This window comes from Nycticebus coucang, chromosome 8 (assembly GCF_027406575.1).
Source record: "Nycticebus coucang isolate mNycCou1 chromosome 8, mNycCou1.pri, whole genome shotgun sequence".
In the NCBI taxonomy this organism is placed as follows: Eukaryota; Metazoa; Chordata; class Mammalia; order Primates; family Lorisidae; genus Nycticebus; species Nycticebus coucang.
This window is the reverse complement of record NC_069787.1, coordinates 125,093,727-125,154,674: the sequence shown is the minus strand read 5'-3', so window position 1 is coordinate 125,154,674 and position 60,948 is coordinate 125,093,727. Positions and strand designations below refer to the sequence as shown.

Genomic DNA, 60,948 nt, shown 5'->3' with positions numbered 1-60,948 from the left:
TAAAAGCATTTGTAGAATAGACAATTTGGGTGTTTAATATTCTCTTGTTTGTGCTTAAATCCAGTTATTTAGAAGACATGATTTTGAAGTTTCAAGGAATAATAAAAATTAATACATTTTATATCTATCACTGCAGGAAAAAGAAAGTGTCTTTTCATTTCATTACAACAGAGGAGTCAAATAGGTGAAGAGTAATTACTTCTTTGCTCTGAAAGTATTTCCATCTATGCAATTTTTTTTTTTTTTTGAGATAGAGTCTTATTTTGACCCTCTTGGTAGAGTGATACGGTGTCATAGCTCACAACAACCTCAAATTCTCAGGCTCAAGTGATTCTCTTATCTCAGCCTCCTGAGTAGCTGGGACTATGGGTGCTTGTCACAATGCATTTTTAGAGACAGGGTCTTGCTCTTGCACTTGCTCAGGCTGGTCTTGAACTCCTGAACTCAAGCAATCCACCCACCTGGGCCTCCCAGAGTGCTAGGATTACAGGCGTGAGCCACTGTGCAGGGACCCATTTATGCAATTTAAAGGAAAGTCATCATATGCCACAAATCAAGAAACGACAGCTTTAATTAACATCTACTTCTGGGAACTGAGGCAAAAGCACTATCTTTAAAGCAAATTTCCACCTCAGTTATTTTCAGAAATTTAAGCTGGTATTCAATGCGTATAATTTAAGCAAATTTTTAACAAATGTTAATTTGAATACAATTTTACTAATTTTTATAGGTTTTATGAAACATTTTACATTTAGTATATGATTTACACTAGACAAAAATGAGTGAATGCTAAAAAGGAAATGAGTTAGAAAGATCAGTTTATATTAGTTTCAAATGTCAAAGGCCAAAAGTGATTTCTGTACAAAACCAGATAATTAGGTTCCTGTAGCATAATAATCAATCTTATTATTAGCAAGCCTTAAGTCTTATTTGTGTGCATGTGTTGGAATTCCAGATTTTGTTGTCCTTATTTCTAAAAGCAACTTCCCTTAGGCATGGCTTTTTTAAAAGGGCCCAAGCAGGACCATGAAAAACTCATACATACAGAGCTGAGGTCACATGCAGGTTTACCATGACACTTCATGTCTCTGTGTTACATTCTCTATAAGTGTCCCATAAGGAAGCACTGTATTCTAAGAAGAAATACATATTTTAATTTTTATTTGATTTCCCTGGTAAACAAATAATGAAGAAAAAGGTATCTGTGAATTCTCTAACTGGTCCATATATATATGATGTATAGAAGTTATGCTATTAAGCACAATAATATATTAAAGTATGTTTTCAGATTTAAATTTAATGACTCAAGTTAGCATCAGTACAATGATTTAAGCAAAAGTAGAATAATTATGAAGTGTCAACTTTATTGAGACTTTGCTCTATCGAGTTAATTTACGCAAAAGTGTCATTTAAAATTCATGACAATTTTCTAATGTGGTATGTTCATAGTATACGGAAGTACGCACAAGAAATTTTTAATACATGCTTCACTAATATCAGTAATAAAAATAAATGAACAAATTTGCATTTTTAGTGACTCATTAATGATTAACACAAAATAGCAAAATGTAGAAAATCAGAGAATAGTCATGTAATTTTACTTCTAAACTTAAAAAGGAAAATATTTAGGATTACAGACCGATAGTAGATTTTCTGTTTTTTTCCTTGATAGAAATATTGTCTTCAACAATAGCTATAAGTGTTAAGATTTTATATTATTATAAAATTCAAACCTAATTTTTAGAAAAACAGATTAATCCTTGAATTCTAGAATTAAAAAGGTAAAGCTGAATTTTTTGATGACATAATTAAAACAGAAACAAGTGAATAAGCACCTTGCTCAAAAACACACATCAGCTGTCAAACAAATTTTGAGACAATCAATCTTTCTGGTTTGCAGAATACTAAATGTATTTTTCTAAATGTCGCAAAAAAGCTAAGTAGAGTTTCTCCAAGGACTCTCCAACTTTAGAATGTTATCTTAACCTTGGAGATAGATTAAGCTCTTTGGGGGATGAGTAAAGTGAAAATATACCCTCTTACGAAGTTATAGAAAGGTCTATTTAAAGTCTGATGAATGTTAACAATGTGATACAGAACAAAAAAGAACATACTGTATAAAGAAACTAGATCAAGAAAACTCATATATTAGCAATTTAAAACATTTTCTTTGAACTACTTGATTATTCTTGCCCTTTATCAAAATAATAACTAATTTCTCATAAAATGGTACTGATACCATTTTCTTTATTAAAGAAAAAGCTTTATTTAAAGCTTTAAGCTAGTTGGCTATATAACACATTATAAAATTTGAAATAAATTAACCATTAACCATTTGACCATTAACATTACTCTAATGTTAGTAAAAGTTCAGACTTTTTTTTAACATTCACTTCTTTATAAATAATCTTAAGTATAAAAGAACATATAGCCAATACAAAAATAATTGAGAAAGTAAAATAAGCATGTGAGCTTTAAAAATTAGTATGTTTTAAAGTAAAGAATTTTATAGAATGGTTAATTAACCATTTACTCACATAGTTGAAAATCGAAATTTTATTCCTAAAGTAGGGATAATATAAAGTTAGTGCTTCCATGAACATTCAGATATCAGAAGAAAGTTGCAAAGTACGGTATTAATTTAGCAACAAGACATTGGTCTTAATGTGTATCACCGAGCACCATTGCTTTCTCTGTTAAAACAACCAAAACTAAACAAATGAAATGCATGGCTATTTATTTGTTGTTGTTTTTCACAGGCGAGCCTTTGATGTTAAGCTTGTCCACAAAAACGTTTGATCTTCTTCCGCTTTCAATGGCTGGACTTTGATGAAGTTTCTCCCTGAGAAATATACACATAACATTAATACCATTTTTAAATGGTCAGTGGTTTGTAAAACATAAATAAACATGTTAAAAACCACTATAATGTAAAGAGAATTTTATCTTAAATGTTACTTAAGAGTTTTGAAAAGGAAAGCAGACTCCTGTGGTGAACGTGTACAATAGCAACAGTGGTTTATTTGAAATAGATTTAACTATTTAGAGTTTAAGCCATGCTGTCCAATATGGCAGCCACTAGCCATGTTTATATTTAAAATTAAATAAAACAAAATAATTCAGTCCTCAGTTGTACCAGGCACATATCAAATGTGACTCACTAGTCACATGGGACTAGTCATTACCATATTGGACAGTGTAGATACATAACATTTTCATCACTGCATAAAATTACTTCAGAAAAAGCTATTGGGCAGTCCTAGTTAAGAGAAAATGCCACTGTTAGGGCCATAGATTTCTGGGTCATCCATAAAAAGCATGTGCTTTCTTTACCTGGGATCTGGATTTCATATTCAAACTTAGCACGGTTAGGCTTTTAATCAATAAATTTTCCAAAGAGAGACAAATATCTGAAATTAACATAAGAGCAAGTTTCTAAGCCATTCAACAGAAAATATTAGGGCTCTAGATTCCTAAATAAGTATTTTAAAGGAGAAGATGCTAGCACATGAAATTCTGCAAAAGGCTTCTGATTTACTTGATACCCACTTGTCCACGGCTGGTTCTTTGAAGCCTTCCACCTTCTGCAGCAATCCTCCACTCTCTTATAGCCTAGAACAGATTTCTGTTTTAAGGCCTGGAGGGGCCTCTCTCACTTGACGTAATTTCAATAGGAATTAGGTATTGTTTTCAATTTTTCCCCAGGGAACCAAATTAAATAGTAACGAAAAAAATTGTATTAAATGCATAAAAATGTCTGTAATTTTTAATGTGTGATTTCAGCACATTTATTTTTTATAGCTATTCCAAAAATAAATCCCATGGGAAGCTAAAGCTTTTGCAAAATTTTTACAAAATATCTAATACACGTGAAATACGGTATTTCACACACTGTTACATATTATACAAATGTCTAAAATTTCATTTATGTCAAATGCTGAATTTGACTTAAGAAAGTTATTAAGTCTTCTATACAGTTCGTTTCCCCTTATCATCTCTCTAGACATAACTATATTTACCTGGTGTGAAATATATGACTCTATATCCAAATTAGAATCTGTTTTATAAGATTTATCACTTTTCCTTAAGAGGTTTTTGGCTTTTACCTTCTGAAGCATAGTTTGCTAGTGAATTACTAACCATACAATCCTAAAATATTATTGGTTTTAGATACAAATTTAAATTTGTGGAATATCTGTATTAAATATAAAATTATCACATCTTTCATAAAAGATATTGAGGATGCAACTTGGATGTTCATCAAAACTTCCCGGTAACAAAAGTAAAATTACAAAAATTTCCTTCTAATTTTTCTTAAAATATATAATTTATTTTAGAATTAAGTTTTACCTTCTTTTAAGTTCTCGAGATCTTAAATTGTCATGACTGACACCCCGCATTCTAGGGTTTTCTAGATGGCGGTACTGTCCTCCTGGTTTGTACTTCAAAATCTCACTTTGCCACTCATCATCAAAAGCATGAGCATCATCTGTATTACATAATGAAATAATGGAGAAAGTATTAAGGTACAAATGGTCAGTAACTGCCTCGATCCCCCCACACTTCATTCTAGCCTCGTGTTTTCATCTGTCTAAGCCCAAGACAAAGGCAGGAAGTGCTTCAAATATAAAGGTTTTTAACCAGGGTAATACAGTAGAACATCCACTATTGACCACCTCCCTACAGTGACCCCCGTTTTAGGTTGACCAAATTTTCACAGACTGGACATGCACCCCATGTATCAGTATGGTAGGCCTAGCTCCTTATGTGGACCACCTCCATATGTTGATGAGTTTGTTAAAGTCCCATGGGTGGTCAACTTACAGAGGTTCTACTATAATTTTTTTCCTCTTTATTCCTCTCCTATTGCTATTGAGGATCTGATTCTTGATGATCTGGTTTTTCACCTGCCTGGACATCATATCAGTCTACCAAATGGACCCATTGACCCAATTACCCTGACCGTCTTCCTGGGTCATCTCATAGTGAGTATGCTACTCCTGTACATGTGAGCACCGCTGTGCTGGCACTTCTAGTCACCTCACCAATATCTTTTTTTTTTTTTTTTTTGTAGAGACAGAGTCTCACTTTATGGCCCTCAGTAGAGTGCCATGGCATCACACAGCTCACAGCAACCTCCAACTCCTGGACTTAAGCAATTCTCTTGTCTCAGCCTCCCAAGTAGCTGGGACTACAGGTGCCCGCCACAACGCCCAGCTATTTTTTGGTTGCAGTTCAGCCGGGGCCGGGTTTGAACCCGCCACCCTCGGTATATGGGGCCGGCGCCCTACCAACTGAGCCACAGGCGCTGCCCCACCTCACCAACATCTTATCTAACTTAACCTCACAAGTTTCTGTCATTAATTTCTTCAGACCACATGCTAAATATTGTGAAGTACTCAGTATATATTTAAATATGATAAAATTATAAAGGTTACAATTAGAGAAAAGTCAAGATATTAAGGCTTCCATCTCATTGTAACATAAATGATTATATCAAACTCCAATCTTAATATAATTTTTTCCAAAATCATACAATAATGTAAATCCCTTACTATGACAAAAAATTATTCAAAAATCCTTTCTGAAAATAGGAGATGAATAATTAAGTTCTAATATAATTACATTATTATTAACAAATAAAATTTAAGTAATAAAATATGAAAGCTTAATCATCAATATTTATTAAAATTAGTCAACAAATTTATTAAATTTGTTAATACATTTTAATATAATTAAAAACTATAATGAGCTGGCCAGGTATGGTGGCTTACTCCTGTAATTCTAGCACTTTTGGATGCTGAGGTTGGAGGATTACTTGAGACTAAGAGTTTGAGAAGAATTATGACACTGGAAGGGCTTAAATACATTGAGGAATGAATATAAAATCTAGAAAATGGAAATGTTTACTTGATATGATATATTATCTATCATATGCCAGAAATTAAAATCTTATATATACATAGTATAAAAGTTCAAATGTCCCAACAATACAGAATGGTTTAAATAAATTATGGCCTATTTACAACAAAAATTTTAGGTAATCACTCTTTTTGAAAAAATACATATTAGGTGACAGTTTACAATTATAAGGATGAGCACACTATAAACTACATAGATTGCAAAATACTAATATAAAAAAAGTATGTATGCTAATAAATACATAAAACTATTAGAAAGATAATTACTAAAATATTAATAGTAGTTATTTTGGGATGGGATTATAGATGATTTTTGTCTTTATACTTTTCAAATATACTTCGTTCACAATCAGAAAAAATATTTTAAAATTAATTTTTCCCATTGATAATATTAAATAACAATTCAATTTTATTTTCCAAGTATAAAAGACTAAAAATAAATATTATACAATTCTAAAATAAGGATAAAAAAGATCTACTAATGAAATGTGAGACAATAATTTTATTACTTTGATATAAATGTTATCACAATTATTCAGAAACTACATATTATGACAAGTTCTACAAAAAAAATCAAGTTCTGTAAGTACAGCTTTATTTTAACTATATAAGAAAGAACACTATTTTTGTGATAACTCACTTTCATTCATGTTGATGAATTCTTGATTGACCTCTTCATCTCCAGTCCTGTTGTTCTTTGACTTTTTAATGACATGAGCTCGGTCGTGGATATGATGACCAACAGCCATTTTTTCTAGTCCGCTGTCAGAATCTCTCATTGCTCTCCTGGTTTCCTTTATCTATAAAAATAAAGAAAATTAAAAATTTTTACTAGTTATTTAAATATATATAATGGCTATAATGCTAAATTCCTCAGGGCCTATTTACCTATGGAGGTAAAGCTCTAGATCTACTGCTCTAAAAATAGTGAGTCCTCAGTTCTACTATCAACTTGTAGTAAAATATGGTAGTAAGTCTTTAATATTTCCTGAGGTGCTTAAAATGAAAATATCTAGGACATATAGAACCAATACAATCTAACCATCTTCCAAATTGTTCTCAAATATTAAATCAAACAATAAAAATTATGGAAAATGTAGTGCCTTTAATCCTGTCTTCAACAATGCAAGACCATAGAAGTTCACACTGGCATTCCTGCAAGTAAGGGCAGCTAATTATTCACCTGTCACGCTGATGAGCTGGAATCTCATGGTTGGTTCCCACCTATTAACACTATGGAAATTTTATTAGTATATTTATGATAAGTAGAGATTATAAAGATGATTAAATCTTTAAATATAAGACTTGGTCATTTTTAGTAAGTTAAAATTAAAATGCGTGAGATGACATTAACGGAATTATGGCAAAAGCATCATTGAAAGGTCTATCTTTATATTAGAGAACTAAAAAAGTAACTACTTCACACTCACTAGACTAGTAAACCTGAAATTTTACTAACAAGGAAGTGAAGAGATGGAAACACTGCTACTACAGTTGGTGAAAGCCAACAGTTTCACTCACTGTGGGATAGTAACTTGCTAGTTTCTATGTACAGATGAAGGGACACATCAATCCAGCAATACCATTCCTAGATCCTTTCCATAAGTAGACAAGTATGAGGATGACTTAAGTGAAAAAATTAGACACACCTACATATCTAGCAACAGAAAATGAATAAAATATCCTAGTACAGGAGACAAATATAAGGATGAGTTAGTAAAAAAAATGAAACACACCTACATATCTATCAATAGAAAATGAATAAAAAGCGATACTACATAAAAGTTAAATAAACCAGAGGCTGCACAAATCAACTTTAATAAATCTTAAAAAGCATAGTATACTGAGTAAAGGCAAACTGTAGGGGATATGGGCAATATGATACCATTTATACAAAGTTTAGAACCCTGCAAAGTCATCCATTGTATTTTTATGATGCATATATTAGTAATAAAAAGTATAAACATATGCATTACAATGATAAACTCTAGATACAGGGAAACAGTTAGGTCTAGGGAGGGAGTAAAGGAAAAGGCCCCCCTCAGAGGAGTGCACCAGAACCTTTAGCTGGCTGCGTCCACAGAGTTTATGTTTAAAAAGAAAACGAAACGAGACAACCTGAAACCTATAGAAAAAGAATGTCATGATATGACTAAATTGGGTGGCAGCAATATGGGTATTCATTATATTATTCTTTCTATACATCCTTTTTTACATTGAAACATTTCATGAGTTAAAAAATTAATTTACTTCAAACACAAAAGCTGACAAAAGCTTCTGTAAGTGTTTATTTGACTTGTCAACATGTAAAGGTAATAAACATAGATCATACATGAAAAAAGGTATCCTTGTGGGAGGGCAAAACAGTGGTCATAAACTAAGTACACAGAGTCGAGCTTTAATGTTTTCACGGTGGCAACTGCCTTCCCCTCTACTGCCAATCTGGGAAAGATCAAAGTTTAATTGAAATGTTTAAAATACAGTCTATCTTCCCACAACTATAAAGCTCTAAGAAGGCTTAGAAAATACTTACTCCTCCTGGAGCCCTACGTGTTTGAGTTGAGGCCTGGAAAACCTTTGGTGGTTCATCTCCCACTTTGGAATAAGTCATCACAGAGGAAGAACAAAATGAATGTCCATGTGGTTCCATTGAAAGGTGATCCTAGAGAGAAGTTGTAAATTCAGGGTCTAGTCAAACACAAAGAGTGCTAGAGAGTTCAAATAAGTAACAACACTAGCTCTAAGTTCCACTAAGGCTACCATACTAACAACACAGTTCCTCCAAATGTCAGCTTCAGCAAGGTCCTAACCTCCTGCTATGGTAGGTACCAATTCCCACTCTCCTTGTAAAGACTAATAAGTGATTCATCAGAGATCCTTGAGTCTTTGGATCCTTGTAGTTCAACAAAGGTGCTATACCATGAAACCTGTGATACTTCTCTAGTTAGTGGTAGACCCTGTGTACAACCTTGCCAATGTCAAGCCAATTAAACATACACCAAGCAGTTTCAAACCTCCTGTGGCTACCAGATTCCTACATTACTAAAATCAATAATGCCTTAGATAGAGTTGGGCATTCTGCAGTGATCTATAGAATCCAAAATTGGATAACAAGAATGGTATAGGTCTTCTTCAGATAGAATCAAGTGATTTATTTTTGATGTTAATATTACGAGTAGAAAAATAAGAATGCTACTCTAGTATTAGTTTGTGAGTATTTGGAATATACAGATCTAATTCAGTACTAAACATCATTTCTGAAATTTCTGAACTAAAACTTAATTTCTTAGATACCACAAATCCTTTTAAGCATATAGGTTATACATAACAAAAATATTCAAATTCATATAAAATGTTCATTTACAATAGTGACTTTCAGTAAAACAAATGTTTTTGAGGTTGAAGTTTTTGTAATTTTGAAAGTTAATCAATGTTATTTTTCAAGCTTGTAGGTTGTAAAATCAATTTAGTGGGTTGTAACCAGGATTTTTAAAACAAAATAAAACAGAAAATATCAGCACACACTGTAACAAAACTTTTGTTTCAAGTATATTTATAAAGTACACAGGCTGGGCACGGTGGCTCACACCATAATCCCAGCACTCTGGGAGGCTGAGGCTGGTGGATTGCCTGAGCTCACCAGTTTGAGACCAGTCTGAGCTAGAGCGAGACCCCGTCTTTAAAAATAGCCAGGTGTTGTGGCAGGTGTCTATGGTCCCAGCTATTCAGGAGGCTGAGGCAAGAGAATAGCTTGCCCAAGAGTTTGAGGTTGCTGTGAGCTATGACGCCACAGCACTTTACCAAGGGTTACAAGGTGAGACTCAGTCTGGAAAAAAAAAAAGTAATAAAGTACACAATTTTTGCTTATTGTGTTGTGTAAGATGTATTTTTTAAACACTGTAAACTGTGGTTAAAAAATGTTTGAAAGCCACTATAATATAGGGTGTACCAATAACTGAAAACAACGTTCTCATCACTTTATTTTACTACTTACAAAGTTTCTTTGTAAATCCTGTATACTGTTTCGCATATTTAACATCATTCGGTCCATTGCCTGAAAAGGGTTGACATCTGTACGCTATAGGATATTAGGAAGTATGTTATTAACTACAACACAAAAGAAGTAAATCAATCTTCCCCAAACAGGTGAAAATTATTTTTTTCCAATTCATTTAGTAAGATCTCATGTGGTAATCAACCCAGCAAAGATAATTCAAGGACCATACAATGAAAGTGATTTGTTAAAGAGAAAATTGAAGCATATGCAAATGATGTGGTGAGGGAACTATAACACCACAAAGACACACATACACAGGTGTGTGTACATATACACACACATACACATGCATGTACATTCCTCATAGAAACACATGCACATACACCATTAATTACCTTTCTCACAACATAATTTGGTTGATATTAAATAGAAATGTCTTCTGGGTTGGAACAGCTCTAGCATAGGAGAGTCTTCACATTTTTCCTTCTTACCTCTCAATACCCCATTATACAAATAAATACAACTTAAGAACAAATTAGCAATGTCATGTCCACCAGTACCACATGTTTGATAAAAGCTGCCCCTCCAGTAACCAGCCTTCCTCTTATCATAGCAGGGTCCAGGTGCCAGAGGTCAATGCACTTGGCTAACAGGCCTTCCACTTACTGCCTGTGGAAGGATCAGGAGGCCACACCTTTGAAGCATGAGGTACGCTTCTTCAGAATAACAGTTACAAATTCCTCTATAACAATGATTTCTCAACCAAGATCAACTCTGACCCTCAAGGGACATTTGGCAAAAATGTCATGTCTAATTGTCACAAATGAAGACAGTGTATGACTAGCAGGTTACCACCAAATGTCCTGTAGTCCATAGTACAGCCCCCTGAAAAAGAATTATCCTGCCCAAAATGTTAGTAGTGCTGAGGCTGAGAAAACTTGAACTAGAAAAATCTGCTATTGATTTTAGGTTTTTATATCAGTGGAACATTCACCAGAAAATAAAAATAGAGCACAAATTCTAGTATGTCACCTAGTGAGTTGTCTGCTATTACAAAACAGAGGGTGTTGCTCGGTAAGGAACCCCTCTGCTCAGGAGTTCTGAATCCGAAGGTACTGTGGGGTTCAGTGCTGGCATTTCAGTCCTCCTGGAGATTGGTTTGCTAATGCGGCAAGCTGGGCCTACATAAGGAATTTTCAAAGGCTTGCTTGCGTCTCTGCCTTCTAGTGAGTTCTGACAGCTCAAAATAATGGGAAACAGATGGGAAAACCAAATTCCTCTTTAGAAACTGCACTTAATATTGCAGGAAACAACAGAGGCACAGTTAGGACATATTAATATATCTTTAGGTACACAAAGGACTGAATTTAGTCTGCATTTCAGAGATTCAAACACAATTCAGGGAATATTCTGAATACAGCATACAGAGGTGGTCAACCTAAGGAAGTAGGCCTGTACTGATACGTACTTGTGGTATGTATCTGAGCTATGAAAATCAGGTCAATTGAAGGAGGTGGTCAGTGTAGGGAAGTGGTCAGCTATGGAGGATCTACTATATTTTGTTTCAAGACTAGGTTGAGAATGAGGGCCTGTATCGGACATAATTCATGACAGACGGAAAGCTTAGCCCAAAGAAGGAGGAAAGGAGAGGAGGGGAAAGATTGGACCTTTAGGTATATTCTGCCTTTTTCTCAATTCACTGTCAAATCAAACAACAAAAGATTTATCTGTCCACCCCACTTCTAGAGGTCTGGGTTAAGTGTTTTAAAATGTGTCCTCCCACAGCATACTGACCTTCCTGATCATTTCACTGATAACTCTGGGTTATAATTGCTTTTTTATTCTTTTTTTGGTCATTTGTCCCACTAAAAACTCTAGACAGTAGGGACTAATATTATACCTGTATGACAAACTTCAGGGCAATGAATAATTCAATTGTAGCACAAAATAAATTTTTATAAAAAAAAAAATTTTCATGAAAATGTAAATACTAATGTTGTAAGTTCGTGCTGTTCTCTGCTACTTCTCAGAAACGAGCATCACAGAACAGCACCAAAGCCCAAAGGAACAGGGGTGGGAGAGCTGCTGTGACTCTGCAGGAAAGGCAGCCCAGACAGGTGGCCGATGAAGAGGAAGCAGCCACGCTGGGCTTTTCCAAAAGTCACGCTTATCTACTTTCAGTTCTGTACCGTTTTACCTTTGAGAAAGTCATCATAAGCATGTGGAAGTCCCCAACTTTCAAACATAACTATGGGGACCCCGTGTGTAAATCAAGCACATATTCTATTAAAATCTACTTATTTTTCTTTTTTTTTTTTTTTAGAGACAGAGTCTCACTTTATGGCCCTCTGTAGAGTGCCGTGGCCTCACACAGCTCGCAGCAACCTCCAGCTCCTGGGTTTTAAGTGATTCTCTTGCCTCAGCCTCCCGAGTAGCTGGGACTACAGGCGCCTGCCACAAGGCCCGGCTATTTTTTGGTTGCAGTTTGGCCAGGGCCGGGTTTGAACCCGCCACCCTCGGCATATGGGGCCGGCGCCCTACCGACTGAGCCACAGGCACCGCCCAAAATCTACTTATTTTTCAAGAATAATTTTATACATGTTGACATGACTTACTTCAGAAAACACATGCCAAAACATTCCGAGATAATACAAGTTTTCAGTACAAATGCTACTATAAACAGCCATTATGAAAATTAGTGAGACTGCATGCCAACTCAGTCTGCTTGAGTTAATAAAAAATAAATGTTAGAAAATATTGCTAAAATGGTTTGTTGTTTCATGATACCAACCATATTACCCAAATCGCCAAAAGGCATGAGAGAATAACTTGGTGCCTAGAAAAATAATATCCAATTATTTTTGGTTACAATATTCATTATATACTAATCCCTGAACAAGAAAGAAATCCATTGCATAACCGCATAGCTTAGAGCTTCCAAAATCACAAAAGCCTCTAAACAAAAATAATTCAACATTTATTTTTTAAATTGTCTGCTTATTTATTGTAGAGCCTGAGAGGAGTCTGGCAGCAAGTAGGGCCATGTGTCACTTGAAAATATGACTACTCTGATAGTTACTGAAGGCAGTTAGAAGAAAAAGTACTTGCTATGGAGTAAGATAAACATTTTCAAAGGAATTGCAAATCCATGTCAAAAGTAATAAAACATACGTGACAATTATTAAATCATCTTTCCTTTGCTCAATTATTCCTTTTTTTGTTTGTTTGTTTGTTTTTTGAGACAGAGTCTCACTTTATCGCCCTCAGTAGAGTGCCATGGCATCACACAGCTCACAGCAACCTCCAGCTTCTGGGCTTAGGTGATTCTCTTGCCTCAGCCTCCCAAGTAGCTGGGACTACAGGTGCCCGCCACAACGCCCCGCTATTTTATGTTGCAGACGCCCGGCTATTTTATGTTGCAGTTTGGCCGGGGCTGGGTTTGAACCCGCCACCCTTGGTATATGGAGCCGGCGCCCTACTCACTGAGCCACAGGCGCCGCCCTCAATTATTCCTTTTTAAAAAAACTATTTTAGAGACAAGGTCTTGCTTTGTCCTCCAGGCTAGAGTGCAGTGGTGCAATGACATTTCACTAACTACAACTTGAAGTCCTGGACTCAAGTGATCCTCTTGCTTTAGTCTCCTGAGTAGCTAGAACTACAGGTATACCATGCCCAGTTATTTTATTTTTTTTATTTTTTGTAGAGATAGGATCTTGCTATGTTGCCTGGGGGGGGTCTCCAGCTCCTGGCTTCGGGTGATTCTCCTGCCTTGGCCTCCCAAAGTGCTGGGATTACCAGTACGAGCCACTGTGCCTGGTCAATTTGGTGTTATTTAAAGATCAGTTAACTTTGCCTATAACTAATTAAAAATAAAATTTTTTATTTACATTAATAAAATTCTAAAAGAACAGTAGAGAAATTTGGTAAAAATTTAACACTTCCCAAGGACTAGTTTATGGAATAAGAAATTAGCATAGACTTCAGAAAGGATCACATAAATAGATTTAAAATTTTTTAGTGTCTTTGATAGACAAAACCATGTTAAGTATAATAGGTAAAATAACCAAAATTAATAGTTCACAAATTGTATTCCTCAATAGGTACAGATGAATAAAAACAAATGTTTAGATGTATACAAATTAGAAGCTTTCATTACTGGAAGTTTTAAATGTTGAAAGCAATTTTAAATTTCTCAATAGAGATATAAAGTTTTACCACTGAGTGATAAAGTGGTTTACCATTATAGATGATAGTATATTATCTACATCATATACAATAATTTATTATTGTAAAGTTTGGTGATAGATGATTTCCTTCACATTTATGCTGAAAAATAAAACCATGGTTCTATTAAGTTTTATAATTAATGATATCAGATGATACATACTTATAATGTATTTCTAGAACAGTAGTCTCCAAAGTGTTTTAGATGTATAATAGAATTCTTATTTCTTTTAATCTGAATAGAGTATAAATTTTAGATTGACTCTGGCACCATCACTCAGTCTAAATGTCATAGCTGGAGTTAAAAGGTGCCTCATTAAATAGATTTATAGATTAAATAATGTACTTTTAAACAACAAGATGGCATAGTTGATGTTTCTATTTCTAATGTGAGTTTCTGTTTTCCTTCATAATATGGCTGATAAAGATGACGTCTATCCAGAAATTGAGCAAAACTTCGAAAAAACATATCGCGCTATCTCTATGAAATAGAAATTTTCATCTATTATGCTTAAAAGCATAAGTATAGGTGCTCACTGCTTAATCAAAACATTCATTTTAAAACATTACTTTATGAAAAGAAAAATGTTTCATATTTATTTTGATTAAGGGTTCCAATAAACTCAGAGTTATCGTGCTCAAAAGCCTATTATCTTCTTGGTTCTGCTCTTTTCAAACTTCTTAACAGCAAAAACTCTTCTCCATTTTCTGTAATCAATTTCAAATTTTTGTTCCCACATTAACTTCTAGTTACAAAATTTTGTTAGAAAAGACAAGTTGGGATACAGGTTTTTCTTGCTGTTGCTTTTTTCTTTTCTTTTAATTAAATTTATTTTTGCTATTATATAAGTCCTTCATATTTAGAAATAAACATGTCAAATATACACGTCAAGAAAATGTATACACATTTTAAGAAAGGAAAAAATTAAAATTTTAATATTCAATATATATATCAATAACGAAAGATCAATACAAGTCATGTTGAGCACTTCTTGTAACTGCAGAAGTTAAATATGACTCAACTAATACAAATTTAATACAGTCTTTTCCTTTCTTAAAATGTGTACACATCTTTTTGGCACCCTCTGTACACGATATCTAGGGAAAAGGTGTGCGCAAAGTTACAAATATACAGGGGGAAAATGAGTTTGAGGCTGAAAGCTTAATGCTCCTTTGAAAACCCAGTGTAATAGGATGAAATACCTGTATTTAAAATATTACTGCTGCCCTCCATCTGCCCTAGAACAATGTTCAGTGCTCTTGGTTAGCAAAATATTTTCATACTTTGAACAAAAAAATGTATTGGTGTTATTTATCTAAGAGAGTTGATATAATGTAAGAAAGAAAAATCAAGAGGCAAGTAAATAATACTGAACAATATTATTATTTAAAAAGCCACGAGACTGGCTTGGCGCCCATAGCTAGGTGGTTAGGGCATCGGCCACATACACTGGGGCTGGAGGGTTCAAACCCAGCCTGGGCCTGCAAACAACAACGACAACAACAATAACAAAAAATAGCCAGGCATTGTGTCCCAGCTATTTGGGAGGCTGAGGCAAGAGAATAGCTTAAGCCCAAGAATTTGAGGTTGCTGTGAGCTGTGACTCAAAAGAAAAAAAAAAAAAAGCCATGAGACTTATGTTTTATGAAATTAATTGGTTTAAATTTATCATTTACTTCTTTTTTTTTTTTTTTTTTGAGACAGAGTCCCACTATGTCACCCTCAGTAGAGTGCCATAGCGTCACAGCTCACAGCAACCTCCAACTCCTGGGCCTAAGCGATTCTCTTGCCTCAGCTGCCCAAGTAGCTGGGACTACAGGTGCCTGCCACAACATCCAGCTATTTTTTGTTGCAGTTGTCATTGTTGTTTTAGCTGGCCAGGGCTGGGCTTGAACCTACCACTCTTGGCGTATGTGGCTGGCGCTGTAACCATTGTGCTATAGGTGCCGAGCCTAAATTATCATTTACTTTTAACAGATGGAAGAATACTGCAGTTTTTCCTGGAAAAAAATGTTTAAAGATGATTATGAAATGAGAAATAAGATGAGGTTCACATACAGATGATTAGTACGCTTTACTTACCATTGTTTAAAAAAGAGCTAGCTGCTTTGGAGTCTATCTGAATGTCTATCATCATACTATCCATCATTAAGGCAGTCATCAGTCACATGTGGCAATTAAAATTAAATTTAAAATAATCGAAATTAAATAAAATTTAAAATTTAGCTTCTCAGTAGCAGTAGGCACCTTTCAGGTGCTCAGCAGACATGTAGGGAGTGTCTAATACACTAGACAGTGTGTATTAAGAACAGTTCCAGTTTCTAGAAAGTTCTACTGGATGCTGGCCTATAGACTTTACACTACACTAATAAATGATTAATAATCATAAATAAAAGCTAATTTCTGCCACTATAAACTGGACAAGTGCTATGGTCTAAATGTTAGTATCACTATCCCACATTCATATGTTGAAACCTAACATCCAATACAATATAGACAGTCCCCAACTTCCAGGGGTTTGACTTATGACGTTTTTTTTTTTTTCTGAGACACAGTCTCACTCTGTTCCCCAGACTAGAGCACCGTGGCATCAGAGCTTACAGCAACCTTAAACTCTTGGATTTAAGCAGTCCTCTTGCCTCAGCCTCCTGAGTAGTTGGGACTACAGGTGCCCACCACCATGCCCATCTAATTTTTCTATTTGTAGTAGAGACAGGGTCTTGCTCTTGCTCAGGATGGTTTTGAACTCTTGAGCTTAAGCAATCTACCCACCTTGGCCTCCCAGAGTGCTAGTATTACAGGCCTGAACCACTGCATCCAGCTAGACCCAAATTCTTTAAAAAGACATCTGTTAAATACAATCATTTAACTAAATGATTTTTAGTTAAACACCATATTTGTGTGTGTGTGTGTGTGTGTATGAAAAACAATGGTTTAAGTTTATCTTGTAATATGGTTCTGAAAGTTTTGGCTGCACAGTGGAATTCTATACAGCTAACAATTTATGGTTCAAGAATTCAGCTTTCCACTAGATACCCCCTTTTATATAATAGTAATTTCTATAATATAGTATAATCATGAACGAGTACTTCCGTAATCCTTTTCTTCAAACTCCTACGTGACTTTCTCAATAACTGTCTTTTTAAACATGAACTTACAGTCAAGGAATCCTCGTCATCGTAATGTCTGGTATGCTTATGAGCTCTCCCTCTACCATCAGAGATACTGAGCGAGTCTCTTCCAAAAGGTTCAGAAAAACTTCTCATCATCTGTTGCATACTTTCTCGGTGTGCAAGAAAAGAATCACTGTTGAAAATACATATATAATCACGTAAGATTAAGTGTTGGACTTTAATAAGTAGGCAGCTAAATACTACAAAGATTTGGGGTTAATATGCTTGGTAAGTGACAAAGGAAGAGTTAAGGAGAATAGAATTATCTCATAAAGACCCACTATGAGATGCCCCCAATTTATGATCACTCACCTTAAGATTTTTCTACTTTATGATGGTATGAAAGCAATAGAAATTCTGTAGAAACTGTACTCAATACTGTATTATACAATAGGTTTTGCGTTAGATGATTCTGCCCAATTGCAGGCACATTTAAGGTAGGCTAGGCAAAGCTATGATGTCTGGTAGGTTAGGTGCATGAAAGGCATTTTTGACATACAGTATTTTCAAATTGCAATGAGTTTATTGGGACATAACCTCATCTTAAGTCAGAGTACCTGTATGTATAATATATTATTATGAAAACCTGTTCTTTTATTTGCTACCTACTATAATTCACTTACATATAGTAATAAAAGTACACCTTGTATTTATCCCATACTGTATAAAAAATGGTAAACACAAGGTAACAGGTCTCAAGTACCTTAAGCTAAGGGAATGGTGAAGAAAGGAATCTGAAAAATAGTGCTACAAGTAGCGTTCTTTGAGCAGCCGACAATGTAAATTCTAGAGGATTATAAAGAGCACCCACTTGTTTATTTTTAGAACTCTTATTTATGAAATACAAGCACTGAGAATTATGGCTACATTACAAACACAGTAAAGATATAACAGTTTTTAACAAAGACAAAGATACTCTGAGGCTAACTTTGGTTTCTAAGAACTCTAAATTCTAGAAATCACCAAAATACCTGCTAAATCTGAAAAGAGTGTTTCTCAAGCCTTCTTAAGATTACCAACCAACTAGCCAGCTAGTTAGCAGTCCAGATTCCTACCCTTCCCCAATGTTTCAATCAAACCTACTTGCTCTAGGTACGATTTGTGGACATTCATCCCTCTCCCTGGTGATTTTAACTCAAGTAGGCTTTCATCAACCCCTGAGGAGCAACATCCTTTCTGTGTTTGCCGTAGAACCCAAGCCTCTCCTAGTAAGTCTACGTTTCCATAGTTATAAAACCAGGGTAATATTGCATATCCGTGTGGTTGAGATAAAATCATTTGGCTGATAATATGTTGTATAAATGTTCATTCCTCTTACTTTTCTACCCAGCTCATGTATGGATGCCACTCCCTATTGTTCTGTCATTAAATACCTCTCTTGGAAAAAGAGAGAGAGAGTCTATTTAAAAATACATAGCAATGATCATGCTCCAGACCCTAGTCTATGTGATTTATAAATAACAATGCTTTAAAAAACATATAAATAAATAAATAACAATGCTTTTAAAGTGACATTAACTCTCTCATCACAAGTCTCATTCACTGACCCACTAAATCAATTCCCTATTCCTCATCCTAGAACGTGAGGCACCCCAAGGTTGGAGCTCACTCCGCGAAGGCAATCTGAGGCTTCCCTTCAGTCCTGTCACTACTAAGTCGTGTGGCTTCCATTCAGACTTCTCCACCTCAGATACATCCCTCCCCAGACAGGGAACTGGCAGGCATTGCTCACCTGAGGCCGAAAGTTTCAAATCACCCTGATCAAAATAGGGTCAGGAAGTTTTGAGCTGCACTGATCTAAATGAGAAGGGAGGCAGGACAAGCTCTACCCGGTTAGAACTGGGATGGCAGAGGAGCCACCACCCCCAGACCTTGCAGCTGTTCCTACCTTCCTTACCATAAAGCTTCCTGAGGACGCTTCCCACTCCCAGCATGCACCTGACACCACCACAGTTCCTTTTTGGCCATATTTAGTCACAAGGAGGGTGTCATCCTAAGACAACACTGCCCCTTTTCAAGAAATAACGCGAATATTCCTCCCCAAGTTTAAGTCTACAATTAAGCCACGTGTGAACAGAGGGACTGAAGGAACCACGGCGGCTGTTCTCCCCACAGGGAGTCTGTTTTCTATACTTTCTGAAAGAGACTTGCTTGCACTTTACACAGTTGGCTCTCTCCCAAATTCTTTCATGTGTGAAGCCAAAGTCCCACTTAGACTTCAAGTTATTGTCACATTGGGACTCACTTTCCTGGAACACTTAGGTCACCTTTTCCCCTTCTAATCCAATTCCAATCCTCCCATGTCAACAGGAGGAAGCTCAAAAGTTCTTTTTTCCAGTAATCCCAGGCATAAAGATATTTTCCTTTGAATTTCATAGTACTAGTATACATAAAACTATTGCACAGAGCCCAGATTTATCCACATAGGTGTAATACAGGCAGTCCCTGGGTTACAAACAAGACAGGGGCTATAGGTATGTTGTCTTTTTTTCTTTTTTTTTTTTTGAGATAGTCTCACTATGCAGCCCTCAGGAGGTGCGGTGGTGTCACAGCTCACAGCAACATCAAACCCTTGGCCTTGAGCAATTCTCTTGACGCAGCCTCCCAAGTAGCTGGAACTACAGGTGCCTGCCATAATGCCCGGCTATTTTTTTGGGGGGGGAGGGGACAGGATCTTGCTCTGGCTCAGACTGGTCTCGAACCCGTGAAACCCACCCACCTCAGCCTTCCAGAGTGCTGGGATTACAAGTTTGAGTCACCATGCCCAGCTATAGGTTTGTTCTTAAATTGAATTTGTATGTAAGTTGGAAGGGTACATTTACCTATTACTTGTAATGGCTTGTGTTCATAAGTGTGAGTTGCACATCAGTCAGATGTTCGTAACTCAGGGACTGCCCGTATATTGGAAGTTAAAAAAAAAGTGAATTGCTTCAAGCGCAATTACTTCAAGATTGGCAAACTGTTTAATGGGATTTGTGTTTGTGTGTGTAGAGACGTGTTTTAATTCGGTTTTATTTAGGTATGTTTTATACATAATGAAACTTACCCATTTTAATGGGAGATAAACTGTGAAAAATGCAGTCATAACCACCACTACAATTAAGACGTAGAACATTTCTATCACCCCAAAAAGTTACCTCTTGCCCCTTTACAGATAATTACCCTCCCCCAACCCTAGTTACCACTAATAGGCTTTTGTCACTACAGTTCTGCCTTGTCCCCAATTTCACATCATGGAGTCATACAGTGGCTTAGTGTCTGGCAGCTTCATTCCCTCAGAATAATGCCTCTGTGATTCATCCACGTTGTTCTATCAGTTCAGTCTTATTGCTAAGTCCATTGTGTCTGTATGAATCTATCTCAGAATAACCACAAAGCTGTTACTAGTTCTGGAAAAAAAAAAAAAAAAGAATAAAGCTGCTATGAGTATTCATGCACACCAGTCCTTGTGCATATACAGTTTCATTTCTCCAGGAGTAGGGCTGCTAGCTGTACAGTAAGAGTGTTAACTTTACAAACACTGGACTGACAGTCTTCTTAACTTTAGCCATTTGAGTAGTGGCATCAAAATATCTCCCTGGGATTTTATTTTATTTTGTCATTCATACATCTTTGATAAAAGTGTCTGTTCAAGTTTTTCCCCATTAAAAAAAAATCAGGTTTGTCTTTTTGTTATTGATTTGTTAAGAGTTCTTTATCACATTAACTGCCATGTGAGTTAGGCCAATTTTGAGCCTGGGACCTCGTGAAGCATATAACTCACATGTCTCTTGACCTAATAAAACGCTATGGGCCCAAAGAAAATTGTTTTTTCTAATGTGGCAATCAATGTGTTATATATTCAAGTCTTTTGTCAGATATATGTCTTGTACTTTTTTCCCAGTCTTGGACTTGTCTTTTCATTTTCTTCATATCAATTTATTCAGTCACACAGCCATGAATCTTTACTAAGTTTTCCGTTTTTACCATATTTTGCCAATATGATTAAGTTAAGGATTTTGAGATGGGGAAGATTATCCCAGTGGGCCCAGTGTAATAACAAGAGTCCTTATAGGAAGACAGTAGTGTCATGAGGAGAAGCTGCTGGCTTTGAAAATGGAGGAAGAGGCCGAAGCGCAGGGAACACAAGCAGTCTCTTAGATGCTAGAAAAGGCCAGGAAAATTCTCCTCCACAAACTTCACAAGGAAGGCAGCCTTGCCAGCATCTTGATTTTAGCTCAGTGATTTAGTTCAGGACTTCTCAATGCCACCGTACCATGAGAAATTTGTGATGTTTAAGTCATTAAATTTGTGGCAATTTGTTACCAGCAATAGGAAACCAATACAAGTTTTATAAACTTAATTTTAAAACGTACAAGTCCTACTTCTCTGCTAAACTATACATTCTTCTAGACCAAAAACTTTATCTTTGTTTATTCATGTTAACAGCCTCTGTGCTTGACAAGTATACATTATAAATGTTTGTTGAACTGGAACCATCCTACTCATCAGGCGGTTTCCCTACTATTTCTTGGAAAAATTGCTCTAAAATTTCCCTAAATTAAAGGCTCTACTCACTTTAGTGCTTCCTACATAGAAAAGCATTGCATCTCCATTGCAATCAATACCAGACATTCTGGACTTCTTCCTTAGTGACTTCTGATTTAAAATAGAGTTGTTTTTCTCTGGCCCAGGTATTTTAATACACGGGACTTACATCTCCTGACTTGACAGTTCCATGAGCTTCTCACGCCTGTTTCAGCTGCTCCAGAGAAAGACAGCCTGTGTGTTTGAGAAACTCCACCTTCCACTGAAGTCTATTCATGCTATAGAAACTTACGTTATTATTCAGGTCATCCCAAACATAATCTAAAAATTTTGTAAACATCTATAAAACTTTTTCTTATCATGCAGAACCAAACCTACAAAGAAGTTATTTTTGTAGATTTACTTTCATTTTCCCCTGTCTTTAGATGAAACTAACAAAAGTAATGACTTCGGATGAGGACAATTTTAACTGTGTTATACTTTGGATGCAGCATGTATTAGTTATCGATTGTTGATAAACAAACATTTATGATGTCACAGTTTCTGTTGATTTGAATCAGAATCAGTTTAGCTGGCCGGGTAGATTAGCTAGTAGAGCCTCTTGGTAGGCTACAATCAAGTTGTTGGTTAAGGCTGCCGTCATCTCAAGTCTTATCTGATTGGAGACAAGCTCATTCATGTGGCTATTGGCTAGTTTTAAAAATCTGCTTCTAAGTTCACTCACACGTAGACTTGTATGTTATAAGGAGTTCACTGGCATGACTTTTTGTTCTTTATTTTAAAAATCATCTCTTAAAAAACATTTTATTTCAGAATATTATGGGGATACAAATGGTTTGGCTACATGAATGGTTTTTGTACAGTTTCAGTCAAAGCTCTAAGTGTGCCCTTCACCTAGATTGTGCATTGCACTGTTTAGGTGTGAATTTGCCCTTTCCCTGCAGGCCCTTCCCACCTGCTTACTTTCCATTGAGTTTTGCTACCAAATGTGCAAATGAGTGTTGATGGATTAGTTCTAATGTAATAGTGAGTATATGTGGTGTTTGTTTTTCCATTCTTGTGATTCTTCACTCAGAAAAATGATTACCAGCTCCATTCAGGTTGTTGCAAAAGGTTCCAATTCATTTTTTTTTAACGGCTGAGTAGTACCTCCCTGGTGTACATGTGGCACATTTCATGAATCCACTCATGTACGGATGGGCACTTGAGTTGATTCCACGTCTTTGTGACTGGGAGTGGTGTGCCGTGAACATCTGAGGCGCGTGTCTCTGGCCTGGCACCCTTGCCCTTGCTGCTAGTCTCACAGACAGAGAAGCAGCGGAGAGAAACATAAGAACATGAAGCAGCAGAGCATCCAGAGACAAGAAAGTTTATGCCAAAAAAATGAGCCGAAGCCTTTCATCTCATTAATGCAGGATTTGCTCTGAGAGGAGCACGCTATCATTGAGTGGTTTATAAACAACATATTTAACACCTCACAGTTAGTGAGAACATCACTGCCCCCAGGCCATTTAAAAGAAATGGGCTGTGCAAACAAACCCAGAAACCTTATTAAGAAACCAACTTCTGGGGTAAACTCCCCTTCTCCAGCAACAGAATTGATTCCTGATCTCCAGTACCCACTCCAACCCCTCTAGCACCAGGTCCATCATCATTTCCCAATTAATGTCAGCCTCCCTGCTTGCCTCAAAAAATGCCCCTTCCAGTAAGCAAGACATTGGTCCAACACTAGGTGTTGACCTTTCATATTCCTTTTTGAAATTTCTCCTCACTCACCTTTTTTTTTCTCGGGATAGGTTCTCAGTCTGTCGCCCCAGCTGGAAAGCAGTGGCCTCACCATAGCACACTGCAAACTCAAATTCCTGGGTTCAAGCAATCCTTGTCAGCCTCTAGGGTCGCTGCGACTACAGGCATGCCAGTTGATTTTTCTATCTTTCTTTCTTTTTTCTTTTTTTTTTTTTTTGCCGTTTTTGGCCGGGGCTGGGTTTGAACCCACCACCTCCGGCATATGGGGCCAGCACCCTACCCCCTTGAGCCACGGGTGCCACCCTGATTTTCCTATTTTTTGTAGAGACGGAGTCTTACTCTTTCTCAGCCTGGTCTAGAATACCTAGAACCCCCAAGTGATCCTCCTGGCTTGCTCTCCCAAAGTGCTAGGATTACAGGCATGAGCCACCACGCCTGACCTCCTATTTAAACTTTTTATATGAATTTTTTTTAATGTTCTGATTGTTTGAATTCAAAGAAAAAGCACAATAGTTTGTATAATTTGTTATTGTGATACAAAGGTGTCGTTACTATTACAGTGTAACACTATTATTACCACATGAGTCATTATGGTACTATTATTGTATATATGCTACTCATCAGGAATCAAGTTATATACAGAACTGACCTAAAGACCTTCTCAGGAACGTATCTCATTCGTAACCTGCGGACCACCGGTACATATTCTATTTTTTTGAGACAGAGTCTCACTTTGTCACCCATGGTAGAGTGCCGTGGCGTCACAGCTCACAGCAACCTCCAACTCCTGGGCTTACGCGATTCTCTTGCCTCAGCCTTCCAAGTAGCTGGGACTACAGGCGCCCGCCACAAAGCCCAGCTATTTTTTGGTTGTAGTCGTCATTGTTGTTTGGCAGGCCTGGGCTGGATTCAAACCCTCCAGCTGCTGAGCTACAGGTGCTGAGCCTATGTTCTTTACCTTAAATGATTCTCTGATGCTCTTCATTTCTTCATGTAGCTCTGAGTTTCTGACCTATACGATTTTCCTTCCCTCTGAAGGAAAGAAATTTTAATATTTCTTGCAAGATAGGTCTGGCAACAAATTCCCTCAATTTTTGTTTGTCTGAGAAAGTCTATTTCTCCTTCACTTTTCTTTCTTTTTTTGTTTTTTTCTTAATCAGGCCCAGGAGAGGTTCGAACTCACCGCTCCTGCTCTACAGGGCTGGTGCTCTCTAATCACTGATTATGGCCCCCAGCTTCTCTCTCGCTTTTGAAGGACAACCTTGCAGGGTGCAGAATTCTAGGTTGCTGAGTTTTTCTCTCCACATTTTAAATATTTCACTCTGTCTTCTTGCCTGCATTTCTGAGGAGAAGTTGGATGTAAGTCTGTAGGTGTTTCTCTCTTCTCTGGCTTCTTTCAGGATTTTTCTCTTTATCTTGATTTTCTGAAGTTCAAGTATGACATGCTTAAGTTTTGTTTTCTCGGGGCTTATCCCACTTGTTCTCTGAGCTTTTGGGTTCCGTGTTTCGGTGCCTGACATTAATTCTTAGTCTAGTTTCTTCAAGGGTTGCTTCTGTTCTGTTTTTCTTTGGCCTCTGGTATTCCAATCAGGCATGTGTCACACCTCTTAAAGTTGCCCCACCGTTCTTGGATAGTCTATTTGTCTTCAGTCTTTTTTCTGTTTGCTTTTCAGTTTTATAAATTTCTATTGTCATACATCAAGCTCAGAGATTCATCAGCTGTTTCTAGTTTACTACTCAGCCCATAAAAGGTATTCATTTCTGTTACACTGTTTTTGATCACTAGCATTTTTTCATCAGGATTTCCACCTCTCTGATTACATATGTTCTTCCATGTTGTCTTATTTTTCCATTAAATCCCTTAGCATATTGACCACAGTTTTTAAAAACTTCTAGTCTGATAATCCCAACATGCTTGCTATAGACAGGGTCTGGATGCTTGTTCAGCTTCTTCAAACTGTGTTTTCTGCCATTCAGTATGCCTTGTACTTTTTTCATAAAAAGATACATGATATATTGGGTAAAAGGAACTGCAGTAAATAGACCATTAGTAATGTAGTGGTACAGTGTTGGGACAGGGAAGTGTTCTGCACACATCTTAGCTCAGTCTTTTGTTGAGCCTGTGTCCCTAGACTGTAAATTGCACCAGCGCTCCGTAGTCCTCCTCCAGTGAAAAACAATGGCCAGTGGAAATGGAGTTGGAAATTTCCCTCCCTCCATGTAGGTTAGGCTTTGATAAAACCCCAGAGGGTTAGGCTTTTGTAAGAAGGTTTCTCCTGCTGGGGTGTGGTGGCTCACATCTGTAATTCTAGCACTCAGGGAGGCTGAGGTGGAAGGAAAATTGCTCGTGCCCATGAGTTCAAGTCCAGGCTGAGCAAGAGTGAAACCCCCATTTCTACTAAAAATAGAAAAACTTAGCTGGCATAGTGGTTCCTGCCTGTAGTCTCAGCTACTTGGGAGGCTGAGGCAGGGGAATTGAGTTTGAGAAGTTTGAGGCTGTTTCTGTGAGCTGAGCTGAGCTGTGTTGTGATGTTGCTACATAACAGAGGGAGAGTCTCTCTCTTTTACACACACACACACACACACACACACAAACACACACAATGTGTGTACCCCAACACATTCCCCTGACTGCAGGCCTTGCTAAGAAAAACAGATTGCTCTGGCATATTTCAAAATACTTTCTTATTCCCATAAGGAGGTGTTCTCTAATATTCCCTGTTGAGGACCTGGTAGAATTCTTGTGGGTAAAACTCACAGAAGTATTGGAAGATCCGCTATGACTGGCCCCCTGATGGTTTTAACTCTCACACTTGTACATAACCGAGTCTTTACCAATTTATCAACTGTAGTTCAGGCTTTCCTATCCTAGCACTAGTCCCAAGGATTCTGTCCTTAGGCTGCTGCTTCATTAAACTGTGATTCTCTGTATCTCCAACTATGGGGACAGTGTTTGCCCTGTGACCTCACTTCTCTGACAAATATAAGAAAAGTGGTTAGTGTTTCAGTGTGTTCAATTTTTAGCCTGTTAAGACGAAGTGCGGACTGCTAAGCTTCTTAACATACCAGATTTTTTTTGTAGGACTTTTAAAGTTTTCATTTCTGTCTTACTAAGGAGGGGCACAGAGAACTTAGCAGACTACCATTTCTAGATTTTCTACTTGTTAAACATTTGAGAGTCACCATTCTAGCAGAATTATACGCAACTAGCACTATATGCCAGTTTACAAATTGAATGACTCAATAGCACACACCAAATACCTCACATGTTAGCACACAAGAGGGCAGAAAGGTAGTTGCTGTACGCTTCCCCAAACCAACATCTGAAGACCAAAAGCAGCCCAGGATAAAACTAAGAAATTAATGTTTGGTGCATCTATCTTCCTACTTTCTGAGGAAACAGTTTCAAGTAGTTTTAAGATTCATAAACGAGTTGTCTATGGAACATTTTCTTTCTAATTCCCATGTCAAAATATTTCATAATATTCCAACTTTCATCATATTCCAAAGTATTTGTCATATCTTTGTAGTATTTTGGAAACATTGCATAATAAAAATAAATAGAACTGCGTGGGGTTAAAGAGTCTCATGACATCTGATGTTTTAAAATGGGTATCTCAAAGGGGTCATTTTGCTTAGAGCTCCATATCATTGGGCATTTAGAGCTTAGAGTATGGTTATGAAATTAAAATGTTCGTTCTTATTAATATAAAAATTAGTTCCCAAGAAAATTAGTCAACTTTTCCTTAAGACATGTGGATGAGATTTGACTGCAAGGAAGAAAAATACTTCAGAGAATACTAGGTTTTGTTCCATGAATAAGTGAGTGTTAAACAGCTATACTTCCCCATAGACACAAAATTTGGTGGGATTTATTTTTCTTATTGCATTATAATCAGGCTAAATGTTAATCAATGAAATGTGGGTCATTTAAAATGTTGCCCAGGATTTTCTTTATTTAAATAGGGGTAGGTTATTCATATATACAGCAAATGCTAAAAAATGTCTTTTTATTTTTTGAGTGACACAAACAAAAGGCTCTGTTTTAGAGAAAGCATTGAGGCAAAAGTAAACCTATATTCTATGCCTGCACCTGTCTGAACCATTCAGGAAGAAATCTGGCTGGACTTTGCAGTGTGTTTACTTTAGTCTACCAAGAACGGCAGCTGCTTGGAGATACGACTTTAAAATTTGTCTTGTTTTTGAGTTCATTTTTATCAAAGCTCCCCCCATCAAGCTGTCTGGTAACGAAGAGTGCTTTCAACATTTTTAGATAGATCATAATTTATGGTTTATTTTCTCAAATGAAAAATTAATATTCTTAACATATTTTAGCCATTTATACTGTTCTCCTTTGAAAATCTTTCATTATTCTAAGAAAAACAAACTGGAAGTATCTTGAAACTTTAAAAAGTTCATAGGCTACCAAGGAGGTATATACAAAATTGTCTAAAGTAATAATTTGAAATGTTAAAGATTTATGTGAAAAAAATTGGACACAATGTTTTAAGAGTAACTAAAGACCAAGAAAATGCTCATGGTATATTTTGAGGAAAAACAGAATATTTAAGTAAATTTAAGAAAGACACAGAATATTTAACATAAAATACGGTCCCAATTTTGGAAAAACAGTTCATAGGAACACAAAGTTCATGGAAACAAAATACACCAGAATAATGGGTGCATTATGTCCTTTACCAAACTTTTCTATAGTTTTCAGATTTTCTATGAGGCTGCATTTTAATTTAAATCAGGAAAAATTTACTTGTACTCATTATTACAATAACACTACATTGGTTAGCATTGCTGATACAAACCACAACCAAACTAATGACATTTGGTTACAAATGTACCTTTTCTATTCCATATTTTTTATTTACTTTGAGTATATAGCAAGATAGGAAAAATAAATGGTTGTTCACTTTCCCCACAGAAGTGTTTATGTCTTAACTTTTTTTTTTGGTGACAGTGTCACTATGTCGCCCTCAGTAGACTGCTATGGTGTCCCAGCTCACAGAAACCTCAAACTCTTGGGCTTAAGCGATTCTCTTGCCTCAGCCTCCTGAGTAGCTGGGACTACAGGTGCCCACCACAACGCCTGGCTATGTTTTTGTTGCAGTCGTCATTGTTGTTTAGCTGGCCCAGGCTGGGCTCGAACTTGCCAGCCTTGGTGTATATGGCCGGTGTCCTACTCACTAAGCTATGGGTGCTGAGCCTATGCCTTAACTCTTAAACTGATTCTGGGTTTCCTGGGAATGATTCGACACAATTTTTTTTAAGGGCTGGTAATGTTTCCCTTCAGTAGTTTTTTTGTTTTAATTTGGGGTTTTTTTGAGACTGGGTCTCCTTCTATTGCTCAGGCCAGGATATGGTGTCATCGTAACTCATAGCAACCTCAGACTCCTTGGTTCAAGTGATCCTCCTGCCTCAGCCTCTGGAGTAGCTAGGACTACAGGCCTGTGCCACTGTTTTCAGCTAATTATTCTATTTTTTTGTAGAGAGGGGGCATTATTCTTGCTCAGTCTCATCTTGAAGCCCTGGTCTCAAGCAATCCTCCAGCCTTGGCCTCTCAAATTGCTAGGATTAGGGGTGTGAGCCACTGAGTCACTTGCCAAGTTCCTGTTTTTAAGTCTCTTTTTCTCTCTCTTTATTTATATATTTTGCCCCAGTTATAATTCTTTGGTTTATATAAGAAAATAGTTTACCTTTCTCTTATACATAGTAGAGGCAAAAACAGATTGTTACTACTCTCTTGTTCATAAATAAATGTTCTGAGTTTCAGTGAGGTAGACTGGTCCATAAGGAAAATAGGACAGATGATCCAAGTTTTAATACTAGAAATAATGTAGGTAACATTAAAGAATGGACCTTAAAGACAGGGGCCATGACTTCAAAAGTTCAAAAGACAGTCTACAGGGTTGGGCCTACAGTAGAAACTTAATACGTCAATCATAAATTACATTTCCATAAGGCAATTCTATTTTTCCTCTGTCTGGAACAGCGGTTCTCAACCTGTGGGTTGCTACCCCTTTGGGGGTTGAATGACCCTTTCACAGAGGTCACCTAAGACCATCCTGCGTATCAGATATTTACATTACGATTCCTAACAGTAGCAAAATTACAGTTATAAAGTGGCAACGAAAATCATTTTATGGTTGGAGGTCACCATATTAAAGGGTCGTGGCATTAGGAAGGTTGAGAACCACGGTCTAGAAGCATAATTTAAAATGTTGATATGGCAGAAGACTTTGATATCAAAAGAGCTGCAAAAATAGCCAGGCCCCTGCCGTTATATAAATACTTCCCTGCTTTTTCATGGATATTTACAGTATTCATTGATAAAAGGAGGCATTATTATGTGGGTAAACGCTACCAAACGGCCTTCCTTGACCCAGCAACTGCGCCATAGTCACGTTGTGTTCCTTGGTTCCTAGCTCAGTTGTTTTTATCTATCAGTCAAAGAATGTGCCAAACGAATAGTTTACAGTAGAAATTCAGCTCAGTAAAGCTGACAGATTTGCCAGTCTGCTTTTGACTCTTTAATCTCTAATAGCTGCTAAATGGGAACATAGTTATTCTTTGGGGATTTGTCTGATCAAAAATTTAGGGCTGTAGCTCAAACTTTGTTTCTGAACCAAATAGAAAATTTTGGATGATACCAACTATACAAAAACTTTTATATGAAATAATCAATGTTCTTTAGAGCATAAGATAGATACCAATGTTTTTCAGGTTATAGATTAGATAACATTTTAACATCAAATTGACGTTCCTGTCCATATCTCGTATATCTGCTTAACCAGGTACCTATTCTAAAGCAAATACGAATGTGAGGAAAAATAGTATTCTTGAGAGAAGTTGTTTATAACTGAATTACAAGCATTAAGAAGGGGTTTCAGAATATACTGTAAAGGGAGTTTTCACTGAAATAATTTTAGTGCTGAGATGTGATAAAATATCAACATTAAAAAATGCCAAATATAGGGTGGCGCCTGTGGCTCAGTCAGTAAGGCGCTGGCCCCATATACTGAGGGTGGAGGGTTCAAACCCGGCCCCGGATGAACTGTAACCAAAAAATAGCTGGGCATTGTGGCGGGCGCCTGTAGTCCCAGCTGCTTGGGAGGCTGAGGCAAGAGAATCACTTAAGCCCAGGAGTTGGAGGTTGCTGTGAGCTGTGTGATGCCATGGCACTCTACCGAGGGCCATAAAGCGAGACTCTGTCTCTAAAAAAAAAATGCCACATATGTAAATAAAACACCAAATTTTAAAATATCACTAACATTGTCCTTTAATTTTCTGATGAAATATATATGAGGCGCTTTTATAAGAAGGTAATATATAGAAAGTGAACATATTTGAATTCAAAACTACAGATTTTAATTAATTTTTATTCAAATCTTTTTTTTTTATATTATAGCTTTTATTTTTTTATTTTTATGGAATTTTTTTTTTTCCTTTGGCCAGGGCTGGGTTTTGAACCCACCACCTCCAGCGTATGGGACTGGCGCCCTACTCTTTTGAGCCACAGGGCACCGCCCTATTCAAATCTTTTAAGCATTTGTATTTTGTCAGTATTAACCACAGTATTTTGTCAGTCTCACACTCTGGAGTAATTCTAATTTTATATCCAAGAAGTATACTTTGTTCATTTTTGAACAATTAGTAAATCAGTAGAGTTTGCTTATAGACAATCCTTGGTTATGAACTAATGAATTATTTTAAAATGGTGATATTCTAATTAGAAAATGCCCATGTCAACAACAGCATTTGTTGAATGCAAATGATATTTTCAGCAATCAAAAATACCAGACTGACTACAAGAAAGAGAATAAAGGACACCAGATTATCAATTAACCATATTTATTGACCACTTTCTATGTTAAACTAGCCAATGACTGGACACATATTATCAACAGGGACAATATGTACATAAAAGATGGTGGCCATGGACTACATGTTCCACTTACCTTCTATGTTCCTAAGGTCAGAGGATGATTTAATAAGGAGTTTGTCACTTTTATGAATTTCTTATGTTTGACTGAAGAAATGGATACTCATTTTGTTTGTGAAGGTTGTGATAAAAGCAGTGGATCAAATAACAAATTACCTGAAATAAATATAAACCCATTCTTTCTTCCTTACCCCCTCCCAAAGTGTGTTTAAATACAAATGTGGAGGAATCATAAGCATGAATAGGTTTTATGAAGTTCAATGCAATCACTTTATCTTAAATTTTTAGGATATGGGTGCCTGTGTTTGAAGGCTACAGACAGTGATGACTGAAAGACCACGTGTAAACAGTAAACAGGTCCTTTCCATCCTGAGCATGGAGGAAGAGTGTACTTTGATGTGTGCCTACCATTTGTGGTCTGTTACTATTTCTGACCCTGACTCTTGGGTTCATTGCTTTTGCTCAGAAAGAGTCACCCAAGGTTTAAATTACACTTCTGCTGGACATTTTAAGCAAGATACTAATCACACATTCACAGTTTAGTTAAGGCCCTGGCTCCCTGTGGTATAATCAAGGCCACAACCCAGCTCTGATATTGTCCAGCACAATCTTAACTGTTACCCATTCTAATGACATCACATTTACATAAGAATTACTTCAACAGCTCAACAAATCCATGACTATATTATGTCTCAGAGGCTTTAAAAAGAGAAAATCAAAATAATACTGTATTTTAAACTTGTTAAAATGATACCAGCAAGTTAACTGAAATGGCATGATCAGTTTACCCCTTAATGATAACAAATAATCTTTAGGAAAAAAGTTAACCATTTTACTTTTCTGTTCATTATCTTTCCAATTATTACTTTAATGTCATTTAAATTAGTACTGACACATTTAAGCCAATATAAAAATTTTCTTTGAAAACATTATTTAAAAAAATCTATGTGGTAAACTGTGAACATTAAAAAAACATTGTACAAAGGTGTCCAAATTGGAAAGACAGAGAATTTAAAGGATCAATATAAACTAGATACCAATTAAAAATTCTACCTGGCAAAACTCTTGGGCAAAAAAGTACCTTCCCGTCTTAGGGATCTAACTAGAGTAAAGGAAGAACTTAAAATAAACCAAAAAAAGCCCCCAGAAAACTAAATCAGCAAGTGGAAGAAAAATGCCTTCTTCCTAGGAACCCGGCACAGGGTGATGACACTTGTTTACCCGTGGTATTAAATGCACCCCCACCGCCTCCCCGTCCTATTTTCTGCTTGGGGCAGAAAGAGTCGTCCCTTCACAAACAAGGCTAGCTTTGGAAGAAAGCGAGCAACGAAAACAAACGGTGCACTTGGCAACTTCCAGCCACTCAGGAGAGAGCGCAGCTCTCCAAGCTTGGGCTCCCAGACGCGTCCCTCGCTCGCAGGTAAAATGCGGTTTAAAAATGGTTTCCCTTTTCAAGGAATTGCCATCCTGCAGAATAACTCCGGCCCCAATTTATACTTTAAACTGGTAGGTGCATAATTTTCTCTAGAACTTCCACCGAGATGGCAGTTACCACCACCTGCAAAGCCCCCGCCGCGGCTTGGGAAGGGGCGCCCCGAGCTGGGCCAAGTTGAGAGCAACCGTCACCCCGGGTGTTTCTGGGGGAAGCCGCTCGGACCTCGTCCCCCCTCATGTCCCCAAATCCTGCTGCCCCCACCTCACACCCTCAAATCCTGCTCTCGTTTCCTCCCAAGTCCCCAAGTTCTCTCCTGCCACCGCCCGGTGCAGTCACCCCAATTCCCTCTCGCCTTCTGAGAGTCGCTCTTTTCCCTTCAAGTAGCCCCCAACTAGACCCCGGAATTCCCGCGCCACCGCGGGCGCCTGGTCCTCTACACTCACGAGAAGAAAGGATCATCCTCAAAGCTGCTACTCAGCATTCTGAACATTCTGGTTCTGCCCTGAGCGGCGGCGGACGCGGACAGCCGGGAAACCGATGTAACTCGCCGCGGCCTCAACCCGAGCCTGACTGCGCCGCGCTGCAGACTGGGCTCTCTGGGCCGCGAAGGGCGGTGCCCGCCGGGAAAGAGAGGCGGTGCGTGAGGCCGGACCGCCTTCCCATTGGACGCTGCTCCCAGACGTCACCAAGACGAGGGGCGGAACAATAAGCCGCTGCCAAGACAACCGTGATCAACATTGGGACTGCGAGAGGTTTGGTCATGGGCCCGACCCGGCAACCTTTCCGCAAGGCCTCGCGAGGAACCGGATAGCTTGTTCTCTGGGGCGAAGGAACCAAAACGACCACGCTCTTTGTGACCTTGGGCAAAAATCACCCTTGGCCCCGAACCCCAAGTCTTCTTTTCAGAAAAAGTGGAAATGAGTTAAAATTTGGACCAGATGACATCCAGAGTCCCTTTTTGTCGGTCAAATTGTGTGATCACAGCAATTAGTCCTGTATCCAAAGCATTCTTTGCTAGTTGGTCAAAAACTGTGAACAAATAATGAGAAAAAAATGTGCAAAAGGTTTTTGAGTACAGTTATTTGCTAAGGAAATGGGGTGACGCCCATTTTCAGATTTCAATAAATTTAATTAGCTTTCTGAGTCCAGATTTCAATAAATTTAATTAGCTTTCTGAGTCTAAAATCCAAAGTGGGAAACGCTGAGGCAGTAGGCAGGGTATTCCAAAATAAATGAAAAAGGCCTTTTGGCCCTCTTTCCATGTCCCTATTTCAGGAATCAAGTCTTACTTTGATGCTGTGTCTGTAATGCCCTCCAGCATTCCTTAACAAGAGGATTCAGGCACATGACCTGCCAACTAAAATTCTGTTACCATATTTTTTTTTCATTCTACTGTATTTTTGAGTGAAACTTCTATTTATGGCAAAAAAAATGGTTTTAGAATTGAAGCAGTCCTACACATTAATAACTAGACTCTAAAATTTTTAAGTGTAAAAGTGTAGTAACAAATAGTACCAGTGAGATTTGGATACGATGGGGCTGGGGAGGAATAAGACAGTGGTACTCAAATTACTGAATTTTGAAAAACACTATTGTGAAGTCTTCCAGGAGCCTGGACACAGGTGGGAAAAAAGACAGAAGAGAGGAGATTAAAGAAGAAAAATTATGAGGGTGCACATTCACCCTTAATTCAGTGGGATCTCCAGCCTCTGTAGGAGGCTGTCTCCGTGGAGATAGAGGGGCATTCGTGGCTCATCAGGGCCCTGTGCTATGGGCCAGAGAGGTGGCACTGAGCCACCAGGAAAAGCGTGCAGGGCCTAATTTGGAGGTGGCAGGAGTACTCAGGGGTTATTTTGGGAGCCAGAAATTTAATCCTTTGGACCTTTTACCTTCCCACCTTTAGCCAACTCCTCTGGCGGTTTCCTTTCCCTGAGACGAGTGGTATGAGGCAGGGCATACTTCACAGTTCAAGATAAGATAGCACAAACTATCCAGGGAATAGGATATTTTCCTTTCTCCTGGCCTCAGAAGGGAGCTCAGATGGTATAAACATATTAGGGAATTTCCAAATCAATTTCAAGGCAACCAAAATTGCTTTGTAAGTCCTGAAATTATTTTCTCTTTAAAATATCATAAGCACAAGATGTTAAGGGGACCACGTATTAAAAACAAAACTTGAAATGGAGTAAGTTATGTGATAAAAAATAGTATTAAAATAGTTCTGGATACTATTTTAATTTTACTCTTACTGTATTTATACTAAAATATAGTAAGGTTAAATAAAGAAACTTGTGAGAAATTTTTCTTTCTTGTTTCCATGAGAATTTTTCTTAAAATTATGTTGTTGAAACATGAGAGCTTTAGTCCAGGCACAGCCTAGTCAGGGAGTTATTTGAAGCCTCTGGAAACAGTTTGGGTGAGTCGGGAGAGAATGAATACCCCAGTGGGGGAGCAATAAAGATGCAGAAAAGAGCTAAGGGGAGAAGGTCCTGGACTCAGCTGTAAATATAATCATAATAGCTAATATTTATTGAATGTGTGCTGGGCACTATGGTAGGCACTTTTACATATATAATCTCTGAGCTTAGGTTTCATTTGGAAAGGCATTGACCAAATCAAAGACGCCCAGAGAAAAGCATGAAACCCCTGCCAATTCTACAACTTAGAAAAACACCAAGAGTTCAAAATGTAAACGATCCCATGCTTCTTTTATTCATCGATTCATGAAATATTTATTTAGGACCGATTATATCCCAGAAACTATTCTAGGCATTGAGGATCTAAAACTACCTGGCCTCTTGAAACTTACATTCTAGTGGACAGCTCTTTCACTTCTGCAAATATTGTTGTCACGACACCTCAGAATTTTCATAATGTTTGTGAGGACATCTCGAGTGCCCAAAAGGAAATAAATAGGCTCTTATGAGTGATGGACTTCTGACTTAATTATAGCTGTACAGAAGCATGTTTATCAGCCCATTATAAATGCCTTTACCATAGTTAATTTCAAAGTGTCTAGGGTTTCAGTATCCTAATTCCTTTGTTTTAAACAGAGCAGAGAGGTGCTCTGGGAGTGAGATGTCAGCAAGCTGACAAGGAAGAAGTCATGGGACAAATTTTGACATAAACAGAGAAATTTAAGGTGTGTTGGACATTGTGCAATGGACTAGTTAAGGGTAGTTCCTGTACTTTGATATTAGACTGCAACATTATTTCAGATGATATCTTATCATTGGAAAGGTGAGGTTTTGAGTTAGTGTGATGAAAAGGATGTATGTCTTGAAACTCAATTTGTAGTAAGAAATGCTGGTAGCAGCTTTCAATCTGTTTCCAAAGTTTGGAAAGTTGTACTGTGTTAGACTGCATGACTTTCTTTTTTTTTTTTGAGAGAGAGAGTTTCTCTATGTGGCCTTGGCTAGACTGTGTCATCATAGCTCACTGCAGCCTCAAACTCCTGGGCTCAAGTTATCTTCTTGCTTCAGCCTCTCAAGTAGCTGGGACTACAGGCGCACATCACCATGCCTGGCTAATTTCCCCCCTTTTTTTTTTTGGTAGAGACAGTCAGGATCTTGCTCTTGCTTGGGCTGGTCTTGAATCCCTGACCTCCAATGATCTCCCAGAGTGCTAGAATTACATGAGTGAGCCACTGCACCCAACCTTTATGTGCATTACTTTAAAAAAAAATCATTGCATTTCTTAGGACAGAAACACATAAGTTGTTTGGACCCTACTATTAATAAAAATAATAGACTGATTTGGTATTTCCTTAGACCGAGGGGGCACAGTGAAAACATTTACAGAGGCACAAAGGGCTCATGAACTGAAATAGTTTGGGAGCCTTTGTCCTAACCCAACAATCTTTTTTTCAAATTAAAAAAATAATAAGTATTTATCTTCTTTCTAGTAAGCTGTCTTATGGGTTATCTAACAGATTTGTCTTTTGAAGATGGGGAAATGGTGCATAGTGATGAAGTGACTTATCTAAGAAAGGCATAAATGTCAAGGTCTTCAAGCTCCCTCAAATACCGCCTTTAGCCCACATGGCATCTTTGCTCAAATTAGGAAGAAGTGCCTCTCTCTGATTTTTTCATTAAGAGGAGAAATCGTCTTAATAAACATATAAGTCTACAATGTGTGGGATGTAACTGATGCTTTCTCAGACATTGTACATTTCTCTGCCGCTGCCCTGCTCCCAATCCTGAATTCTTTCCAGGATTTAATAAGTGAGTCCATGAACTCACGTACAAGAAATGTCATTTTATTTTCCTGCAAATGAATTTATATTCTGGGCCCACATTTCACTGGAGTGACACCCACTCCCCTCCATTGGAGAACTATTCTGATGCCAAGGTGTCGTTGGTCACCACTGAAGCTGCGTCCACGCAGGCATCTGTGTTCCCTTCACCGGGTCAGCTCAAGGGCACCAGACACCTCCCTCAGGCGGCAGAATCTGGCAGGTGAGGGCCAGGAGAAGACAAAACTATGAACAAGCAGCAGCAGATTTTTTCAGGGATTTTTACTCTTATAGCTTTTCTCTGAAGACGTGGATACTCACGGCAAGTAGTTCACTGTGCACAAATTCTATCTGAGTTGTATTTTATTTTGAAAACCATTGAGTAAATATCATATGAAGAAGGTTGGTAACAAGAGGAAAGATGCTCTAGGTGGGCTCTTGGGAGGCTCCAGGCTGTGGAGTCGGGTCCTAGCGCTCCTGTGGGAGTAAAGGAGTTTGCAGGAGAAGAGCAGAGCAATGCTCAGTCCCAGTGATGAATGGTCAGAGGGGTGAGGTTGCCAGAAAAAGCTGGAGAGGAAGTGAAGACCTGCTGGTCAGGGTTGAGCCGAGGATTATACTGTTAATAAGTATAGACAAGAGTTTTAGCCTTTCCTACATTTCTTTGATGTAAATCTTTGAGACTTAGATACTTAAAATCTTTTTAGAATAATGACTCAGATAAGTACTCACTTCTGTTCAATAATAGTTCCCATTTAAAAAGTATCTATCAAGAGTTTCATAAACTTTATTCCAACTAATTGTCTTAATAACTCTGTGATAGAGGCTTCATCTCCATTTCGCAGATGAGAACACAGAGGATCGGGGAGGTGAAGTAATTTCCAGCTGGTGTGGTTCAGCTAGACGTGGTCTTCTTGTTGGGAATTGGTAGAGTAGGGATTCTGGTCTAGCTCTGACGATTTCAAAGGCAGTTTCTTCTCACTACCCCCCCACAGCCACCTGTCATGATAATATAAAGGACTTGATGATGTGGAATTAATAAATGAGAAGCTGACTGGACCGTCTGAACTTTGGTGCTGGTTGTTTGGTTTAAGTTCATAAAGAAGTTTTTGAATTTTCCTGAAAAGCAAACAAAAATGAAACTATTATTCAATGAATAAAACACAAGCTGTTACTCCAAAGGCGATGTGTTAAAACATACAAATATGTTAAACCATCTTTTTATTAGTGACAACCACACCCCCCATAATGGACCCACGTGTAACTGATGAATGAAAGTCTACACCCAAAGCCCAATTAGTTTTTTTAATTTACTTTTTTTAATCGAGGTATAATTTAAATATGGTAAAGTCCACTACATTTAAGGGTATAGCACAACAAATTTTTAGATACGTGAACCTCACCTAGTTTATAACGCATTTCCAGTACCCCAGAATATTCCCTGTGCTCCTTCCCTGTTCATATCCCTCGCAGCTACCCGGTATTCTGAGATTTTCTTCTTTCACCTAATATTATGCCTGCAAAACTCATCTATGTTGTCGCCTGGACCTATAGTTTATTCTTTTTCATTGTTGTGTAGTATTCTAGAGTAAGAACTTACTGCCACTAATTTATGCATCTACTGTTGATGGATTTTTGGATTTTTCTTTTTGCTTTTAAAAATAAGGCTGCTATGACCATGCTTATGCATTTCTTGTTTAGTTTTAAAAATCAACTTAGACATCTAGACATCTGGCTATTCGTGAATCTTTATTATCATTGAGATTCTGAAAACTCTTTTCTACAGACAATAATTTCATAAGAAGAATTTTTCTATTGAGTCAATACTTTGATATATGCCACTGTCTTTTGTATGTAGAAGAAACACTTTGCCGCTTCTTTTAAAAATGAAATTTCTTAGTACTATAGAGGCTAAAGCAAGCTGAATAGTAGAAAGCATTCCTCAGGAAATACTATTGAGGTCATCTGTTCTCAGGAATGGTTTAATGTGGCTGGTAAAGTGTTATTTTTAGTTATTTTAAAACGTTGATAAGATTTGGAGAGAGTTCAAGCTGTGGGTACAGGCCCCACTGCCAAGGCAGTTAATTGAAGTCGGTCCAGGGGACAAGAAAATTATTTTGGAAAACAGTATGGACCTGGAATGCCTTCATCCCTTTGTCATGTGCTTAGATATCTTTACTATTTGAAATGGTAGAAATAATCTTAAAAGAGTTGTTTTTATTTCAAGAAGTTGGAAGGACACAACAGTTGTTACAAGGCCAATGCAGGTTGGAATGCAATTTTTGTTACACAACGTGAGGTTGCAAGATAAAAAGGAGACAGAGAGGGAAGGATGAGTGGCTCCAACCCGATTTCCTCCTAATTCCTATCTCCATCAGACCTAGAAATCCCTTGGGCCACAGCCTCCAGCCAGGCTCATGCTACTTTGGCACCGGCAGCCTGTTGGCAGAAACGAAGGTGGCTGAGGCCTGTGGCTACTGGTGGGCAGGAGGATGCTGCCACGTGTTCATGGTAATAAAAGCTAAACCTACTATATACGAGGCACATTGATTCGCAGCTGCTCCATTAGTGTTTTACAGACATGGACATAGGCTTCAGAGTTAAGTATTTTGCCTAAGGTCATATTGCTGGGAAGTAGCAGAGTTGGGATTGGAACCTTGGCTGTTAAACTGTGGATGGAATCTTAGCTCTACATCATGACACTGGGCATACCCTGTGGTGGCCCTACTGCCTGATAGGGAGGGACTGGCTGTCTCCTCTATCTCCCGTTGTAGGTGAGACTTTATCTAGACCTGGAGTCAAAAACACAAGCACCAGCAAGGAGGACTAGGCAAGTAAAACTGTGAGGGCAGTGGGCTAGGTGAGACAAGAGAAAGAATTAATAATATCAGAATAGCCACTAACATTTATTGAGTTTCTACTGTGTGCCAGGCAATGCTCTAAGTGCTTCACAAATTTTAACTCCCTTAATCCCCCAAATGATCTAATAAGATAAACACTATGATTATGCCCATTCACACAGGAGGAAGATAAAGGTCAGAGAAGGGAAACCATTTGTTCAAGGTCACACGGCCAGCCAGAGAAGCCCCACACTTACCCTCATGCAGGGCAGCCACGGGGACTTGGAGTGGTGGACACAGAGGGGCCCTGCAGGGGGCTTGACTGGCGAAGGGGGTGGTGCTGCTCAGCTCCAGATGACTGCCTTCAGGAACTCACGCCCACTGGTAAGACCGAATTTCCATGAAATCTCCTAGTATTTCTAAGTTCACGATTAGAACAAAATACCTGAGCAGGCCAAAGAGAACAAATCTCTTGGGCTGAATCTGGTCCACAGGCTGCAAGTTACCGAGTGTGAGTTTTCATGGCATGAAAGGGACACGTGAGCCCAGTGACATCCACGTGCTGTCTTCCAAGTATGGCTCCTACTAGGAGATGGCAGGTCTGTGCTGTGAGAGCTGAGAAGTGCCCCGACTCCTAGCAGCAGACCCTGGTGAGTAGACAGCTCTTCCTACCCATATCACTGAAGATTCATCTTTTAAAATTTCAGGGCTATGAGGCAGTAGTTTTATTTCTGCAGGATATTTAGATTACAGAGTAATTTTCCATCTGGGCTGCAAAAGTTTAGCACATGTTCATCAAGTTCTGAGGATCACACTACCTTTTCAATTCTCTTTAGTCAGTCTTGAAGTAGATTGAAATCCTCTTGGCCTCCGCTCTAAAATGCTTGCCTTTTAATTTTTTATTTATGGAAGACAGTCCTCCCTGTATAGCTTTGGCAAAATTGGACTCTAATAATGCACGTAATAAAATATCAAAAGCCCATGCATCCACATAAAAACCATCTGTTAAACTGAACGTAATTGGTTGCTTCCAAGATTTATTTTCTCTTAATAGGCGCGTATTAGTCATTTGTTCACATGTTCCTTGTTTGCACGCCAGCCAGCTGGTAGAGTTACAGGTATTAAATACAGAGCTTACCAAGCAACACTTTCAGGGAACTATTTCTTCTCCCTTATTTTCTCCCTTCAAATCTTTATATTTATACTGAGTATGTACTCTAGTTTCTGAGGAACAAGAATGTTCAAGTGTTTTTTAGTTTCTTGGGGCTGCCATAAAAGAGTCCCACAACCTGCTGGCCTGAAACGGCACAAATTTACTCTCAGAGTTCTGCAGGTTCAAAGTCTGCCAGCCAGACTGCAGGGTCCTGTGCCCTGCAGAGCCTCTAGGCAAGAGTCCTTTGTCTCCTCCGAGCTTCTCAAGATTGCTGACAATTCGTGGTGTTCCTGGGCTGGGCCCTGCATCACTCCAGTCTCTGCCTCCATCATCACACACCTTCTCCTGCTGTATCTTGGAATCTGAATCTTTTCTCCTTTTAGAGACTCCAGTCACTGTATTTAGGACCCTCCCTGATCCAGCACGGCCTCATTCTAACTTGGTTACATCTGCAAAGACAGTATTTCCAAATAAGGTCACAGGTACAGTTTCCAAGTGGACATGCATTTTGGGACAGGACATTCTTGAACCCAGTACAGGTATCTGTTAATAACTTAATAATAATCAGCACAGGCACAGAACAAAATCCTCAGAGTTAACCATTCTCTAAGACTTGAAATATGATCCAAGAACCAGGTGGCAAACTTGAAAATATGTGACCTTTACAATATTCCCCCCCCTTCTTTTTGAGACAGTGTCTCGCTATGTTGCCCTCAGTAGAGTGCCATGGTGTTACAGCTCACAGCCACCTCAAACTCTTGGGCTTAAGAGATTCCCTTGCCTCAGCCTCCCAAATAGCCAAGACTACAGATGCCCATGACAATGCCCGGCTATTTTTTTGTTTCAGTTGTGATTGTTGTTTAGCAGGCCCAGGCGGGGTTTGAACCCACCAGCCTGGGTGTATGTGGCCCGCGCCGTAACCACTGTGCTCTGGGGGCCGAGCCACAGTTTCCCCTTTGGATTTAACCTCATTCCTTCTAACTTTACCTTTACTGCTCTCGTTCTTTCTTTTTCCCTGTATTCTCTCTTGACTTGTTGAAATTTTTATTTTATTTTGTCATATTCTATGATTTCTGATAAAACTGATTTCTGATATAATGCTCTTCTGGAACAAAGACTTGTAGGAATAAATAAATACAATAATAAAATAACTACTGTTAATTTGATGGTAATGTTGAGACATTGGGCTCCTTTTGAGAACAAATTCCTTATGAGTTGCTTGCAAACATGATAAAGTGCCAGTGTAGATCTCAGAGTGATGTCTCTAATTGCCCAGACCTTTTTACGTTAGTATCTGCATGAGTTATAACTCTTTTGTGAAGATAAAAAGGCTTCTGCAAAAAATTGCCCCAGTGCTATAAGCGCTGTCAGACTGGAGGGCATCTCAAATGAGATTAATGATTTCTGCCTTAATATAAGAAGATTTAGCATAACCAAGATTATGGATTCTACAGAAACCCGCCAGCACTCATTTATCTTGAATAAATATTATTTTTAATTAAAGTCCTAAGGTAGGTTATTCCTGAAATAATGAGATCTACTGTGATTTCCTCTGGGAATTAATTTTCTTTCGTAATTCTCAGTCATTTTGATGATCCTGGCTCATTCAAGCTCACCCATGGCAGTCAGCTTTGTAGGACATGCTGATTTCCAGCTAACGGCACTAGATAACTGTGTATTTGTTTTTCCATGGCATTCTCATTTTCTGATTATATTTATTATTAACCTGAACACTCTCATAAGTATCTATGTCCATAGCTGTATGTGGTGAGTCTGTTTCATAAAATCAGGAAATCACACGAGAATAAAGCAAAGTCATCTGAGAAGCAAAATGAGAGGGAACATAAAATGAGAACATTATAACATTTTAAACTATTTTTCTTAGTCTCGCTTCTTTGTGAGGCATTGTGCTAAGTGTTTTGTACACATCTGCTCTAAGGCACACGGGAGCTCTGTGTGACAGAATTATTGTTCCTGTTCACTAGACCTTGAAGTAGAGGCTCAGGAGGTAACTTGCCAAAATTGATGGTTTGGGGGATTTTGAGACAGTGTCTCACTTTGTTGTCCATACTAGAGTACAGTGGTGTCATCACAACACACTGCAACCCCAAACTCCCGGGCCCAGGCGATCCTCCTGCCCCAGCCTCCCAAGCAGCTGGGACCACAGGCTCACATCACCACACTCAATTTTTCTATTTTTCATAGAGAAGAATCTCACTCTGTTATTCAGGCTGATCCTGAACTCTTGGCGTCAAGCAATCCTCCTGCCTCAGCTTCCCAGGGTGCCGAGATTACAGATGTGATCCTCTGCACCTGGCCTCAAACTGAAGTTTAATTCTATAGGTCACATTCATAGCACCAGGCCATGCAACCTCCCTACTAATGGTAGCAATCACTCAGCTTTAAGCAGACCTTCATATATCATAGATCAAAGATTGGCTGGTAAATGTAGAGTTAGAATGGAATTAAGCATTTTCCATATGTTTAGAATGCAAGATGTACGAATGGCTCTTTCTTTTCTTTAAATGAGGAAATGTTTAGATGAGCAAAGACGTGAAAACTACTTACATTGGAAAAGAGGTGATCAGACACCAGAGTTAAGTGGATAATTTGGTGCCTCCTGTCCCTGGACCTTCACTCACCTCAAGAGATCATGCCGTTATGACATGGAGTCAAGCTGAAACATGCCGGCTGGATGAGATACGCTTAGCTTCAGAGAACTACTCTAAACTGTCTACTATTGACCTTCGTGTTTGAAATGTTTGCACATAAAACTTTGCTCTTAATACAACTTTGTGAAAAGGGTACTTGCTTAGTAGCCTTAGAACTGGGAATGGGATTATGCCACCAGCAGTATCCATCACTTAACAGAAATGTGAGTGGGTAGACATGCTATGTAACTAGGTTTGTTTCAACCTTTTATTATTTTTTAAGGAAATAGTTTCTTATGATTTATAATTATCAGTATATTTTATTTTAAATTAAAACAATTTTCAGAATATTATGAGGGTCTAAACATTTTTGTGGCTTAAATTTCTTTTGCACTGTTTGAGTATAACTTATAAGTGTGCCCATCACCCAGACAGTGAGCACTGACCCATTAGGTGTGAATTTACCCATCCCTCCTGTACCTCCCACCTATTTGAATTTGTTATTTTCATATGTGCTTATGGGTGTTAATCGGTTAGTTCCCATTTAATAGTGACTACAGGTGGTATTTGTTTTCCCATTCTTGTGATATTTCACTTATGAAAATGGTCTCCAAAGTTGTTATAATAGGTATGTTTTAGTTTGCTGTATTGTTTTGCAGTTTTTGGCTGGGGCTGGGCTTGAACCCACCACCTCCGGTATATGGAGCCAGCGCCCTACTCCTTGAGCCACGGGGCCCCCAAGTTTGCTGTATTTTATGACTGAGTAGTATTTCATGGCATACACATGAAATATGCTAGGAAATTGATGGGCATTTGGGTTGTTCCCACATCTTTGTAACTGTCAATCGTGCTGCTATAAACATTCGAGTGCCAAGTGCCTTTCTCCTCTTTGGGTAAATACCCACTAGTAGGATTGCCGGATCAAATGCTAGGTCTACTTTTGTTCTTTGAGGTATCTCCATACGACTTTCCATAGACATTGCACTACTTTGCAGTCCCAGCAACAGTGTACGAGTATGCCGGTCTCTCTACATCTATGCCAGCATTTGCCATTTAAGGACTTTTTGATAAAAGCTATTCTCATTGGAGTTAAGTGATATTTCATTGAGGTTTTAGTTTGCATTTCCCGGATGATTAGAGATGCTGAGCATTTTTTCATCTTTGTTGGCAACGCCTGTCTTCTTTTGAAAGCTTCTATTCATGCCTTTTGCCCACTTCGAAAATTTTGTTTGTTTTCTTGCTGATTTGCTTGTGTTCTTTGTAGATTCTGATTATGAGACTTTTATTGGCTGTATAGCAAGTAAATATTTTCTCCTATTCTGCAAGTTGTCTGTGCACACTAATGATTGTTTCCTTGGCTGTCCCAGCTTTGTAATTTCATCAAGTCCCATTTATTTAATTTTGTTGTTGCTATTATTGCCTTTGGGGTCTTCTTTGTAAATTCTTTGCCTAGGCTGATGTCTATAAGTGTTTTTCCAAATACTTCTTCTATCATAATTATCCAGATATTTTTTGCTGTGGATGAACTGAGGTATTGCATTTCCAAGTCTCTTGCAACAGAGCAGTCGGTTGACTAAGTAGTTGAGGAAGCATAAATTTACAAATCTCCTTTAATTTTAATTTCTGAATCTCCTTAAAGAGGTGGTGGTGGTGCATCTTTTATGCAGCCTGGAACATGGTTAGAATGGCTAGAGCTTCAGCAGCTGTCTTGAACCACATGGTGAAAAGAAATGCGAAAAAAGAGCCCAGGTCCCTAACACATGGAGCTGCTATGTCTACCTTGAAAGGTTTTTCACTTGAGGGAGAAACAGATGCTTTTCTTGGGTGGTGCCTGTGGCTCAGTGGGTAGGGTGCTGGCCCCATAAACCTGAGGGTGGTGGGTCAGCTAAAACAGCCGTGGCAACTGCAACAACAAATAGCCGGGCGTTGTGGCGGGCACCTGTAGTCCCAGCTACTCGGGAGGCTGAGGCAAGATAATTGCTCAAGCCCTGGAGATGGAGGTTGCTGTGAGCTGTGACACTATGGCCGTCTACTGAGGGTGACATAGTGAGACTCTGTCTCAAAAAAAAAAAATGTTTTTCTTATTTAAGCCACTGTTTATTGTTGCTGTTGTGTTATTGTTTATGAAATCAAAGCTAATTGATATACTTAATTAATCCTAAATGACACACCAGCACTCAGGGATAATTTAATCAGCTTTGGTCCCAGCAGGAAACAGATGACACACTCAGAGGAGTTTAATAAAGTCATTATAAATGGACATGTGGGCAGGGTTAAGGGACCACTCAGGGAGTAGAAGCTATAGGAAATTGTTTCAGCCCCAAGGTCTGAAGAGGCCAAGGATGGAGCTGTTAACAGAACAGAGAGCTGTATCCTCCCGCACAAGCTCAGCGGGGTACAGATACTCAATTCTCTTTCCTCCTTCCCTTTGATTTACTGTCAGTGCCTACTGTGGACCTGGATAGATGAGAGGCCACAAGGCTCAGGAAAGTTGGGTGGGGGGGGGGGGCAGTGCTTACAGGTCAGCCTCGGGAACTGCAGGTGGAGAGTGAAGAATGGCTCTACAGAGGGCGGGCATACTTCACCCTAGTTACAACAGGGCTTTTTGTTCTTAAATGACTTGAAGAAGAGACGGATACAGTCTTCATCTGGATGACATCCAATGTGAAAGTTTCCTGGCTGCTTGCTGCTCACTTACCGTTTACCAGTTTAAGTGTGAAAAGTGCAAACCAGCAATTCCACTTTCAGGAATCTATGCGGCCATTAAAATGCATGAGGAAAAAGCTAACGGCAGACCAGTAAGTTGCTCTCGGTTCCCATGTTTTCATGGTCTGAAAAGCAAGCCCTCACATAAACATCTCTACAGAGGTGTATTTGTTTAGGCACAATGCAAAGCTGGGAGGAACTGTTCAGAAGGTCACCTCACCAGGACAGGCGCCAAGCCGCAAAGCGCAGGAGCAGACCACCTTGACATTCCAAAGCCGGCTGTGTATGGACGACTTTCCTTTCCTGTGTTTTAGTATTTTTCAATTATAAAAAGTCCAAGTTACAAAATGTGGAAGATAACACTTACGAAAAAGCTTAATTCAGGATATAACTTTCATTTTGTGTATCCTTTTGTAAGATTGTTTCCCCTATCTATACCAGGCTAGCAAATGAGCAGGTTTAATAAATGATACATCGCCATTTGCTAACTGGAATACTTAAATTATATAATTTATAGAAAAAATAGATACATGAATATTGACAAAATGTCGAAGTACTTAGCAGAAAGATAATTAGTTTAGGAAAATGGTGCTCAATGATATTTCATTTACAAATTTCATATTTAAACTGGAATCCAATATTTAACCCCCACTGAAGACACGTCAACTTTGACTGCTTGTTTCTTTTATTAAATCTCTCAATGTAAAAATACATTTCAAATCTATGCAGCCTTTGTCTGTAAACAGACAGAGATCTTTGCCATAGATTATGGTAATTCCAAAAGGTTGAAAAAAATAAGAGAAAAAACACGCGTCTAATCCTATTATTTTTGGAAGGTGAAGCAGTTGGATCACCTGAGCTTACCCTGAGCAAGAGCAATACCCCATCTCTACTAAAAAAATAGAAAAATTAGCCAGGCATTGTGGTGAGCGCCTGTAGTTCCTGCTACGTAGGAGGCTAAGGTAAAAGGATAGCATCAACCCAGGAGACTGAGGTTGCTGTGACTTATGACACTATGGCACTCTACCGAGGGTGACAGAATGAGACTCCGTTCCTCTGCACCCCCAAAAATGATAAAGTAAAAAATAAGAGAAAAAATATAATTTTTTTTTTTGTAGGGAGACAACATAATATTTTTGTAACTCTTACTTTTAAATGTCTCCAAGGTCTGTGTAAATACCTTTCCAAGGGAGTTAGAAAGTAACTGAACAATGTCTTTTGGAAATTATATGGCACAGTTATTATAGCAAAATAAAAATATGTAAAAATTGGAACTTCAAGTTAAAGATTCCAAATACACTGAGTCTTTGGCATTTTCTAGGTTGTGCTGAACAATAACCCATTTAATCCTTACTTGTTGGAGTCTCTCATCATTAACTATAAAGATGGCGCATTACAATTCTCTGAGTACCTTTGCTGGAGATGAGTCATATGACCTTCAAAAACACAAGTCTGATTGCAGAAAAATGAGCAGTATTTTGAAGATGAGTTTCTCCTTGAAGGTTCAAGTGTTTTTGATAAGGCAGCTATTAAGTAACCGAGGCCTTGGGGTGCTACTGTGCTCTATGCAAGACATAAGCAAAACTTCTTTTATAAGACATTTCAAAGACAAAGAAAAGTATATTTATCAAAGACTCTGATTCTGGATGACCATCCAGAATGTAATTTGATTTTTACCTCCTGTAATTATATTGCAGCTCATTCAGATACATAGAAAATGTAGTCACCAGATGACTTATCTGATCCAGATCAATTACACTTTACTATAGCAGAAAAGGGAAAGAAAAAAGCTACAGATAATATACTTAAATGAATAATCTAGTTATAGAGTTGTTTTAAAAATCTGTCCACATTGTGCTGGTATTTGGAAAAGATTTACTTTTCAAGTACATTTTTTTTCAACTGCATTTTATGTTTATAGCTTTCACAGAACATGTACAGGCAATAGACTGCAGCTTTGGACTTTACACAAGACGTGGGTTTTAGCAGTTAATTTTCAGGAAGCTTACAGAGGGAGCCTGCCCTATACTAACTTTTCATACTGTGAGACGTAAGCCTGAGTAACATGTTAGAAGACGCTAAGAAGAGAGGGTCAGTTGAGTTCATCACTCTCTGAGAAGTGTAGCAGGATCGTTTTGCCATTCCTTCTCGGACCTAAAAATAAAATGGTTTACATTGTTGAGTTTAAAGCCTTGTCTTACCATACTGGTGGCTTTTATTTTTAAAAACTGATCTATAGCTTTGGAAGGAGAGCAATCATAGGAGCCAGTTGGTGGACTCTGGCCACATCTATATCATTTGAAATATTTATACGATGAAAAAATTAAACCAGAAAAAAATGTCTGGGCAAGTGTAGCACTGATAAGATCCCTGCTGACCGCCGGCCCCACTGCTAGTGCCTAAGGCACCACAGTCTGCACGTCCCTGGGACATCCAAGCGCCCCGTCAGCTGAGACATTTGGAGATACAAATCAGAGAAACAAACTAATTTGGTTATACAATTTATTTATTTATTTTTGCACTGGCTCCAAATAGCTTGAGCAATTAAATAATGAGGCTGCTAAATACAGTGCTCATTTGAGATTGGCAAATCAATTCTTCCTTCATTAAAAAAAAATTTATCGAGACTTCTCTGTGTCAGGGAATGGGCCAGATTCTGGGGATATAATGATAGCAAAAATAATTTGGAAACAGATTATTACTTCAGTTTTCTTTGATGTAAATAAAGCTGAATAAATTATCAATGCCCATCCCTATGGAAAAAAAATTATGATTACAAAATTTACCAAGTGTTCTTTCTTACATCTATTTTTATTCCAGATTGGTGAAAAGACTCAGATGTTTTCTTATCAAGAGGACTTACTTTCCCATTATTCTATAAAGGAGTTCCAAAGAATAAGGCTTATAGGATGGCATTAAAAATTATCCAAATGTGGGTGGTGCCTGTGGCTCAGTGAGTAGGGGGCCAGCCCCATATGCCAAGGGTGGCGGGTTCAAGCCCGGCCCCAGCCAAACTGCAACAAAATAATAGCTGGGCGTTGTGGCAGGTGCCTGTAGTCCCAGCTGTCCGGGAGGCTGAGGCAAGAGAATCGCGTAAGCCCAAGAGCTGGAGGTTGCCGTGAGCAGTGTGACGCCACGGCACTCTAACGAGGGCGGTAAAGTGAGACTCTGTCTCTATAAAAAAAAGAAAAAAATAATTAAAAAATAATTATCCAAATGCAAGCATTCTATCAGTTGAGTAATGGTTAAGGGCTGGTGTAAAATCTCTTGTAACATTCACTCAGAATCTTGGGTTAGGGAAGGGAGTAACAGGGTGCAAGCATTCCAGGTCAACTCATCCACAGTTTAGTGGCCAAACATGTCCTAGGCCTTGTTTCATTTCTAGTTTTTATTACTATCTTATTTGCTCACTTAAAGATTCTCACTTAATGGCTAAATCTAAGGAACATTTGAGGAAGGACCTCACCACAGGCAAATGAATGGCATCTTTTGGTTCCAAAACAGTGCTTTCCGTAATAGCACAGAGCAGCGGGACAGAGTATCTGGGAACACGCAGCAGTCCACCTGGCTGCGGAGGCTCCTACCGCCAGAGGTAGTTCTTGTTGTGTTTAGAGGCATTGAAAGTCTCTGTTCAGCTCTCACTGTAGAATCTGTTCTCTTGAGTGGCAGCAATGCCAAATTGTTGAAGCTTGTGGCCAAATGAAGACTTGTCTTACTCAGTCGATTCTCCACCAAAAGAAAAAGATGGCCAGAGAGTCAGAGAGTTACCGGGAACCTAACATTTTGCCTGGATTTTTGGGAAGACTGAGTGAGCAGCATTACTTGGGTCTTTAGGAGAGAGACTCTGTTCTTAGGCTGGAACTGTAGCAGCTGCCAGGAAGATCAAGTGGGCGACATTGAGTCCCTGTGGCTCCAGCTGCCATCTGCATCGAGTCTTAGTGCAGTTGTGAGTTTTCCCTGAACCCTCCCTTAATTTTCTAACTCAGTAATTTTACTCATCTTTGCAACCAAGACTCCTCTGCCACCAAACCCTGTGTCCCTTACATCATTTGCATGTCTGGGACTCATTCTGCCTTTTGAGGGCAGAATCGCCTGTGGATTCCCCAAGTGTGCCCAGCATGAACTAAGAACTCAAAACGTTTATGACTAACTGGGTAAATCTGAGTGCACAGAAGCCCTGAGACTCCTCAAGTTAGTAAACAGTAGGTCGCTAACCACAAACAAAGTAAGGTTTCTTACAGCGGCGGCAGATCAGGGAAGGCTGTGCACAATACTGCGATGGGGACGACTGACCATGGCAGCTGAAGACACAGAACAAACACACTGAAGAGAGAGTGTAGCTTTTCAAATCATTAATTATGCAACTAGTTGTTCCATATTTCACTTGGTATTCTACTGTGTCAAATGTTCACTTGGCATAAACAGCATACTTTTCTGTGAAGGGCTTTGTTTTATGTCATTTTAATGAAAAATCAAAGTAAGCAGATCTTCTGTTAGTATTCTCATTTCATGTGCTAGGATGCTGAAATAAAGTAGGAGAATGATTCAAGTGTTCTGTCCCCCTGTCTTTAGGTATCTGCCTCCTCAGAATGAGGGAGGGCCAGAAATAATGCTCGTATTTCATTTTCCCCAAGAACGCATTTATAGTCAGAAATGAAAACCCAACTTGTATCGTTAATATCTACATTTTATAAGAACTCCATGTTTCAAAAAACACATAAGTCCCTAATCAAGTGATATGAAAGGGACTGTTCTGTTTTATACCTCATTATATTAGGGTATTAAAGAAGGCCGGGAAGCATCACCCAGACTGAGTTTGGCAATTTGTTTGATAGAGTTCTATGAAGTCTTTCTCATTAAATTTAATTTGGCTTGTGTGGTGATACTGCAGTCTTTGTTAGGAATGCAGGTAAATGAAGTTAATAATACATCACAGTGAATCATGTTGAAAACCAGGAAGGAATGAAGTAGTCAGTGAGTTCCTGCAGGGATCATAGTTTAGTTTATTTAAAAAAACTTTGATTTTCTATTCTACATGAAAAATTTAGTTTTAAAATATAAATATATTGCAGTTCAAGCTTCTGTTTTTAGGTATTTGTAGCAGAAGAACACTGGCATTAGGTATAATCACAGTAGATCATATTTTCACTATCTGGTGGATAAGAACGATCAAGCACACTGGGCAAACTGTCCAGCCTCGGTTCTCCGCAGAACCAGTAATGGCCCAAAGGACACCGATATTCTTGCCCAGATTACTAAAATATGCTTTCTAAGAAGGCAAGACTGCTTTGATAGTTTGTAAGTTACACAAAGAATGAAGTATAAATATTTCAGAAACTGTAATCCCTTTAGTATACTTATATTAAAAGCCACACAATCCTGAGTTCACATTGAGCCCTTTTATTTACAGCTAAGAAATAAAGAACAGTAGCATCTATTCCGAATGGGAAAACTCGTGTGTATAAAAACAAACATTTCATCATTGGCCTTTTCCAGACCACCTGCCATTAAGTATAAGTTCTTTTCTTTTTCATTTTTTTGAGACAGAATCTCACTATGTTGCCCTCGGTAGAGTGCTGTGATGTCACAGCTCCCAGCAACCTCAAACTCTTGGGCTGTAGCGATTCTCTTGCCTCAGCCTCCCAAGTAGCTGGGACTACAGGTGCCCACCACAACACCCGGCTAGTTTTTGGTTGTAGTTGTCGTTGTTTGGGAGGCCCAGGCTGGATTCGAACCCGCCAGCTCCACTGGTGCCCTAGCCACTGAGCTACAGGTAGTGAGCCTTTATTTGTCATTTTCAACAGAGATTAGAATTTTAGTTGTTTTAGAAATGTAAAAAAGATGACATTAAAATGACCTGTATGTTGCTTTTTCTATCTTCAAATCTTGTGTTCTGAGCTAGTCTTCACAGAAACTAAGTTAGAGTCAGACTGGACAACAGAAGAAAACGGCCAAGGGAAATATCCGTGTCAGCTGTTACAAACCAGCTTTGTGAAGCAAGGCCCCAAGTCCTTACCTCTGACGTGTTCAGTATGGAATGCACAGTTGACTATCATTTAGCTGCAAGAGCAAGGGGTTCTACAAAGGCAGACAGCCTTATCACAACAGCAATTAGCTGGCTGCCTTTCTCCACACGGAACAGGAGATGGTTAAGAAAGACTGAAGTGAGGGCTCTCACCACTTTTCTCAGAAATGATTTCCTCATCATGGATATGAGGCCAACTACTTAGGTCTAGCTTGAACATGTGATTTCTCAAAGAACCAGCTGGGATTTGCTAACATCTTTCAAAGGAACACCCATCCTAGTAGAAGCTGATCATCTTAATTTATTTAAGTTTCAAGAAAATTTTTTTTCAATAAATATGTCATTCCCTTAAGTTTAACATGCAGATTCTACTCAGACTATTTAGGGTGCTTTCCATTATGCTTAAAACTCTGCAATAAAGTGAAATAAAATATTTAAAAAATGGTTTTGTAATACATGGAAGATGAAATATCACACTTACAACAAATAATTTGATTCTTTTTTTTTGGCTGGGGCTGGGTTTGAACCCACCACCTCCGGCATATGGGGCTGGTGCCCTACTCCTTTGAGCCACAGGCACCACCCAATTTGATTCTTATATATGCATGATTACTCAACATTGTGTCTTTAAATGACAACTCGTATTTTTTGAATTGTACTAAGAAACACTACTGCGTGCCATTTATTTTAACACTGACTTTTTAATCTTTAGCTTTATTAGCAGAATAACATTTCCATGCATTCTTAAATTTTATACTAGTTTTATTCACAATGTTTTACTTCAAATCAACAAATACTCAAGCTTACATGAGAAAAGAATGAAATGACATTACCTTTTAATATAATCAACTAAATTCTTTTTATGACTTGAAACTTAATACTGGGATTTGAAAGCCTAAATTTCTAATGTTACTGTCAACCTATCCACATGTATACGACTTAGGCCACAGGACTGCCCATTAGTCTTTCTTGTCGGAGGGCAATTAGCCTCTTGAACCACTTTTCCTCAGCATCAGCTTTCTCGATAAATAACTGAAATAAGAAAAGAAAAAGGAAAAATTTTACTGTCTGCCATTAACTTGGATCTGACCTAACATGATACAAATTTCCTTTATAAATGCACCCTGCAGCTTTGGGTACTGTTTGGCGCCTGCGTCTTCTTCAGTAGAGACATCTGTCTCGAATTAGCGATGCTCAGAAAGCCTGGGGGTAAAAGGGCTAGCACCCAAACCATCAGTTTGCTCTTTCTGTTTGCATGAAGTTCATTTCCCATTACTTTTCTGAGAAAGTGAAATGATACCATTTCAGAAGTCAGTAAAATATGATGTTAGTGACACGTCCACAGTCAATGAACCAGAGCTAAGCTAGAATCAGAACTTTTAGCCCCTTTTTAAAAACAAACAAACAAAACAAACCTCTTGTCTTTGCCTATTTTTCTTAACCATGGAAAGAATACTCTTAGAAGCTGGGCAACACGAGTTGCACCATACTGATTTCAGATATATGTAACAGGGCCAGCTGCCTGTTTTTGGCAAATAGGAACATATGAACCTGTTTAATGATATTGGTGTCAGCACAAAAGTGCAAAACTTGAATTAATTTCAGTTAACTAGACTCCAGCTGACATTGAAGTCTGAGGATCTTACGTTCGGATGGGCCAGAGAGGTGTCATCTTGGTACTTGATGGCAGTGGGGATGCTGCTAGCGTCTATTTCTTTCTCTAGACTGGGCGAGTCAGCAACTGCCGATGCCGGAACTGAAGCTGACGCCGCCTGCTTCACTTCACTAGGTTCCACTGACTGAAAGATACAACGCATATTAATTTCAACAAAACTAGAATTTTGCTTTAATAATATTTCTGATTTTGAATAGTAATTGTTCAGTTAGTGTCGACATGATACCCATGTCAACAAGAACCTATGATGCTGAATGAGAAGCAATTCTTTCTACAACAAACATAAAAACTTCGGGTAAATGTTGAACATTTCTATGATGAATATAATTTTCTTAAGACATTGGTGCTTATGGGTGCATACAATTGAAATATGTATATTTCATATATTTAACGTCTATTAATCAAAATAAGCTTGCAACACATCTCGAGCATCTAATGTATAACATGTAAATTCAAAGGTTATCTTATTTTTTAAAAGATAACAGCCGTATTGAGAAGGAATTCACATTCTGTACAATCTACCCATTTACAGCGCATGTTCAGTGGCTTTTAGCACATCCACAGAGCTGTGCAACTGTTCTCGGGACCAAGCTGGGGACATTTTCGCCAGCCCCGCCCCAAACTCCATGCCCCTTAGCGGTCACTCCTCATTTCTCTCAACTTTCTCCCAAGCAACAATGAATGTACTTTCTCTGTGGATTTGTCTATTCCAGACATTTTATGTAAAAGGAATTGTACCATGCGTGGACTGGTTCTTAAGGGGCCTCCACATTGTGCCTCGTTATTAGTACTTCCCCATTTTTATGTGGGTAATGTTCAGTTGCATGAGTTCTACCGTATTTTATTTATCTGTTCTTCAGTTGATGGACTCAAAGATTATCTTTTTTTTTTTTTGCAGTTTTTGGCCGGAGCTGAGTATGAACCTGCCACCTTGGGTATATGGAGCCAGGGCCCTACTCCTTTGAGCCACAGGTGCCGCCCTCAAAGATTATCTTTGAAGGTTACTTAACATATTTAAAAAAATAAAAGCTTGAATAAAAGGTATGTCGTATCTTTGGAAAATAAAACTCTACGATTTATTATACCCTCTTGCAAACTGTACATCCTCATTTTCCCCCACATTTCCTGGGTTTTCGTCATGTGTCACGCATGGTACTAAGTCTTGGGAACACGAAGAGCAGTAAATCTTTATTCTGCCTTGAAGGAGCCAAAAGGCTCCCGAATCAGTAAAATTTACTTAGTGCTTAACTCAGGTAAATTTCAATGTCTTCTTCCCTGAGAAAGAAGGTGGCCAGGGAAGTGGCTGGTGAGAAACAAGGTTGCAGGGATAATACAAAACAGTTTAGATATGAAGCTGAAATTGAAAGTAAAATAATAAATTATAGATAGGAGATTAATTCTGGTAGGTAGCCTTTTCTACACTTACTGGTTCTATACCTATTGTTTTTCAATTTCCATTTTCTTTTGACTTATCTACTCCTGAACATTCACTTCTCTGAAAGAAGCACAAAACAGATGTCACTGGGAAACATGTCTAGAGAATAAGATATGCATGAGTTAGTTAATCCTTTCTCAGATTAATTTGTTTTAGAATTGAAGAGTGATCTAGATGATCAGTATTTATTGCGTGCTACTAATTGATAAGCCTGGATACATAAGGAAGAACAAAACAGATGTGGTCCCTGTCCCAACTGCAAGTCACGTGTTGCTGATGGAAATGAGCTAAACACACACACACACACACACACACACACAAAATAAATACACAACCACAACTGTAGCACATGTGACATGATAAGAGGCTGACACACAGAACGACGGGGATCAGGGTGGGGAAAGCATCTCCTTTAGATCGGGTGACTAGGGACAGTATCTCTTGGGAGGTGAAATTTAAGAGCTGAAGTGTGAGGAGGAGGAAGAGAAAGAGTGCTCTGGCCAGAGGGAACTGTGAATACAAAGATCCTAAAGGAGAAAAGCTTGGTGTGTTTGAAGTTCAGAAACAAGGCTGGAGGAGCTGGTATACAGTGAGCAGAAGGGACAGCTGGACGTCGCAGCCTAGAACTTGGGTCGTTTCCTCCTTCTCTCAGCCACACCACCACTCTGCTTGGCCTCCCAGCACCCCAGCAGGACAGGGTCCTAGGCAGAAAGCCGGGGCAACTGTGGGGCTTGCCGTTTGTTTCTCTTCTCTCAGGGACGGCCAGTCCTGCGCCGCCGACTGCTCTGTACCTGTACACAATACCTCACATATCTCGCCAAGTTCTATAGTTGTTTATGGTGGAAAGGGAAGTTTCGTACCAGTTATTGTTTGATGATAGAGGCGAAAGTCTTGTTAATTCTTGAAAAAAATTTTTCTAAGGGCTGGGTGGGTCCTGAACCAGAGAAATGCAAAATGAAAAACAGAAAGCCCCGTCAGGGGGCTGCCGCAATAGCTACAGAGTGAGAGGATGTCTTGGATGAGGCTGGTGGCCGTGGAGAGTACGAGGAGACGAGTTCTGAGCCATTTTGGAGATGATGATGCTTACGGCATGGAAAGCATTTTATTCAATTAAAAATACTCTTAATTTTTATGCTAACTTCCGGAAGCTGGTCTGCATCGACAGGAGAGACTTACACTGCTGTGGACAAACAGGCCTTGAAGGCCAGATACCTTAGCAGTCGTCACGTGTGTTTAGTAATTCTTGCAAAGTAAGAGAAATCTATTTTACAAAGTATTTTCACAATTTCACAAGGCTAACTTTTCACAAGGCTAACTTTTACAGATATTTAAAGAAATTGCGACTAAATTTGATTTGGCAGCTTTCTTCTTCTATTTTGAAAGCAACAATCCCCTCTCCGCCCTGGTCTCAAACATTTGTATGTCTCCCACATACACAGCCCTCAGGCCCTAAGTGGTACCCTGTTTCCCCCAAAATAAGACAGTGTCTTATTTTAAGGTGTGCTCCAAAGATGTGGTAGGTCTTATTTTCAGGGGACGTCTTATCGTTCCTGTAAGTAGGTCTTATTTTCGGGGAAACAGGGTATTATATCAACCCTTTATAAAACTGATACTTTTTTTTTTGAGACAGAGTCTCAAGCTGTTGCCCTGGGTAGAGTGCCATGGTGATATCACAGCTCACAGCAACTTCCAACTCTTGGGCTTATGCAATCTTCTTGCTCAGGCTGGCCTCAAACCCATGAGCTCAAGCAATTCACCCACCTCGGCCTCCCAGAGTGCTAGGATAAAACTGATACATTTAACAGTAAAGTCAAAATTCTGCACAAGGGAAAGTGGGATGTATGCTAATCCAAAAGGTCAAGGACAGATTTTTGGGAGTCTATGTTGCCTTGCAGAGACTACATGAACATGTCATTCTGCATAGCTCAGCCATGCCGTGCTACGGGCTAGTAGCATGATGGTCTGCTTGGAAAGATCAAAGTGCTATTATTCTACTTGCCAAAGATGTGATCTCACTTCTTCAGGTGACACAGATAACATTCTATTATATAAACCCAATATCATTCTGTCTTACCTACATGGTACATTAATGTTTTCTTTAAGAAGTATTTACACTTCCATAAGGTGAAGGCTCTCAGAGATTAGGATCAGAGCATGGAAGTGATTATTTAATAATTGGCAATTTAAACATTTGTGGAGAAAGCTATTAATTGCTTCCTTATTTAAATGAAGATGGGTACCACAAAACATCTGGCTTTGAGTGGCACTGCCACCTGGCGGTTTGGTTTGGAAAAAATTAGTTTTAAAATACACTTCCAAGTATGAGCACAAAAGACCCTATTGCAGTGACCTCTTCTCCTTTTCAACAGTGGGGATCTGCCAGATACGACAATATTTGGGTTGAACAATTGGTACTAAGCTTATTTTGTACAACAGATTGAAAATAAGCTGCACCTTAGTTTTTAAAGTTTATGACATATCAGGGGCTATCAGATTCTCTACCCAGACAAGAGAAATGTAACTTCAGAGGGTTAAACAATCAATAGGTGTAGCAGGAGATACTGTGTCTGCTATGTCATCGGAACAGCTACTTTCCTGTTAACAGGGTCCTAGCTTAATTAGTGAAATTAACACAGCTGAAGAAAGACTGTACCAACTGAAGGGGTGGATGCATAAAAAAGCCCTTTTCAGAGACGACAAACTTTATACCAAAGTGTGTAGAACTATTCAGGAGAAAAAAATATTGAAACTAGGGGCATGGGTAATTTATCCTTTAATCCTTGCTATATCTTAAGGGTAGCCCCTCATATTTCTCCATGATTTGGATGAAATGACCTCAAGATAATTTACCTCCGTTTGCTAAGAAATCTCCTGATAAATTATTCAGCTTCTTGGGCATCCTGAATCCTTGCCTGAATATTGCAGACACAGACATTTTCAATTCCAGGAAGGGATATCACTTTCTACAGTAATAAACTGTCCCTGTGTTTTAGATTTCTGGGGAGTGTCAGTCTATCACTGCTCTTCTGATCATTCTGAAGCATGGTGACTAATGAAAGTACAGTGTTAGAGGGCTACGACCTTCCACTCCTGTACATTCCTCAAGGCAAACGCCACCTCCTGGGCATTTCAGCATATCCTCCTGCTGGCACCACTTCCTACCTTTCAATGGTGCTTTCTTGGAAGTGAGGCATTGAATTAAAAATAAGTTTACAGAGAAATATTAATGATTAGTACCAAATGGGAAAAAGTTGTTTAGAAGAAAACCCAGCGTGTTGACTATAGAGGGATAAGCATTTCTACACAAAGGGAGTGCTAGTTAGCTTAAGAGAATCCAATGAAAACTGAGAAGTCAGGTGAATTTCGGAAAATAAACACCAGTTGGCTAGTGTGCTCTGGGGTGGTCTGGTGTGGTGTGGTCTGGCGTGGTCTGGCTCACACCTGTAACCTCAGCCTTCTGGGAGGCCGAGGAAGAGGCAAGAGGATTGCTTGAGCTCAGGAGTTCATGAGCAGCCTGAGCAACAGTGAGATCTGTCTCCACTAACAACAGAAAAATTAGCCAGGGATGGTGGCAGGCACCTGTTGTCCCAGCTACTTGGGAGGCAGAGGCAGGAGAATCACTTGAACCCAGCAGTCTGAGGTTGCTGGGAGCTAGGCTGACACCCCTGTATTCTAGTCGGGGTAACAGAGTGTGACTCTGTCTCAAAAAAATAATGATAAAATAAAATAAAATAAAATGACAGTGAATTTTAAAATAAGTTATAGTAATTGTATTAGGATATATGAAGGACTTTGTAAGAGGTAAGATATTAAATGAAATAGGCAACTGTATTTCTTAATGTGCATTGCATAGTTCTACCTTTTTAGGAGTTGTGATGGCAAACTACAAACATTCAAAAGAAATCAACAAAATGACAGTGCAGGGACCATGGATTATCCAAGGCATATCCAACCCTGTGCCTGGCACGCAGCTATATTCTCAATACAAGTTTCCAGAATGGCTTATATTAAAAATTACACGGTAATTGAAAAGACTTTTATCTCACTAACAACAAAAGAAGTACTGAGGGAAACAACAGGCCAGTTTCCACCTATTAGGTCTATAAACATGAAAAAAAGAATGACAAGGTTTGGTACTAACCACAGTATGTGAGGCAGACATCTCCTTGCACTATGGGTGGAATTTGACTTGGTATAATGTTTTTGGAGGGTGATTACGGGAACATGTGTTAAAATGAACAATAAGAATCTTTAACAAATAACTCCATCTTGAAAAACTATGTAGAAAACATGTATTATCTCTGAACTCAGAACTACTTACATAGCTAATATCAGAGGGAAAATAAATGAGTTATGATCCATTCAGCAGATATATCAGCAGTACTTTATACAGCCATTAATACACTTACAGATGCACAGAATTTTATAATAAGTGTTAACTATAACTGTGTCTTCATTATATAAAAGTTATTAAAGAAGACACATATTTCCTAGGACGCCTTTTCTTACCAGAGGAATATAATTCCTAAAAGCAGTCCTCCTAATGAATGAAAGAATGTATTAAATATTCAACAGAAATGTCAATCAAAGCTCCTTTTACTAGACTTGAATAAGTGATACCCATCTGGTCAAAGAATGGAGATACTAGTTTTTATCATAAAAGCACGTTTCCAACTTTTCTCTAGTAAAGTCAATTCAAACAGTTGATATATACCCTGTTTCCCCGAAAATAAGACATCCTCCGAAAATAAGACCTACTTACAAGAAAGAGAAGACATCCCCTGAAAATAAGACCTAGCGCATCTTTGGGAGCACACCTTAAAATAAGACAACTGTCTTATTTTGGGGGAAACGGGGTATGTTTGAAAAGAAAACTGTACATGTTCATAGTGTGCACATTTCTGTCACAGAATCACCATGTTGACATCTTACTTTGTCTTCTCCATGAATTTAAAAATAGAAATGACATCAGATACATTTTTGGGCTCATTCTCACTGACTGATTCTCTTTCGGTAACATGACTGACACTCTTTCACTCTCCTGCATCTATTAGAAGCAGCACTTAATTTAAGTAAAATCTGTTAATAATGCATCTCTTCAGTTGGAATCCTGATACCTGGATGAAACCTTACCTTTTTGACTTCTTTGCTTGATCTGAATGTCTGCTGAACAAAAGAATCACTTTCAATAGCTTCAATTTCTTTTACTCTCTTTACTTGTTCTACCAGGGTGGCTTGGTCTGAAAAAGAGGATATA

The 60,948-nt window shown here is 38.5% G+C and overlaps 2 protein-coding genes across 5 annotated transcripts in view; both read right to left on the bottom strand.

Annotated features, from left to right (window-relative positions):
- Positions 1–697: 697 nt before the first annotated feature.
- MLF1 (myeloid leukemia factor 1) lies at positions 698–33,555 on the bottom strand. 4 transcript variants are annotated; one of them, XM_053600242.1, is made up of 8 exons: positions 33,419–33,555; positions 17,302–17,449; positions 12,710–12,754; positions 9,916–9,999; positions 8,455–8,583; positions 6,562–6,721; positions 4,351–4,489; positions 698–2,842 (listed from the first exon to the last, which is right to left on the bottom strand). In XM_053600242.1, exons 1-8 carry the CDS (start codon positions 33,463–33,465, stop codon positions 2,737–2,739), a joined length of 858 nt encoding a protein of 285 aa, XP_053456217.1. In that variant the 5' UTR covers positions 33,466–33,555; the 3' UTR covers positions 698–2,736. The 4 variants fall into 4 exon arrangements, with proteins under 4 accessions (XP_053456217.1, XP_053456218.1, XP_053456219.1 ...); XM_053600243.1 differs by lacking the exon at positions 12,710–12,754; XM_053600245.1 differs by lacking the exon at positions 12,710–12,754 and having other exon boundaries at positions 2,754–2,838.
- A 19,767-nt stretch (positions 33,556–53,322) lies between these two features.
- The window catches only part of RSRC1 (arginine and serine rich coiled-coil 1), a 427,036-nt gene continuing 419,410 nt past the window's right edge, over positions 53,323–60,948 (bottom strand). Inside the window, exons 12-14 of the mRNA XM_053598852.1 lie at positions 60,825–60,931; positions 54,228–54,380; positions 53,323–53,613 (exon numbers count right to left, since the gene is read on the bottom strand). Coding sequence (XP_053454827.1) covers positions 53,521–53,613; positions 54,228–54,380; positions 60,825–60,931 — 353 coding nt within the window. The 3' untranslated portion in view covers positions 53,323–53,520. The remainder of the gene's footprint in view (positions 53,614–54,227; positions 54,381–60,824; positions 60,932–60,948) is intronic.

Bases quoted from the DNA above. Each gene is read 5' to 3' on its own strand.
- MLF1 (XM_053600242.1), bottom strand. From the start codon at position 33,465: ATGTTCAGAATGCTGAGTAGCAGCTTTGAGGATGATCCTTTCTTCTC. The intron at 17,450-33,418 runs GTGAGTGTAGAG...TATTTTCAACAG, and splicing joins GAGGATGATCCTTTCTTCTC to TGATTCTTTTCTTGCACACC. The intron at 2,843-4,350 runs GTAAAACTTAAT...TATATTTCTCAG, and splicing joins TCTCGAGAACTTAAAAGAAG to GGAGAAACTTCATCAAAGTC.